Raw genomic sequence first — 72,089 nt, 5'->3', positions numbered from 1 at the left:
CTTTAGCCAAGCCGAGGTCAGATCAGGGGGTCAGTAGAGCAGACAAGTACAAGTACAAGCCGAGTCGGAATCAGGAAGTCACAGGAAACAGGAACAAACCACGGGGAACTAGAGATCATCCAGCAACCAGAGGAAGTGATGAGTCTCCTTATAAAGGCAGTCTGGCACCAGACTGAGGCTGATGTGTCCTTCTGTGGCCATGTAGATTATTGGCAGAAACGGCAGAACTCCTGCTGTGGACAGGACCCTGACAGTGCCCACCCTAAAGGGCAGCCTCCGGATGCCCACCTGGGCCATCTTTTCAGGATACTTGGAATTAAACTCCTGGAGAAGCCTGTATGTATGTATATTCCCTTTTGGTTCCCAGGAACTTTCTTCAAGTGGATACCCCTTCCATCTGACCAGGTACTGGATCTGCTCTCCCTGCCTTCTGCAGTCCTGAATTGCTTCAACCTCATATTCCGTCTCCTCCCCATCTGTTATCGGCGGAGGTGGTTCTACTCTCCCTGGAAAAGGATCAGGAACAGCTGGCTTAAGTAGGGAGACGTGGAAAACAGGGTGGATCTTGTATGATTCCGGAAGAGAGGAAGAGACAGCTCAAATGCCACTGGATTTATTTCCCTCTTGATCTGGAAAGGGCCAATGTACCTAGGACCCAACTTACGTGATGGGCACGGGAGTTTTAGATTGGCAGTTGATAGCCAAACCTTGTCTCCAATCTTCAGAGGAGGGTTTCCTCTCCGTTTCCTGTCGTAGTGTTTCTTATAATCAGCCTGGGATTTCAGTATAGATTCTCGGAGGACTTTACAGTTATTCTGTAGCATGGAGAGTCTGTCCTATACTGCAGGTACTGAAGCTTTGGGAATGGTGTCAGGTATGGAGGAAGGGTGGAATCCATAATTAGCCCAAAATGGCGACTGGTTTGTGGCAGAATGGACTGATTGTAGGCAAATTCTGCCAATGGGAGTAGAGATGCCCAATCATCCTGAGAAAAGGCAGAGAAGCACCGTAAATATTGCTACAAAGTCTTGTTTGGTCGCTCCGTTTGCCCGTTACTCTGAACTCTGGAGATGGTAGGCAGATGATTAGCACCTTCAGGGCTTTGCAGAGGGCTCTCCAGAACCTGGACGTAAACTGCACCCCTCGGTCTGAGACGATATTACTGGGCAGACCATGTAACCTGACAATCTCTTTGATGAAGGTTAGTGCAGTCTCTGGTGCTGATGGCGTACCCACCTTTGGTAAAAAGTGGGCCATCTTGGATAGCCGATCCACTACTACCAGAATGGTAGTAAACCCCTCTGAGGGCGGTAAATCCACAATGAAGTCCATTGCGACCATCTCCCAGGGTCAATCAGGAATGGGCAGGGGCCTCAGCAACCCCCCGGCCTTGGCTTTGTCTCCCTTGTTCAGTAGACACACTGTGCACGACTTCACATAAGCTCTACAGTCATGATTCAGGTTAGGCCACCAGAAGGATCGCTGGATTAGTTCCAATGTCTTACGGGCTCCAAAGTGTCCAGCCAGTTGATGGTCATGAAGAGCCCTTAACACTTGAGACCTCACTTCTTGGGGTACAATGATTTTCCCTTCTGCCACAGAAGACCATCCTGCCTTCTAAGCGGATTTTGTTCAGGTTCAGGGCATAGTGCAGAGGCCTGCTTGATCAAAGACTTTAGGCTGGGTTGGATCAGCAAGAAATTTTTGGCCAACAAAATGGTGTTGGGGGGAGAAGGCTCCTCTGGGTCCGGGAACATGCGGGAAAGGGCATCTGCCTTCCCGTTCTTGGATCCTGGGTGGTAGGTTGTGAAAGTTAAACCTGGAGAAGTATAAAGCCCATCTAGCCTGTCGAGGTCTTAGGCGCTTGGCGGACCTTAGATACTCCAGATTTTTGTGATCTGTGAAAATCATAATTGGGTGGCCAGCTCCTTCCAAGAGATACTTCCATTCCTCGAAGGCTATTGGGTGAAGCAGAGCCTTTGGGCCCTGATGCTGGGAGAGCACGGCTCCTGTAGCAACTTCACATGCGTCTACCTCCAGGATGAAGGGGAGTGTTGGATCTGGATGCTGTAACACAGGAGCTGAGGTGAATTGGTCTTTTAATTGCTCGAACGCTCTTTGAGCTTCCTGGCTCCAGCAAAATCGTGTATGCTGGCGGGTGAGTTGAGTGATTGGGGCAATGATGGTGGAAATTTCTGGTAAAAGGTAGCAAAACCCACAAATCTTTGGACCCCTTTCCTGTCTGCAGGTGCAGACCAATCCAGGATAGCAGATACTTTCTGAGGGTCCATGGAGATCCCCCCAGTGGAAATTATGAGCCCTAGGAACTGGATGGACTGCTTCTCAAACTCACACTTCTCCGCCTTGGCATACGAGCCATGCATCCTTAGAGTGTTTAGCACCTTCCTAATGTGATCCCGATGGAGTTACAGTGAAGTAGAGAAGATTAGGATATCGTCCAGGTAGAAGATCACGAAAAGGTCTAAGTATTCTCTAAAGATGTCGTTCACAAAATGTTGGAACGTAGCAGGGGCATTACATAGCCCAAACGGCATCACTAAATATTCAAAATGTCCGAAGCGTGTTCTGAAGGCGGTCTTCCACTCATCGCCCTGTCTTATACGGACTAAATTGTAGGCCCCCGTAAGTCCAATTTAGTGAAGACTCGGGCCGTCCGGATTCTCTGGAATAACTCAGGCACCAGAGGAAGCGGATACTGGTTTTTGATGGGGATTTTATTAAGTTCCCTGTAGTCAATGCATGATCTAAGAGATCGATCTTTTTTTCCCACAAAGAAGATACCAGCCCCGGCAGGAGAGGAAGAGGGGCGGATGAATCCTTTGGTGAGATTCTCGTCTAGATAGTGCCGGAGGGCTTCCAGTTCAAGTTCGGATAAAGGGAAAATTCGCCAAATTCTCCTGGGAGTAACTCAATTGGGCAATCATAAGGCTGATGAGAAGGCAATGCGTCGGCCTTTTTTTTAATCGAACACATCGAGGAAGTCATGGTAGGTAGAGGGAACGAGTTGACTGACCGCTGGGGAAGGTTGGACTGAAAGGCATACGGAAGAATTGGTGGGTGCAGGGGCACCACAGTGTTGTAGACAATATTCCGAACAAAATATGATTTCCTTCTTGGGCCAATCGATCTGTGGATTGTGGGCTTGCAACCAGGGTATTCCTAGGATGACTGGGAACATGGGGGATCTAATCACGTCAAAGCGAATAAACTCCTGATGGCCAGAGTCGGTGGTTGCAAGAATAGGAGTGGTCTCCTGGGTAACAGGTCCAGAACTCGGAGTAGTGCCATCCGCAAGTAAGACGTCAAATCTCTGTTTCTTAGGCAGAAGAGGGATGTGCAAGTCCTTGACCAATTGGATGTCTAAGAAACCGCTACAGGCTCTCGAGTCAACGACTGCCTGCAACTTGACGTCCCTTCCAGCCACCTGCAATGACATGGGGAGAATGACATGGGTGGTTAAAGTCCCGGATAGCTGAAGGTACGAAGGATGCGGCTGGCTAGACTTACTTGGGTGCACTGGGCAGTTATGCAGGAAGTGGCCTGTGGCCCCACAGTAGAGACAGAGGTTGCCTTGCTGCTTGCGTAGCCTTTCTTCCGGAGTTAGAGCAGGTCGGAGAAGGCCGATTTGCATGGGTTCGACCTCTGACTTGTTGATGGGTTGCGGAGCAAGGGCTGGAGCTGTTGGCCCTGGAACTTTTGGCAGAACCCACATGGGCCGAAATGTCTGAGTACGCTCAGCTCATCTCTCCCGTAGACGCCGATCCAACTGGGTAGCGAGCAGGATAAGGTTTTCCAAGGAGGAGGGAGCTTCCACCCTAGCTAATTCATCCTTGAGGGACTCGGACAGGCCTAGGCAGAACTGGTACTTCAATGCTGCATCGTTCCAACCAGTGTCTGCAGACCATTTATGGAACTCCACTATGTAGTCCTCCACAGTCTGCCGACCTTGTAGTAGAGCATGGAGGGCGGACTCAGCAGTGGAGGTTTTCTGGGGATCGTCGTAGAGGGCAGCCATGGCTTCAAAGAATTCACTCACTGATTTGAGTGCTGGGCTTTTTTGTTCCAGAAGACTATGTGCCCAAGGCTGAGATTCTTCAGACAAGAGGGAAATGATGAACCCGACCTTGACCACTTCCAGAGAAAAGGTCCTGGGTTGCTGAGCAAAATATAATTCACAAGCATTCTTGAAAGCTCTGAACTTACGTTGCTCCCCGAGAAAACGTTCCAGAGTAGGAACTCTTGGGTTCCGGAGGTGGTAACACAATAGCAGGAGTGGTGGCAGGAGACTGACTGGCAGGTGCAGCAACTGGGTTGGAGCTGGCGGAGGAAACCTGGTCCGCGGAAGTGAAGAGGGAGTGAAGACGTCCTTCCAGCTGGAAGTATCCCTGCTGTAAATCCTTCACTGCTTGGGTAAGTGCCGTCATCTGTTGGCACAGGGCCTCTAGTGCGAAAGCGCCTCTCTCAGCCTCGGACATACTGGCTGGATGATACTATCACGTACCTGGTGATGGAAGCCAATGGAGAGAGGGCTTCCCTTGTGGCTAAGTTCCGGACTCCCCTGAGAGTGGGACAGCGGGAGTCAGGCCCAAAGTTGCACAGGTCGCCTGTAGGAGTTCTGGTTGGTGGTCCACTCAGAAGCACACCTGGTGTACGGGGATAGGTCTGCAGACTGGAGGCGCCTGTGCATAGTATGCAAGCCTTCCGGGATTTGGATGTTTTACTGGGAGGTCAGTTCGAGCTGAGGTCAGGTACCAGGTGAGAGTCAGAGCAGCCGTGGTCAGGTGGGATAGCCGAGGTCATACACGGAGGAGTGTGAGAGAGAGTATCCTTTAGCCAAGCCAAGGTCAGATCAGGGGGTCAGTAGAGCAGACAAGTCCAAGTACAAGCCGAGTCGAAATCAGGAAGTCGCAGGTCACAGGAAACAGGAACAAACCACGGGGAGCTAGAGATCATCCAGCAACCAGAGGAAGTGATGAATCTCCTTATAAAGGCCGTCTGGCACCAGACTGAGGCTGATGTGTCCTTCTGCGGCCAAGTAGAGTATTGGCAGAAACGCCAGAACTCCTGCTGTGGACAGGACCCTGACAATTAAGAAAAATATAGCAAATTTATGTTGTTCCTCTAAAAAAAATTGAAAAGTGAATATTAGACTGTTCAAAAAAATAGCAGTGTTTGTATTCTTCTTTACAAACTCAAACATTCACTATATAAACTGAAAAATGTTTGAAGATTTTGCTTTCTTTTGAATCACTTAATATTAATATTCAGTTGTATAACCACTGTTTCTGAGAACTGCTGTACATCTGTGTTGCATGGAGTCAACCAACTTCTGGCACCTGTGAACAGGTATTCCAGCCCAGGATGATTGGACTTCATTCCACAGTTCTTCTCTATTTCTTGTTTTTTTCCTCAGAAACTGCATTTTTTATATCACCCCACAAGTTTTCTATTGGATTAAGATCCGGGGATTGGGCTGGCCACTCCATAACGTCAATCTTGTTGGTCTGGAACCAAGATGTTGCACGTTTACTGGTGTGTTTGGGGTCGTTGTCTTGTTGGAACACGCATTTTAAGGGAATTTCCTCTTCAGCATAAGGCAGCATGACCTCTTCAAGTATTCTGATGTATTCAAACTGATCCATGATTCCTGGTATGCGATAAATAGGCCCAACACCGTAGTATGAGAAACATCCCCATATCATGATGCTTGCCCAACCATGCTTCATTGTCTTCACAGTGTACTGTGGCTTGAATTCAGTGTTTGGGGGTCGTCTGACAAACTGTCTCCGGCCACTAGACCCAAAAAGAACAATCTTATTTTCATCAGTCCACAAAATGTTTCTCTTTAAGCCAGTCAGTGTGCTCTTTGGCAAATTGTAACCTCTTCAGCACGTCTTTTTTTCAACAGTGGGACTTTGCGGGGGCTTCTTGCAGATAGCTTGGCTTCACATAGGTGTCTTCTAATTGTAACAGTACTCACAGGTAACTTTAGACCTTCTTTGATCTTCCTGGAGCTGAGTCCTTGCCATTTTGGCTATTCTTCTATCCATTCGAATGGTAGTTTTTTGCTTTCTTCCACGTCTTTCAGGTTTTGGTTGCCATTTTAAAGCATTTGTGATTTTAGCTGAGCAGCCTATCATTTTCTGCACTTCTTTATATGTTTTCCCCTCTCCAATCAACTTTTTAATCAAGGTACGCTGTTCTTCTGAACAATGTCTGGAACGACCAATTTTCCTCAGAATTTCAGAGAGAAATGCACTGTAACCAGCATGTACAACATTTGCTGCCTTCCTTCCTTAAATAAGGGCAATAATTGCCACCCGTTTTTCAAAGAATGAATGACCTCACTAATAGGACTCCACAATTCTATTATTTTGAACATGCCCCTTTCAATTAGTGATTCAATTACACAGAATCAGCAGCATGCATGTCATGACTGTTGGACCTGTTGGATTTCTATTACTCTACTACACCTGCTAGCAAATTATTTGCCATGTAGAAATATCATTTCTACCAAAAAGAGTGATTGATCAGGTTAGTGATGTCTGACTGCTATTATTTTGAACACAACTGTATATGCGGGTGTGCGGGCCGTGTTTTGCACGGGCACGAGGCCCATTCATTTGAATGAACTCCCATGCCCCGTGACACGCAGGGAAGAAGTCCCTGCACTTCTGATGAAAATGCAGCATGCACAGGAACCTCAGTTCCCTCTACGGTTGCATTTTCCAGTGCGGGCGGCGTGCCATTAGAACTAATGGCACCCGCCCGTGGGTCCGCATTCCTCTGTGCGGGTGGTGCGGCTGTATGGATTTTCGTGCAGATCTGCAGCCGCACCACCCGCACATATGTGAACCTAGCCTTAGTCTTTGCAGATGACACCAAGCTGTGCAGTGGCATAACGTCCTTACAGGATGTCTTCAATTTACAAGCTGACCTCAATGCACTGTTTAATTGGGCAACTATGTGGCAAATGAGGTTTAATGTTGATAAATGTAAGGGGGCTAAGAATATGCATGCATCATACATACTAGGGGGAGTACAACTGGGGGAATCAATGGTGGAGAAGAATCTGGGAGTTCTGGTAGATCATAAGCTTAACCAGTTGCTGCCTGGCCTATGGCCAGATGGCCGCCGGGCGAACACTCTCTCCCTCCGGGAGAAAACCTGACATTTTTAACAGGGGTGCGTAGACTTTTTATATCCAGTGTATATGCTCAGTGGGTGTGTGATTCGGGCAGAGACTGAGGGGGTGAGGTGGGGGGTTGAGATGGGTTGGGCTCCGTTTCCGCCACCCCCCTCTGCCAATCCCTCCACTGGCTTCCGATTGCGCAACGGATCAAATTCAAAATCCTAACACTGACGTACAAAGCTGTCCACCATACTGCCCCGAACTACATCACGGACCTAATATCCAAGTACCGCCCAGCACGCACACTCCGCTCATCACAAGACCTCCTTCTCTCTAGTTCCCTGGTCTCCTCCTTCCATGCCTGCCTCCAGGACTTCTCCAGGGTGTCACCCATCCTCTGGAACTCCCTGCCCCAACCCATCAGATTATCACCTACTCTCCTCTCCTTTAGGCGCACCCTGAAAACCCATCTCTTCAGGGAAGCCTACCCCACCCCCTGCTAACTTGCCGACCTCCTCCACTCTTCCTACCACTCCATCCCCCACAGCTATCTCCTCCTGTACCACTATCCCCTCCCTCCTAGATTGTAAGCTCGAAAGAGCAGGGCCCTCAATCCCCTCATGTTTTGCATTGTATTGGTATTGTTCTGTCCCCCTTTGTAATGTACAGCGCTGAGTGAACTATTGGCGCTTTATAAATACTGTATAATAATAATAATGTGCAAAGGTCGTAGCAAATAAGTTGAAAAAACGAATGTCAGGTTGGATACATCTAGACCAGGTGGGTTTATCAAAGGGAAGGAGGGAAGGGATAATGGACCAAGATCGCTGCTTTTGTTGCAAAAGAGCAAGAAAGAAAATCGGAGTTACTTCTTTCGATCGACACTGAATAAGCCTTTGATAGGGTAGATTGGAGATTCATGTTTGACACATTGGAAACATTAGGAATTGGACCCAAAATGTTGTCCAAAATGGATAAAAGTTATATAATTCTCCATCGGCAGCGGTGAAGGTTAATGGCTCAATGTCTCAGGTCTTTAAAATGTATAATGGAACGAGACAGGGATGCCCACTCTCCCCCCTACATTTTCCCTATCCCTCGAGCCACTATTATCGACTGTGCAGAGCAATATAGATGTAAAGGGAATTATAGTAGAAGAGGTGGAACATAAGGTCACGGCTTATGCTGATGACATGTTGTTTTATATTGTAAATCCTAGAGTAACTTTACCCAACCTAATGAAGATCTTAAAATATTATGGGGAGCTAACAAATCTGAAAATTAGCCCTTTAAAAACTGAGGTATTGAATATTAACATTCCGAAGATAGATAAACAGATCCTGCAGAAAACCTTTCCCTTCGTATGGAGAGAAAAGGAGCAGAACTACTTAGGCATAAAGTTAACTACTTCTTTAAAAGAACTTATACCAGGCAAATTATATCCCATTGATAAATGACCTCAAGGATGAATTGAGGAGATTGTCAATGGGACTACTCTCGTGGACAGGTCGTATAAATATGATAAAGATGGTGATTGCCCAAAAGATTCTGTATAAACTCCATATGCTCCCAATATATTTATCGGGGTAATTTTTTGAGACTATAAAAAGGATGATTCTTAAATATATTTGGGCAACTAAGAAACCAAAAGTTAGCCGGGAGACACTGTGTAAAGACATAAGTAACAGGGGTTTAAATGTGCCGGACTTTAGGAGAAATTACTGCTCTGTGTTGATTTCCCGTATAGTGGACTGGATATATAATAATTTAGCGAGGAAAAGTTGGGTAAAGATAGCAAGTTCACTGAGTGAGACACAATTAGATAAGATAATTTGGCTTCCACAACAGTATTGAAAGCTCTCTGAAAACACAATTAATTTAACATGGAATGTTCTTAAGACATGGGACAGAATTCATAAGCAATGGGGGCGGGAGTACAATTCATTGTTATTACCATTGAAGGGAACAGATTTTTTTTCCCCCCAGGGAAGGAAGGTAGAATAGGCAAATGATTAAAAGATAAAAATGCACGTTTGAAAGATATCACGGATAAAGGGGAATTATGTTCATTTGTAGATTTAAAAGATAAGACAGAAGTATTTTTTAGGTTAGATGAGTGGCATTACTACCAACTAAGACATTTTTAACAGCGCTTCTGAGACCACTGAGGACGGGGGAGGATATGTATCCATTTGAAAAACTATTCAGTAATGATACAATACGAAAACATGTTACTTCTCAGATATATAAGATTCTTACCGATTTATCTGGATCAACTCCCCCACCGTTCATTGAAAAGTGGGAAAAGGAGCTTGGAACAAAATGAAATGAACAAGATAAAAAGAAAATATTCACATTTGTACACGGTGCGGTAGATATGAAAACAGTAGAAATGACCTACAAATGTTTAGCACGGTGGTACATCACTCCTAATGTGGCACATAATGTACGAGCAGAGAGTTCACTTTTATGTTGGAGGGGATGTGGGATGACGGGGACAATGGCACATATTTGGTAGGAATGTCCTAAAATACAGGAATTTTGTTGAGGAGTAATACAAATACAGGCGATAACGGGTATTGGTTTATTGAAGGACCCTTGGGTATGTTTATTTTTCACAATTCAGAGTATATAGTGAAATAATAAAGGAGCATGATGATATTTCACTTATTAAATGCAGCTAAAGGACTAATCCCTAGATTCTGGCAAACACAGGAAATCCCAAAATTAAAAGACTGGATAATTAGAGTGGAGTATACAGTATACATAGAATTGAGGAATTAAATCATACTGGAGAATATAAAATTGAAAAATTTAAGAAAACCTGGGGCAGATGGGAGGACTTTAAAACTTCTAAGAGATATTGGGAATTAATTAGTGAGCAAAAAAGGGACTGATAGGGAAATAAATAAGCTCCCCAATTGTAGCCGGCAAGTAGAGAAGGAGAAAGGAGTGAAGAAGTATATCAGTAGGAGTAAATAATGGAACAGATATGAAAGATATAGCAAAAGAAATGTGAGGAGGTGATGGGTGAGGTAGGCGGGGGGTAGGAGAGAGAAGGTAAAATGTAAAATATGTTTGGAATGTTTTGAAAATATGTTGTATTTATAATGGAAAGGTAAAAAAAAAAAAAAAAGAAGATGGCAGGCCTGCCAAGTCACGGCCTAAATTTTTGGCCAGGCCAACCACGTGAAGCGCCACCCCCGGGGGGCTCAGAAAAGCCAGTTCAGCAACCCCAGTCTGCATCAGAGAATCAGGGAGAGATGACCACACACCAGGGGAACTGGATCAAGCCCCACACCTCACACTGCTGCTGAGCATCTACCTATCTACCTACCAGGGACAAATTTAGGGAAAGAACATGCAGTAAGTAGCATCACTCCAGCACCAGCTGACCTCCACAAGAAAGCTAGTGGTGTGCATAAACAGCAAGGGACCCAAGAAGGATAGGTGAATCCCCAGCGCAGTCAGCGAGCCATTCTGGGGCAAAGGAAGTTGGGACAGCAATCAGACCACCACTATGGTCTGGAAGGAAGGAGGGAACCCTGCAGGGCCAACCATCCCATGGAGTACCTTCTCCCCACGCGGCATCTGTGGATGGAAGGAGAGTATGTGTACTTACTGATCCAGCAGACCATGTGGGTAAGGCTCTCATGACAGATCCTCTTCTCCAGGGAAGTGGGGGGCTTTCAGCCAGGTAACACTATGACACAGATTTTTAGTGCCCGGTCATACATGTGCCCAAGAGCTGTTCAACTTGCCAGCCAGGATGGGAATTTGTCGCGGTCACCCAGCGCGGAGCTAAACGTCTGGATGCTCATTGGCCAGACTGGGGTGAACAGTGGATTTAGATTATTCAGCCAGTCGCCCAGCTGTTGATCAAAGATCTCCAGAAAAAAGGCTATGAAACCAGGTTCTTATTCCTGAAACACTAGGCAGAAATAACTAATTTGCCTATAGCAAAGAAGGGGTTTATACCAGCTAAGACTGCCCATAGGCGGTACCGTGTTCCTTTGCCTAATGTCCTACTCCTGTAGGTGGCGCTATAACCCTATGGTCAATAAATGTAAGAGGTGAATAGTTTAGCAAAGAACATTCCACATTAGTAAATATGCTACCAACATTAGTATGTGCTGTAAATTGGCTCCAGCATTGTTCCTGTTTCTTGTCAGAGGCTGCTATTTTGCTGAAACCCAGAGTTCCTGAGCAGCAGTAAATCATTAGGTTGTCAGCAGATTGGCCTCTAGTGGCTGATTTTCAGCACAGTGCTTAATAATAGGTAGCAACTGTGCATGTGCAAAATTGGGTGAGACAGTATATTTTATATTTTCCATACAGTATACTTGCAAAAGGAGCCAGCCTGAAGTGATATAGCAGGACTTTTCTGACTAAAGTTCCACTTTACCAAGGAGAGTCCAATGGTCGCTGAAATAAAAATGGCCAAGGCTTGAATTTGTCCAGCAATTTGACAGAATGCATCTCACAGACTACTTTTTAGGATACAATCTCATTGATTAGCACAAAGCAAGCCCTCCTGGGCAAATTTGCACTCACCAGAATGTCTCTATCTTACTTTGAAGAGAAACTCTGGATGAGCAGGAAGGCATAGATCAGGCTGAACCAATCCCACAGCATCACCAGAGCATCCACTATAAAGGCCTGATGGGCTCTGAACTTGGTGACAAATTTGTACAGTGTGTTGTTGAATTTGGATGCCAGTGGATCCACATCCAGCATACCCCACCTTTGGCAAAGGACTTGAAACACCTCTAGATGGAGAGCTCATCCCCCGAATTCAGATAAAAGTTAGAAAGCTCACCAGCATGTCCACGGACATGTATTTGATAATGTACAGTTTACTAAAATATATACAAGCCCTAATGCTAGCTGTATACTGCTTGAATTGCATCCAATTATTGCCAAGTAGGAAAAAAAAGAAAAAAGCTCAACAGGCAGGATTTTTATCAAGAGTCTTTATTGGTCTCTTCCTTCATAAACACTTCTCCCTGCTTGTCAGCCTTTGAGTGCAGTGAGCCAGGCATGCAGAGCGTACATTTATGCATTGTGCTGTAACAATGTGACATAATCGCAGCCCAACCAAGACAAGGTGCCAAACAGTCGAAACCCCAATACGTAGACTGTGGACATTACAGTGCTGGAGAACACTTGCAAGGCAAGTCTGACATTCCATAATATGTTGGTGCACACTGCAGATAAGCACACTAATGCCCCTGGGGCCCTTTTTTTTTTTTTTTTTGCAGTTTTAAAGCCAAAACTCTAAGCCATGGGTGGCCCAACACCTGTCTCAACAAAGTCAGTTTAAAAATGGAGCCATAAGAACACACTGGACTGTGCCTGGTGTGAACTAGCTCATAGGGCTGGTTCACACCAGATGCAGTACAGTGTGTTTTTTTCTGCATCAAAAATGCATGCACAGTGTTTTCCATGTATTCCAATTGCCCTAGTTCACACCACTGCAGTGAGTTTAGTCAGTTTCTGGTGCAGAAAAAAAAAGTATGCTGCATTTTTTCTGCAGAGAACCATACTGGAACACAGAAAAAAGCATAAAAGAATGCACCTGAACAGAACGTGGTGTGAACTGGAAGGAAAAACATCTGGAACGCATCCAGATAACATTTTTTGTGGTATGAACTGGCCCTTAAAGGATAAGTTGCCCTTTTAGGGCAGAATTTTCATAATAAATAGAAGCGGGATTTTTTATCAGAAAATAGGGTTAGGAACTCAACCACAACCCCCGCCATTTACTGTGCGTCCTACTTTTGTTGTATTAAGCTAAAGCAGCCGGTCAACTCTTGTAACTCTCCGCACACTGTAGGTGGCTCTGACTCTCTCACTTGCAGGGAGATAATCCAGTGGGGGTGTCATCATTCACTGCACCCTGGGTACCTGCATCTCCCTTGTCCTCATCCTGTACTCAATGGGAGTCACTCAGTAGATCAGATCTGTGTGAGTCGTTGGGAGACAAGCTGTCACTTGTAAACACAGAAGCCGGATTTCTGTGATTACAAGTGGTAGTGGTGAGCAAGGAGCAGGGGTGGTGGAACTGAGTTCCAGCAAGTTCATGCTGAAGAGTCCTGAATACTTACCATATTTTTCCTTTACTGATGGACTCCATGGCAGCATACGTATGGGTTAGTCCCGCCCTCTCCTATAGGACCCCACTCCCTCACCAGAGGCCGTGTTCCATAACAAGCCTACTCATTGCATTGGGAGGGTACTCCTGCTGCCATGGAGTCCATCAGGAAAGGAAAATTATGGCAAGCATTTGATAGGAAATGTTCCTGACAGACTCTATGGCAGCATATGTATGGTAAATCAGGAAATGTAGGTTAGTGAGCGCAATCCGAAAAGCGACCAATGCACTAAAAGGAACTACAAGACCCTTTCAAATAAATTCATAAAAACAAGTAGTGCAGCGCTATATGAAATTAAACCTTAATAACAGAAAAATGGAAATAAGTCCACTGTGATATCAGTATACGGATTCCTCAGTCCACAATGAAAACTTCTAACGTTGTAGATGCAATCCGGTCTTCCGTTGTGGTAATATGAATAGATTGCCTACTCACCAGAAACCCAGTACAAAAACGTATATCTGGATCACATGCATCCTCGGATCTCGGATAAAGACAGCCCGGAGATGGAATCCTTTGGTGGTCCCTCAACGGTATAAGAGAAGGATACCGATCTGGTCTCAAAGTGCCTACTTCTCCAAATCTGCAATAGTGCCTAAAACACTGGGGCTGAGGTGTGAAGGCTCAGTGCCAGATACGGAGAACAAAGGTGCTCATAGTGTAGTATTTAAAACTGTAAATTTATTGCATTTAAAATCTGAGCAAAATTACACATACATAAATGACTGTATACAGTATGAGACTGCTGCAGGTAGTAGTAAAAGCACTGACCAGTGTACATCTAATGTGGGCCGCCGGACCTCCTGATCCGGCGGCGTAGCGTCAAAGAGTGCAGGGGCTCCTATTAGACGCGTTTCGTGTAAATACACATCAGCAGTAGGGGTGATGCCATGCACGCCGGACTCCATAATAGCCCTATATATAGGGTAATAGTGTGTGTATTCCCGCCGGGACTCCCGGCCGCCATTTTTTCGGTTAGAAACTCCCGCACCTCCGCACTGGAATGCGCATGCGCGGCCACACGACCGCCATTTTACTGGAGGCAACACCTGAAAGTAAGGACACAACTATGTGTCCTAACAGGAAATGGCCAGGGGAATCAAAATACTGCAACACGGCCGTACGATCACCAATTACTCCAGGGACACCAAAGATTATCAAGATAATATGGTATTCAATTGGCAGGTTCCCAAATTAGATATTGTAGAGGAGACACATCCTATTAATATTAACTTAAAACATAAGACCCCTAGAAAAGGGAAAACTAGCCATCATGAGTCAAGACCATCTGTTAAACAATACAGTAAGCAACCTTCTTCCATACCGATCCAGAATAGATTTGAACCTCTTTATGGTATGGAGGATAATAACATTGGATCCAGAGATATGAGATGGCACCCAGCCCGTCCCCAAGGGAGCCATCCCTCTAATGGAGGCTATTATCCACAATCACCTAATCATAGGGAACATTACTATTCCACTAACGCCCATTACCAGGGTGGACCCAGGAATTTACAGGGGGCCCCCAGATATTCCAACACATATTATAAGGGGCAGTCACGTTATCCGCCACAAAAGAGGCTGTCTAACCCTAATCCTAACAATCAGAATTATGGATATGATCACCGGTGGAACAACGCTAATAATCAGAACCAATATGTACACAATCAGCAAGATTTACAGCCACGCCTCCATTTTTTAGGAGGGGGACAAACGCGAAAGAGAAGCGTAAGAGCAGAGGACGGAGGGGAGGGAAAAGGGTCAACAGACCCAAAGAAAAGGAGAACATAATAGGGCAAGGTATATATAATCTAAGTGGGACTTCATTGTCAGGAGAGGAACTTGTTGTCTTGGATAAGGGTCTGAAATTCGTACCTAAAACCAAACTCAACAAATTTCAGACTTATGCATTAAACATCCTGGGAGACAGAGATACCTATACCTTACTCCCCAGGGATCCTCTCAATACATATAAACGCACTTTAAAGGACCTCATTAAAAACGCATATGAACAACATGTAATAAACACTAGGGAGAAGGACTACTTATGCCCTAAGGCGCCCAGGTTACCGGTATTCTATTATCTCCCCAATATTCACAAGGATCCTGTACATCCCCCCAGTAGACCTATAATAAGTGGAATTGGGTCCCTGTGTTCTAGAGCTGGGGAATACATAGATCATTTTCTGCAGCCGCTAGTTCAGGACACTCCGTCTTATATTAGAGACACTAAGCAGGTATTGAATGATATCAGTACACTTAGTTGGGATCCTACACTCACTACATTTTTGGTAACAGCGGATGTGGCATCACTGTATAGCAACATCAATCACAGTGATGGTATGTCAGCAGCTGAGTATTACCTTAATCTTACCAATGCGATTTCCAATACGCATAAAACATTTATTCTGAACCTTCTGAATTTTACCATGAGTAACAACTACTTCTGGTTTGTAGATAGAACTTGTTATCAAACCAGAGGTGTTGCAATGGGAGCGAAATTCGCTCCCAGCCTGGCCAATTTGTTTATGGCCAGGTGGGAGGAGGATATCGTCTATTCTAGGGAGTGGCCAGAATTGGTATTCTACAAAAGGTACATAGACGATGTCCTCCTAGTATGGCAGGGGGAAGAAACAGCTTTAATTAACTTTTTTGGCACACTTAATAATAACAGTCTGAATATCAAACTCACATAGGAATATAGTACCGAATATGTGAATTTTTTGGATATTACCATCATTAACGTAGGGGGTAAATGTATCACTGAAGCATTTTTCAAACCATCAGATAGGAACGGATACATCCCTATGGACAGCTGTCATCATCCACAATGGCTAGCTGGTATTCCCAAAAGCCAATTTATGAGGCTAAGACGTAACTGTACTGAAAATGGGACCTACCATGAGAAGGCACAAATTCTCAAACAGAGATTCTTAGATAAAGGTTATATGGCTGACTCCTTAGACCGAGACATTAGTTTAGTAGCTAATTTGGATAGACAGGATATGCTCTCTGGACCACCTAAACGGAAAAAAGAAATGTTTTGTCCGTTCATTACCCCCTATTCAATACAGCATAAAACCATACGTCATATTGTGAAAAAGCATTGGGAAATACTTAGGGCGGATCCGAACCTCTCAAAAGTTCTACCCCAAAAACCAGAAGTTGTTTTCAAGAAAGCTTTAACATTACATAACACCATTGCCCCAAATATCATGGATCCCCCCGCACGCCCAGTCTTTTTTAGGAATCTTAAAGGTTTTTTCCCCTGCAAGAAATGCCAATTATGCAAGCATAGCAAAATGTCGAAAAATAAAATTGAATCCTTCTTCTCTACTATAACTGGTAAAGATTATGAAATAACTTCATTTATTTCCTGTAATACACGACACGTGGTGTATCTTCTAGAATGCCTGTGCCAAAAACAGTATATAGGACGAACAACGAGGAGACTCCGTGACAGGCTTAGAGATCATGTTTATAATATTAAAAGGGGTTTCCGGGAACATTCCCTATCAAAACATTATAGGGATTTTCACCATAGGGACCCATCTTCCCTGAAGTTCACAGGAATTGACGTGGCACAACGGCACTGGCGGGGTTCTAACAGTACCAGACAAGTTTCGCGTCTGGAAACAAAATGGATTTTTGAAATGAAGTCCCTGACCCCGCTAGGTTTGTATGTAGAAGTGGACCTTAATTGCTTCATTGACAATAGCTGACCACATACATTTTGAAATCCCCTGACTATCCATTTGATGTGTACACTATTTTATTTTATCTTATTTTGTGTTAATTCCTAATATTGGTTGAGATAGGATGTATAGTATATTTTTTAATAATTATGTTATCTTCATGACCGCTATTTATAACATGGCATTTGGGATATGTATTATATCTTAAAGATGCTAGGTTTTTGGAACAGTAAGTGGTGAACGCATCTTATATCTACGGTGCTAAATCCATAATGGATATTATTGGTATATTCGTATGATGGACCATTTTAAATTTTTATTTAGTTTAGTTCTGATTTTAATTTAATGTTTGAGCTATGGTTATTCCCAGATAGGACACCAGGTGGTGCCCCCACACTATATCTGTTGTACAAGAGATATACAGGGCACAAGAGTTTCTGTTATATTGGTCATTTGTCATTTAATACATTATTAATATATTGGACAATTCTTGTCAGGACACCGTAATAAGTCCTTATATTTTGGCTGTTTCCCCCAGTTTAATTGGTGATCGTACGGCCGTGTTGCAGTATTTTGATTCCCCTGGCCATTTCCTGTTAGGACACATAGTTGTGTCCTTACTTTCAAGTGTTGCCTCCAGTAAAATGGCGGTCGTGTGGCCGCGCATGCGCATTCCAGTGCGGAGGTGCAGGATTTTCTAACCAAAAAAATGGCGGCCGGGAGTCCCGCGCATGCGCAGTGGGACGTGAGGTGGCCATTTTTTGCTATTCTGAAATCGCCGGCAAAATGGCGCCCGCGCATGCGCAGTATGCCGGCCCACGGCAAAATGGCGCCGGCGGGAATACACACACTATTACCCTATATATAGGGCTATTATGGCGTCCGGCGTGCATGGCATCACCCCTACTGCTGATGTGTGTTTACACGAAACGAGTCTAGGAGGAGCCCCTGCACGCTTTGACGCTACGCCGCCGGATCAGGAGGTCCGGCGGCACACATTAGATTTACGCTGGTCAGTGCTTTTACTACTACCTGCAGCAGTCTCATACTGTATACAGTCATTTATGTATGTATAATTTTGCTCAGATTTTAAATGCAATAAATTTACAGTTTTAAATACTACACTATGAGCACCTTTGTTCTCCGTATCTGGCACTGAGCCTTCACACCTCAGCCCCAGTGTTTTAGGCACTTTTGCGGATTTGGAGAAGTAGGCACTTTGAGACCAGATCGGTATCCTTATACCGTTGAGGGACCACCAGAGGATTCCATCTCCGGGCTGCCTTTATCCGAGATCCGAGGATGCATGTGATACAGATATGCGTTTCTGTACTGGGTTTCTGGTGAGTAGGCAATCTATTCATATTACCACAACGGGAGACCGGATTGCATCTACAACGTTAGAAGTTTTCATTGTGGACTGAGGAATCCGTATACTGATATCACAGTGGACTTATTTCCATTTTTCTGTTATTAAGGTTTAATTTCATATAGCGCTGCACTACTTGTTTTTATGTATATATGTATGGTAAATAACTAGCCATATACACACACGGGTGGGCTGTTACTCAAAGACTTTAATTTGCCATATCAACCGACAGGACTTTCAAACCAAAATTAACAGAGGATAAGGAAGCAGGCTCTACACAGTAATGAGCCATAGAATTGTTGATTGAGGACCAAGAGTCCGCTCTGCAGATCATCTCAGGGGTGACATGCTGCAAAGCATACGGAGCACGAAGCCTTGTAGACCATTTGGATGACCTGGACGATCCAGGCAATTGACATGGGAGACGCCCAGTCTCCTGTGCTCTTCCCATGGAAAAGGATAAATAGACGGTCCGACCTACAGAAGGATGCTGTGATCTGCAAGTATAGCTTTAAGGTCTCACCTACGTCCAGGGGTTGAACGTCGTCTGCTACTGAGGCTCTAAATGTTGGTAGGACAATCTCTTGGTTCTCGTGGAAGACCGAGGTCACTTTAGGATTAGCACCCAGCATAGGGATGAGGACCACTCAATCCGGGAAAAATGTCAAAAGCAGTTCTTTACAGCCAAGTTTCCTGATTTTGGAGACCCTTTTTGCCAATGTAACCGCGACCAGAAAGGCCGCCTTGATGGAGAGCTCTCCCACTATGAGTGGACCAGCTGATTCTGGAACACCTCCAGAGAAGAAGTCGAGGACATGCGGAAGGTCCCATTTTGGGAACCTTGGTTTCCTCTGGGGCCTCAACCTTACTGCCCCTTTGAAGAACTGCCAAACCAGAGAGTGGTTGGCCCATGATACTCCAGTGAAGGCGACACAGTGGCTAAATGGTTAGCACTTCTGCCTGGCAGTACTAGGGTCACTGGTTTGAATCCCAGCCACGGCTCCACCTACCTAGAGTTTGCATGTTCTCCATGTGCCTGCGTGGGTTTCCTCCCGGTACTCCGGTTTCCTCCCACACTCCAAAGACATGCTATGCTGGTAGGTTCATTGGATCCTGTCTAACTTGTCCCTAGTATGTGTATGTATGTATGAATGTAAGTTAGGGACCTTAGATTGTACACCCTTTGAGGGTTAGGGACTGATGTGAATATACAATATATATATGTAAAGCGCTGCGTAAATTGACGGCGCTATATAAGTACCTGAAATAAATAAATAAGGCCGAAATGGCTGACACTTGAACCCTGCAGGTGCTGTCCGACAGGGGCAGGTCCAGGCCTGACTGTAGGAAACCCAGGACATCCTGAACCCTTGGTTTACTAAAGGATCCACCCACAGTTGAGATATAGTTCATGGACTCATCCATAGACCCTATGGGTACTTGGTCATCTGGCATTCATCAGGGTAGGGATGACTTCAGCAGGACAGCCTTAGGCCTCCTACCTCCCGCTTTCAAGAACCAGACTATTAGATGAAGCCAAGCTGGGCAAGGGTGAAGAATGGCCCCCTGCGACAGCAGGTCTGACTTGAGAGGAAGAGGAACTGGATCCCAAAAGCTGAGCCATTAAGGAAAACCATGGTCTGTTTGGCCAGTATTGAATTACAGCCACTGCCTCCACCACTTCTGCTCTGAGCCTCCGAAGAAACCTGCAGATGATAGGCACCAGGAGAATTGCTTAAGCTGTGTGAAACCTCCACTGATCCATCAGAGCATCCACCCCGAAGGCCTAGGGACAGCAATTTCCTCTCCAGTTTGTTGTTGCACAGGGAGGCAAACAGGTCTACTTCTGGACTGATCCTGAAGGTCAGTATTCACTTGAAAACCTCTGTGTGGAAGAGACCACTTGTTGTTGTCCAATTGAACCCTGGATAGGAAGTCTGCTTGCGAGTTCTGGACTCCGGGGACGTATACTGCAGATATGTTGGACAGGTTTCTCTGAGCCCAAGCCATGATTGGCTCTACCTCTCACAAGAGAGATAATCTTTGGGTCCTGCCTTGTCTCCTTATGTAGGACACTGCCGTCATATTGTTGGATCTCAGGAGGACTAATTTCCCGTGTTAGGTGCTAGAAGGCTTGTAGGGCACAGAGCGCCGCTCATAATTCCAGAACGTTGGACCCCATCCTATGGAAGGGAAAGCTCCATCTGCCCAGAGCTATCTCTGACTGGAAGAGAGCATCCCATCCAGAGTTGCTGCCATCCGTAGTGATTGTGACCCAGGAGATGGGGGAAATCGAGTGGCAGTTGAGCAGATTGTTCCACTGCAGCCACTAAGGAAGGCTCTCCTTCATGGACAGAAATATGTAAATGACCAGGCTCATGCTATCTAGATTTCACTGTTGAAGAAAGTCCTTCTAGAAGGGTCGTATTCTCCACTGTGCCCACTTCACCATTGCCACTGTGGACACCATGATGTCAATGATTTTCAGGTATTGGAGGGCCCGAAGTGTGAGGAAGACAGGGCAGGTAGTATTTGGCTCCAGATCACCGGAATCTTCTCCACAGGCAGGGAGATGGTGGCGCCAATCGTGTCAAAATGAGCCCCACGGGCTCCAACTGGCTCTTCTCCATATTCAACCACCCAAACTCAATAAGGGTCGAGATGACATGGGCCCTGTGCTGTAGTAGCTGTTCTCTGTCCTGGGATAGTAGAAGCAGGTCATCTAGGTAAAGGTAGTGATGCAGGCAAATGCCTCTGGTTCTGATCAGGGCCACGACCAACAAGGCTTTTGAAAACACACAAGATGACGCTAACAGCCCAAAGGGGAGCCACATTAACAAGAGCAACAGCAAACTGGAGGAGTCCCTGAAAATCTCTTGCAATGGACACTGTCACGATCGCCGCCACCAACATGCGACAATCTCACGACCGCGACCACCAATACGTCATGATCGCGGCGTCAGACCCCAGACCTTCTCACCAAACTCGTGACCGAAGGACTGGCCGATCCAGACCGAGATGTGACGTGCGTAACAATGCCACACTCAGCTGCGCCCTGCACAACGATTGTCCAGCTAATGGAACGCAATCGACGCACCGGCAGCCTGAATGCGCTTGTTACTGGGTCGGGTTAATTACGCAACTAACCCTTCACTGCCACCACCCCTTTTTGTACAGAGAAAGGGGAAACTCTCTTTATCCAATATACACTGTAGTGGTTGAAAAGTCGCCTGTCCAATACGGTCACCGCAGGCCGATTGGGCAGAGGATTAAACAAACACAGTAGCGTCTCTTCAAAAGGCAGGAATTCGTAAATTGCAATTAAGCGCTTTAGAAACAGTTTAACACTTTCAAAAAGAAAGATTTATTACTAAAAGAGTCAAACAGGTGCAATAAAATATTTACAGAAAAAGATGTAACTAAGATAAATATATATATATATATGCATAGAAAACAGCACAGCAAAGAAATAACAGGCAGAAGTTAAAGGGTTAAGTTACTTGCCATTTAAGCCTTTGATGTAAGCAGATCCAAGTTGCAGAGCGAAAGGGTCTTGGATCTCCCTATGTTAAGATGGAAAGATAGGAGATGTCTTCAACTTACCCTTCTAGGCCTGCTAGCCTGTGTTTTAAAGTCCCCCAGCAGGGGGGTGGCTCTGAGTAACTGGCCAATCTCTGTTTAGGGAGGAATTGGCAGGCAGAACCCAAAATCAGAACCAGCATCTTTCATAATTCATATTCTGCCCTATAACTTTCCTGCTGCAAAAGCGACAAACTTTCCGCGGGTATTTTATTCGGCACATAAGTCTAAGGATCATTTAGAGATCAATTATGAAATTTTACGTTACACGGTATACGAGTTCTAAGTTTTGGCTTCCCTGAGCGTGCAAAACTAGTGAAGTGACCTACTAAACGATTCGCCAGCTCACCGCCCATCTGATGATAAGTCTGGTTTTTATGCATGTCTCTCATATTCCAAGATATGAAACATAGGGGAAAACTGGATCTTTTAAAAATGTTATCTGGTTTGTGCTTCTGGGGAATGCCTTGAACTCTTGAGAAGGCTCTGTTATCTTTCCCCGAGGTGTGAAGTTACACAGGTTCTTTGGACAGAGAGTCTCTGAGAGGCTCTGTCTCTGTGGGGGGGCTTTGTAGCTCTGGGCCCCCTGCTGCTCTACCTGCCAGTGACTTTTAACACATACACATCTGTCACTGTGCCTCTCACCAAGGGAGGGGGAAGGAGGATAAAGGATTACTTTTAATAAAAAGGGGGACTCTGCGACCATCTCTGATGAGCAAGTTTGCTACAGGCACATGTAGGCGTCCTTCAGATCTATAGACAGGAGCCAGTCGTCTGGTTGAATTGCTTGTTAAATTGTGAACCGCATCTTCATCTTGAATTTTGACTTCCTGATAAAGGAGTTTAGATGGGTGAAACTATGACCGCCTCCAGGCCACGTTTCTTTTCTGGACCAAAAAGAGGGGCAAGTACATGCCTTGAAATTCTTCGCCCTCCAGAACTGGCACAACAGCACCCTGCGCCAACAGAGCATCCACGTAGGACAGCATGATTGCTTTCCTTTCTCCTGAATGTGTAAGGGCCGTAGGGGTGAACTTGAGATGAGGGGGGCTCTCAAACGCCAAGCATGCCCTAAAGATACCGTGCGGATAGCCCAGGCGTCCCGAAATGAAACTGTCCTGACATGCCAAAAATGGCGAAGGCGTGCCCCTACCTGGCCTGCCTGAGTGGGCCCAATCTCAAAAGGACTTTGTGGCCTCACAACTTCCAGAGGTCAAGCCCTTGGAGGTCTTTTGAAAAGATGACCGGCTTCTCCAGCATTCGCGGCCTGGCTTGTAAAGGCACGCATCCCTAGCTCGTTCCGAGCCTTGACTTCTGGGCCAAGCCCTCTTCTGGCCTAGCAGACACCGATCTTGGGGCAGGTAACCAGACCTCCTGTGCTACAGTACTGTCCAGTTTGTTCCCAAACAGGAAGGAATCCTCAAAAGGGATATTGCATCATGCCTGCTTAGAGGCTGGATCGGCAAACCAGGGCCGAAGCCACAATGCACGCTTGGCTGTCACCGACAGCATAACCTGAGCAAGCAGATGGGTAAGGTCGATCAAGGCCTGCCCCAGAAAGGCAGATGCCAACCTCAGCTCCCGGATAACTGAATTCCTGGCCACCTCTTCCGGAACTCCTCTGAGGGCTGCATCCACATTATCTGACCACACTGCCGTAACTTTAGATAAGGCTGCTAAGGCAAGCGCCGGCTTGCAAGCTTGAGATCGGAATCGATTCTCCTCTCCAGGTTGTCCTTGAAGGACACCAAATCCTTGAGAGGGAGGGTAACATGCTTGGCTAGCCTCATCAAGGCCGCATCCACCGAAATGGCCGATTCTAAATGTTTAACGTCCTCTGATTTGAACGGATACAGCTTGGTTACTTTCTTCAGCAAGGAGGCCCTCTTATCGACATTGCTCCACTCCTCGGTGAAAATTTCCCTCAGCTCCTCCAGGAATGGAAAGTTTGGATGATCCTTCATTAAATGTTTGAAGAATTTCCTGTGTTTAGGGGGAGACTCCATGGCCTCTTCCCACTTCAGTGCCTCTTTGACTGCTTTGACTAAGGCCGAGACCAAAGTCAAAGCCCACACACAGATCCTCACTCTCCGCCTCACTGTCTGAGGCTCCAGCTAACAGGTGGCTAGGTTGTGAACGCTCCAATCCCTCTTAGGGATCTCTTGGAGGGGAGCACACCCCAACCAATGACTATTATTATTATTATTATACAGTATTTATATAGCGCCAACGGTTTGCTCAGCGCTGTACATTACAATGGGAGACAGTACACGAGACAGTACAGTAACAGTACAATTCGATACACGAGGGGTTCGAGGGCCCTGCTCCTTGAAGCTTCCAATCTAGGAGGGAGGGGATAGTGGTACAGGAGGAAATAGCTGTGGGGGATGGAGTGGTAGGAAGAGTGGAGGCGATCGGCAATTAGCTAAGGGCGGGGTAGGCTTCCCTGAAGAGATGGGTCTTCAGGGTGCGTCTAAAGGAGAGGAGGGCAGGTGATAGTCTGATGGATTGGGGTAGGGAGTTCCAGAAGATGGGGAAGCCCTGGAGAAGTCCTGGAGACAGGCATGGGAGGAGGAGACCAGGGAACTAGAGAGTAGGAGGTCTTGTGAGGAGCGGAGAGTACGTTTAGGGTGGTATTTGGATATCAGGTCGGTGATGTAGTTTGGGGCAGTGTTATGAACAGCTTTGTATGTCAGTGTTAGCATTTTGAATTTTATCCATTGGGCAATCGGAAGCCAGTGGAGGGATTGGCAGGGGGGGGGGGGCGGATACGGATCGGTTAGTAAGGTGGATGAGTCTGACTGCAGTATTCAGGATAGACTGAAGCGGGGATAGCCTGTGGTGAGGTAAGTCGGTGAGGAGGGAGTTACAGTAGTCGAGTCGTGATATGATAAGGGAGTGAATGAGTTGCTTAGTAGTTTCCGGGGCTAGGAAAGGACGTATTTTGGAGATGTTGCGGAGGTGGAGTCTACATGAGTTTGTTAGTGATTGGACCTGGGGTTGGAAAGACAGGTCGGAGTCTAGGATGACACCTAGTACTCTGGCTTGCGGGGTGGGACTGATGGTGGCATTGTTGGACGTGATGGAGAAGTCGGGGGGGGGGCACGGGCTGGGGGGAAAACTAGGAGCTTGGTTTTGGAAAGGTTTAATTTGAGGAAGTGGAGTGACATCCAATCCGATATGTCGTTCAGTAGGCTAGTGATTTGGGCAGAGGGGGTGAGGCGAGGGGTAGAGAGATAGATTTGTGTGTCATCAGCAAAGCGCCTCCGTCATCGTGTGCTGTATAGTGGCGATCAGACCTAGAAGGGTTGAGGAGACAAAAAAGACACAGGACAGAGGATAGTTAAAAGCCACGGAAAAGCGCCAGTGGGGGATCAAGGAGATAAAGCTGATCGTCTGTACCTACTGTGCAGGGGCTGGCCACAAGGAGGCAGTGACACATCCATGTCAGGTCAACTGCGAAGGCACCCGAGCTGTAAAAAAAAAAAAAACGACATGCAGAGGGGGCAGATACTGACCTTCACAGTGGACCACAGCGCTTGGGGAAGCTGCCGCATTCAGCCCGCAGGATTTCCCAAACAAAACAGCTCTGACACCTGTTTAAATTTGCCACCAAAGCTAGGACATCACCACCACCGTACTGTGCATGCACCTGTCACAATCATGCCCACAGTTCTCCATTTTTCTCCAAATTTCTACATTGTGGTATTTCTCTTAAACTAATATGCAGTCACCTGAGAGTGGGAGGTGTAGTATCGTGCATATAAGAGCCAGGCACAGGCTCTCCCTGTAGTTAGAAGGCTTCAGGTATCTCCTCATTCCCCCTCCCTCAGGAATGCAACCAGCGTATGATGCGGAGTCCCGGCCTAACAATTCTTTGCCAAATAAGGCTTGGCTTGTCCATTGTGGGAAGAGATTTTGAGTAGAAAAAAGAAGTGTTATGTTTTGTGTTCAGTCAGAAAAGTGAGGACCGTCTTCGATATAACATCTATCAGACAGAAAGCAAAGGAGAATCTCGCAACAATGAAACCCAGTGCGAGACCAGAAATTCCTTTTTTAGCTCATCAGACTTGAAACTGCTTAACTCCAGGCATTTATTTGGCAAGTACTTATTTACCTAAACTTCTTTCTGTTATCTGTTTGCTGTGCTGTTGTGCTCTGTATATTTATATATATATACAGTCATGGCCGAAATTGTTGGCACCCTTGATATTTTTCCTGAAAATCAAGTATTTCACACAAAAAAGGTATTGCATTAACACATGTTTTGCTATACACATGTTTATTCCCTTTGTATGTATTGGAACAAATATAAAACAGAGGCAGAAAAGCAAATATGACATAATGTCACACAAAACCCCAAAAATGGGCTGGACAAAAGTATTGGCACCCTTAACTTAATATTTGGTTGCACACCCTTTGGAAAACATAACTGAAATCAGTCGCTTCCTATAACCATCAATAAGCTTCTGACACCTCTCACCCGGAATTTTGGACCACTCTTCCTTTGCAAACAGCTCCAGGTCTCTCTTATTGGAAGGACACCTTTTCCCAACAGCAATTTTAAGATCTCTCCACAGGTGTTCAATGGGATTTAGATCTGGGCTCATTGCTGGCCACTTCAGAACTCTCCAGCGCTTCTTTGCCATCCATTTCTGAGTGCTTTTTGACGTATGTTTGGGGTCATTGTCCTGCTGGAAGACCCAGGATCTTGGACGCAAACCCAGCTTTCTGACACTGGGCCCTACAGTGCGACCCAAAATCCTTTGGTAATCCTCAGATTTCATGATGCCTTGCACACAGTCAAGGCACCCAGTGCCAGAGGCAGCAAAACAACCCCAAAACATCATTGAACCTCCACCATATTTTACCGTAGGTACTGTGTTTTGTTCTTTGTAGGCCTCATTCCGTTTTCGGTAAACAGTAGAATGATGTGCTTTACCGAAAAGCTCTATCTTGGTCTCATCTGTCCACAAGACGTTTTCCCAGAAGGCTTTTGGCTTACTCAAGTACATTTTGGCAAACTGTAGTCTTGCTTTTTTATGTCTCTGTGTCAGCAGTGGGGTCCTCCTGGGTCTCCTGCCATAGCGTTTCATTTCATTTAAATGTCGACGGATAGTTCGCGCTGACACTGATGCTCCCTGAGCCTGCAGGACAGCTTGAATGTCTTTGGAACATGTTTGGGGCTGCTTATCCACCATCCGGACTATTCTGCGTTGCAATCTTTCATCAATTTTCCTCATCCGTCCACGACCAGGGAGATTAGCTACAGTGCCATGGGTTGCAAACTTCTTGATAATGTTGCGCACTGTGGACAAAGGCAAATCTAGTTCTCTGGAGATGGACTTGTAACCTTGAGATTGTTGATATTTTGCCACAATTTTGGTTCTCAGGTCCTCAGACAGTTCTCGTCTCCTCTTTCTGTTGTCCATGCTTAGTGTGGCACAGACAGACACACAATGCAAAGGTTAAGTGAACGTCTCTCCTTTTTATCTGCTTTCAGGTGTGATTTCTATATTGCCCACACCTGTTACTTGCCCCAGGTGAGTTTACAGGAGCATCACATGCTTGTAACATTCTTATTTATCCGCAGTTGTGAAAGGGTGCCAATACTTTTGTCCAGCCCATTTTTGGAGGTTTGTGTGACATTATGTCGAATTTGCTTTCTTTCCTCCCTTTTTTTGTTTTGTCCCAATACACACAAAGGGAATAAACATGTGTATAGCAAAACATGTGTTAATGCAATACGTTTCGTGAGAAATACATGATTTCCTGGAGAAATATCAAGGGTGCCAACAATTTCGGCCATGACTGTATATATTGGTTACATCTTCTTTCTGAAAATATTTTTACTGCACCCTTTCGACCTTTTGGTAATAAATCTTACTTTCTAAAAGTGTTGAACTGTTTCTATAGCTCCTGAATGTACCTTACGAGTCCCTGCCGCTGAAAAACGCTACTATAAGTATTTAACCCTCTGTATAACCAGTCTGTAGAGATAGTGGGATACTGATGGTTAACCAATCATCCTAGTGCAGGGGTAGGCAACCTGCGGCTCTCTAGCTGTTGTGGAACTACATTTCCCATGAGACATTGCAAAATTGACAGTTACAGCTATGACTTGCAGAGGCATGATGGAACTTGTAGTCCTGCAACAGCTGGAGAGCCGCAGGTTGCCTACCTCTGTCCTAGTGTATTGCTGAGTTTCCTCTTTCTCTGTATAAAAAGGAGGTGGTGGCAGTGTGAAGGGTTAATTGTGTAATTAACCTGAACCAGTAACAATCGCATTCAGGCTGCCGGTACATCGATCGTTGCCCAATTAACTGGAACATCGGTGTGCAGCTGGGTGTGGCATTGTTACGCACGTGACAGCGTGGTTTTAGATTGGCTAGTCCTTCGGTCATGAGCTTGGTGAGAAGGGCTGGGGTCTGACGCCGCGTCCGTCACAGCGCCGAACCCCGCAACGCCCACCCTCCGCCATCTTGTCACACTGTGCAAAGCCATGCCTTGTTCTGAGGCCGGCTCGCGCATGCATGGTGCGCAGGAGGCCACTCAGACCAGGAAGCGGCAGCCTGGAGCACAGCATTGCGCTCCAGACACCCACTAGCACCAGAGAAAGACAAAGGAAGAAATAAAGAGACCTGAACAGAGGGCACTGCTTAAAAACCCCGCACAGCCACGACCGCCTCGTCCATTGGGAGGGCTACATGGCCTCCCGCTGTTAGCAGGCTATCCGGTCCAAGTTACTGCTTGCCCGCCCTTGGCAGATCCGAGCTCTTCCAGGCACCGACTCCTGCTCACCCATTTCCACTGCGTTATTAGATGGGAAACGCTGGAATTGATGACGGGACGCCTGCTCCACCACCGCATCCATCCACCACACCCAAACACCCTGCCTTTAGCTGGGGACCTGTGGAACTGACAAGTGGTACGTCACCTTGCATCTCCCGGAGATCGGATGCAGACCATCCTGTATGTGTGAACAAGGTAAGACTTGCACTAGGTCCATAGGAGGACAAAAGAGGAACACGGCCTCTGGCAAGAGCAAAGATTTATGGGAGTGGAGTCCTAAAGGAGAGGGCGGGACTAGCCCATACGTATGCTGCCATGGAGTCTGTCAGGAAAGATGTGTTTTTCAATGCAGTTTCTGGCCCAACCATTCCAATGTGCTTTTCTCTCACCTTATTCACAAGCGGTTTAACATCTTGGTTTGATTTTTTTAAATCATTTTCCGATTCCATTACTTCTAGGCCTTCTCCCAGAACCCTTCACTTTCATGTTGCATCACAGCAGAGGGTGTGTTTACCACACTGGACCACACCTCCATCATTACAATTATTATACAGGATTTAAATATGACCAACAACTTGCGCAGCGCTTTACAATACAATTCAGTACAGAAGGAATAGGAGGGCCCCGCTCATGCAGTTTACAATCTAAAAGATTACAATACTACACTGCCCCTACATTCCCCATTGCATATCCCTGTGCCCTCGCGTAGCCCACATAACTGGTTGCCATCCAGCCATAGTGTTTATACTGCAGCAGGGCAGCACCGCTGCGCAGAATCACGTTTTTAAACGTCATTCTGCAAAATAGGTAGGGGGCGTGCACGAGGCGCGCGACCGCCCTACCCGCGCCGCCAATCGCGGCCGCGGGTGTCAATCGCCGGGTCCCGGCAATCACTGACAGGGAGCATGGCTGCAGTGTTTACACTGCAGCTCTGCTCTGTTGGTTCCGAGCACACTGATCCTGAGAGTTTTTCTCTCTCGGGATCAGTGTGTTCCTATGAAGCACACTCCCCCCACACAGTTAACCCTTTCATTGCCTAAAAAAAGTTAACCCCTTCCTCCCCAGTGCCATTAGTACAGTGTCAGTGTTTTTTTTTTTTGCACTGATCACTGTATTGGTGTCACTGGGGATGTCAGTGACCCCAAGTCAGTTCCCCCCCCCAGTGTCAGAATGTCCGCCAGAGTCCCGCCATAAGTCGCTGATCGCCGCTATTAGTATAAAAAAAAAAATTAAATCCACTATCTATACCGCCATTTGTAAACGCCATAACTTTCACGTAAACCAATTAATTTACACGTATTCGGATTTTTTTAGCAAAGACGTCGCAGAATACATTTTGGACAAAACTTATGACGAAATTTGATTTTTACATTTTTTTACTGGACATGTTTATAGCAAAAAGTCCAAAATATTGTTTTTTTTCTCAAAATTGTCAGCCTTTTTTTTTTATAGCACAAAAAATAAAAAACACACAGGCGATCAAATACCACCAAAAGAGCTCAATTTGTGGGAAAAAAAGGACGTAAATTTAATTTGGGTGCAGTGTTGCATGAGAGCGCAATTGTCAGTTAAAGTAACGCAGTGACCTAACACAAACCGCTTCTGTAACCGCTTCCTGACCACCCTACAGCAGAAATACTGCTACAGGGAGGCATGGGTGCACAAAATCACATATATATATACACGTGATTTGCACTCCCGCGGTGTTCACACCCCTCCCAGATAGCGTCAGATTGTCCGTCAGTACACCAGTCATCACATTTAACCCCTTGATTGCCAGGAACACGCTCCATTGCTAGTATAGTATCTAAACGGATCGTTGATCAGATCAGCACTATACCAGCGTTCACATTAGTATAGTGTCCCCAAAAACACAGCGTTGGCGGGATCAGCCCCGGCACCTGCGTTTAGCCCCTACGCTTACCCCCCCTCTTTCTCCCCCAGCAAATGCAGTGTCAGTAGGTCACTGTTACTTGATACATTACACCGCAGTGTTCGCAGAATCAGGCCTGATCTCTGTTAGCACTTGTCAGTAAATTTTGATGACTCTCATATGCAGCAGAGTGCCGGTACTAGTGCCGCGCTACCTTTTGGTCACCTGGTGAGTAGGAGGGCCTAGTACATCCTGGTCTTTCACATATCTCTTAGATTGTAAGCTCCCAGGATCAGGCCCTCCTAACCCTCTTGTATTGAACTGTATTGTTCTGTATTGTCTCCCGTTATATTGTAGCGCTGAGCAAACTGTTGGCGCCATAAATCCTGTATAATAATAATACCAGCACTCGAGTATGACTTAGCGACGTGGTGAGTCCCATAAGTGCAGTACAAGCAGGTGCGGTGGCGAGCACAAGTATTCTCCCGCAACCACAAAGAATTTGCACACAGGCCCGTAGAGCTCCTAGTATCCTTCCAGATCTGCTTGCAAATCCCGATTGACAGCCCACAAATTCTGCAGCACCCGTACTTCCCCCTTTCACTGCCCAACCCGGAATTCAGGAGGAAACAGCAAATTTAACTACTCCCCTTGATTTTTTGTAGCTGTTTTTCACGGAATATCTGTATGCGTTGATTGTGGATCAAAGCAATTTATATGCACAACAATTTATCGTCGCCAACCCAAATTCAAACCTTGCCAGACCAGTCGCATGGAAACTCATTAAAGTTTTCGAATTTACATTTTTTTGGGGCCTAACCCTCAACATGGGCATTACTGAAAAAAAACTAAATTGCGGTTGTATTGGTCCACAGACCCGATTCATTATATGCCCTGTTCTCTGTTGCCATGGCCAGGCATAGATATGAGAGTATAATGTGTTTTATGCATTTCAATGACAACACACTCTGTCATCCTCTGGGAAACCCTGAATTTGACCGGCTCCACAAAATTCAGCCAATCGCAAATCACCTTAACCAAAAATTTGCAGATGTCTATACTCCCCAGCAAAACATCTGCGTTGATGAGTCCCTCATTCATTTTTCTGGCCGCCTTCCATTCAAACAATTTCTCCCCTACAAGCGTGCCACATATGCAGTCAAGATGTAGAAGACCTGTGAGAGGACAACAGGCTATACTTATAAGTTACGGATTTACGATGGAAAAGATAGTCACATGGAGCCCCCCGGATGCCCAGACTACATGAGTAGTGGCAAGATAGTTCGGGACTTGGTGTCATCCTTTTTCCATATGGGGTACCAATTATACGTGGACAATTTTTATTCAAGCGTGCCACTATTTAAACATTTGTTCAGTCGTGGAACTGGCATTTGTGGCAAAGTGTGACCTAATGTGTGCCCACCATTAGAAGTGGGTGGATGCAGGGCGGTATATTCTAATAGAGAGAAAACAAGTGGCGCACACACCTAGTGCATTATCCAAGGTTTATTGTAGGAATTAAATCATAAAAACATACTCACAGACGAAGCATGTATCTAAAAAGCATAGAAAAATGACAATGGCCACAACGGCGGGCAAGGTGTTCTCACTGTCAGTGCGGTCAAATGGCTGACGCGTTTCGGGGACGAATCCCTTTCCTCAGAGCTGATGACCAACCTGTATGGAGGTCAAGTAGTAAAAAATAACTAGGGCTAGATGCCTTGGGAGCAAAGCTCCACCTCCTCTACTTGTTATAAGATGAGGAGTTGGAGGGGGTTATTTAAAGTGCAATCTTTTGTAGTTTTTATAAACGCATATACATACATATATACACATATACAAAGAGATAAGCATGCACTAAGAAACAAAGCAAATAAAAAATGATTAAAAATACATGAATATAGCACCTGCAAATGTAAATAAATAGAAAACATTTTTTTAAAATAAAATATATAAAAAAAATAATGTATATGAAAATAATCATAGTAGTAACACTAGCAATGATGATAAAAATAATAATATTAGTAAACATCATAAAAATAAAAGTAATAAGACTAGTGGATAATGGATGATTATCAGTTCAAAGTAATGAGTGTGGCTGTAGACCATATATATCTCTTCAAACGTGAAGTGGTGAGCAAAGTGTCAGCACTGTGTGAGTGCTGTGTAGTGATATTGGACTGTTGTTGGGGGGGGGGGGGGGAAATTGGGAACATTAGAAAACATAAAATAAAGAGTGTGTGTGTGTGGGTAAATGAATGACCTTTAGGAGGCAATGGTTAAGTGAATGGATGAGACATATGAATATGGTGTAGATACCTCTGATGCTGATGCACGATGAATGGAAAGTAAAGTAAGAGCCCTGCTGTTGATGCCTGAGTGAGATGGTGTGGGAGTGTGCTTTTATACCTGTGGGGAAATGGCTGCTGGAATGCAAACCACAAGACAGGAAGTAAACTCCGGATATTGAAAATGTAATTCAAATTCATTACAAACATATTTGCCCTCTTGGTTCCCTTCCCCCCCCCCTTTTTTTCCTTGCCCCCGAAGTCTGCCACTTTCATAGGTTAATTTCCATTATAGACCATATCACCACAACACCACATTCACCCCCTCCAGCCATCCTCCACATGGCTATGCTGACTCAGTTCCCTTCTTCCTCCCCCCTGGGAGGAGCCTTGCAATCACTGCACCTGTTCATGTTTTGTTCCAGGGATACCAGGCATGAGTCATCCGGAGTTTACTTCCTGTCTTGTGGTTTGCATTCCAGCAGCCATTTCCCCACAGGTATAAAAGCACACTCCCACACCATCTCACTCAGGCATAAACAGCAGGGCTCTTACTTTACTTTCCATTCATCGTGCATCAGCATCAGAGGTATCTACACCATATTCATATGTCTCATCCATTCACTTAACCATTGCCTCCTAAAGGTCATTCATTTACCCACACACACTCTTTATTTTATGTTTTCTAATGTTCCCAATTTTTTTTTTTTTTTCCCCCCCAACAACAGTCCAATATCACTACACAGCACTCACACAGTGCTGACACTTTGCTCACCACTTCACGTTTGAAGAGATATATATGGTCTACAGCCACACTCATTACTTTGAACTGATAATCATCCATTATCCACTAGTCTTATTACTTTTATTTTTATGATGTTTACTAATATTATTATTTTTATCATCATTGCCAGTGTTACTACTATGATTATTTTCATATACATTATTTTTTTTATATATTTTATTTAAAAAAAATGTTTTCTATTTATTTACATTTGCAGGTGTTATATTCATGTATTTTTAATAATTTTTTATTTGCTTTGTTTCTTAGTGCATGCATATCTCTTTGTATATGTGTATATATGTATGTATATGCGTTTATAAAAACTACAAAAGATTGCACTTTAAATAACCACCTCCAACTCCTCATCTTATAACAAGTAGAGGAGGTGGAGCTTTGCTCCCAAGGCATCTAGCCCTGGTTATTTTTTACTACTTGACCTCCATACAGGTTGGTCATCAGCTCTGAGGAAAGGGATTCGTCCCCGAAACGCGTCTGCCATTTGACCGCACTGACAGTGAGAACACCTTGCCCGCCGTTGTGGCCATTGTCATTTTTCTATGCTTTTTAGATACATGCTTCGTCTGTATGTTTTTATGATTTAATTCCTACAATAAACCTTGGATAATGCACTAGGTGTGTGCGCCACCTGTTTTCTCTCTATCCAGTGGCTGATTTCCCCGTCTGAGGAGGGCTGCACCCCTGGAACATTTCCTTTTGGTTGTCGCTGTCCTGGTACCCTTGGCTTCCCTTTTGGCTGTGCATATCCTGAGGCGCTGGAGAGTACATACGCTATCCGGTATATTCTAATGGTGGACATATCACACACTTTTTTTGGCAGAGATTTCTTCTCTTTTTTTCATTCAGTCCCCAGGCTGCATACAAAGAAAAGAAAAAAAAAAAAAACATAGCATATATAACCAACAAGGATCAGCGATGTACTGGTACATCACTGGACCTTGAATGGTTATACCAGGATGATGCCTACAGCTGCAGGCATCATTCTGGTATCATTTTTTTTCAGCCGGCAATCGGCTTTCAGGTAACAGCACTCTTAGTGGCTAATTGGCTGCAGAATTGCTTTTACAAGCAGCGGGAGATGATGACCCCTTCCCCGCTGCCTTCCACGGCCTTCTCGGGCAGTCCCATGCCATCGGGGGAACCTGAGAATGCAGCCGGTGTTTCTGCCAGCTGACCATAGAGCTAATTGGAGACCAGAGTGGTGCCAATCATCTCTATAGTCTAAGAATTCGCAGGATATAAACAGCGCCATTTGTAAATTAGAAAAGTATCTGATCACACAGATTTTGGTTTGATGAGATAATGTAAGGGCAGAGCAGATATCCAGAGTCTGATAGACCCCAGAATTCTCAAAAAAGAATATATGACAATGCCCATTGAAGTTATAGGGGATATTTGCATTCCCTGTGATAGCATTAAAAGTGATAAAAAAAAAAATGAAAAAAAAAAAAAGGTACAGTGTAAAAATAAAATTAAAAAATCAAAATAACTTTAAAAAAAAAACTTGCCCCTCCCATGCACGCGCACACCTGTGTGCACAAGCCTTGACCCTGTGCCGGTATGTAAACAGCGGTTGCACCATGCATGTGAGTCATCGCCATGAAGGTCAGATCAAGGGCAGCAATTCTAACACTAGACCTCCTCTGTAAATCTGAAATGGTAGCTTTTAAAGCGTTGCCTATAGATATTAAAAATGTATGCAGTTTGTCACCATTGCACGGGGCATGCACAGTTTTAAAGCATGTCATGTTTGGTATCTATTTACTCGGCCTACCATTATCTTTTATATTTTACCAAATAATTGGCCAATATATTGTTTTTGTGCATTAAAAGTAAAAAAAAAGTGTATTGTTTTAAAAAAATTTGCTTTTGAAAAAAAAAAGAAAAAAAAAACCGCTGTGCGAGTACTATGGGTCATAAAAAAAATTGTAGTACCCACCATTTTATTCACTAGGGGGTCTGCTTTAAAAAAATATATATATAATTTTTGGGGGTTTAAATTCATTTCATAGCAAAAAATACTGATTTTTTTCATGTGAACAAAAAAAGTACCAGTGTCAGAAAAGTACCACATGTGACAGACGTTTTGGCAGTCTAGCCCAGTACAGGACCCCAAAATGCAATAAGCACCTTCAGGCTTTTAAAGGGCTTTATTTCCTCATTACACTTCTACACTACCTATCACAGTTTCAGTGGCCCTGAAATGCCAGGATAGCACCTAACCCCCCCCCCCCCCCCCCCCCAAATGACCCCTTTTTGGAAAGTAGACACCCCAAGGAATTTGATAAGAAGCATGGTAAGTATTTTGCAGATCTCATTTGTTGCCACAAGTTTTTGGAAGATATAAAAAAAATAGGAAACTTTTTTTTTTTGTTTTTTTTTTTCTTTATTTCAAAACCTTGTGAGAAAAAAAATGAGATCTGCAAAATACTCACCGTGCCTTTTTAAATTCCTTGGGGTGTCTACTTTCCAGAAAGGGGTAATTGGGGGGGGGGGGGGTTGGTGCTATCCTGGCATGTCAGGGCCTTCAAAACTGTGATAGAAAGTGTAATGAGGAAATTATGCACCTTCAGGCTTTCAAAGTGGTCATTGGTTTTCAGGCTCCTGTATGTGGCTAGGCTCCCAAAAAGTCTCACATGTAGTATCCCCATACTTGGTAGAAGTAGCAATGTGTTTTGGGGTGCAATTCCACATATACCCATGGCTTGTGCGAGAAATAAATCATTTAAATGACAACTTTGTGTAAACAAAATTAAAAATGTTTTTGTCAGTTTCCAGAAACTTGTGGAAAAAAATAAATCTTTCATGGACTCAATATGCTTCAGCAGATAGCTTAGGGTGTCTACTTCCGAAAAGGGGTCATTTGAGGGTGTTTGTACTATCCTTGTATTTTAGCACCTCAAGAAATGTGATGAGCAGTCAGAAAATAAAAGCTGTGTAAATTCCATTATCTATACCATAGTTTGTAGACACTATAACTTTCACACAAAGCAATAAATATACACTTACTGGGATTTTTGTTAACCAAAAACCATGTAGCAGAATACATTTTGGCCTAAATTTGAAAAAATTTAAATTTTTTTGGATATTTTTTATGACCAAAATAAGTTTTTTTTTTTTTTTCAAATTTTTTTTTTTCTTCAAAACTTTGTCTATAGCGCCAAAAATAAAAAGCGCACAGGTGATCAAATACCACCAAAAAAGGCTCTATTTGTGTGAAAAAAAGGACATAAATTTTATTTATGTACCGTATTGCATGACCATGCAATTGTCCGTTAAACTAGAGCAGCGCTGTATAGCAAAAAAAAACCAAAAAAAAAATTATATTTTGGTGTAAATTGCAGTATCTATACCATAGTTTGTAGACTCTATAACTTTCACACAAAGCAATCAATATACGCTTATTGGGATTTTTTTTTTACTAAAAACATGTAGCAGAATACATTTTGGCCTAAATTTTCTAACTTTGAGTTTACTATATATTTTTTTAAAGCTGAAAGCAAAAAACATTTTTCTCTTCAAAATTTTCAATCTTTTTTGTTTATAGTATGAAAAATAAAAAAGCACACAGGTGATCAAATACCACCGAAAGAAAAAACTCGATTTGTGTGAAAAAAAAAAAAAAAAAAAAAATGTACATTTCGTTTGGGTGCAGCATTGCATGACCGCGCAATTATCAGTTGAATTAGTGCAGCGCCGAGTAGCAAAAAGAGGCCTGGACAGGAAGGGGGTTAAATCCTCAGTGGATAAAGTAAGGTGCCAGGGATATGGAGGATCACACCTCTCCTAGGCCAGGTGCCAAGGAGTCTGCGCCTCACTGTGCCTACATGTGGATTCTCCACATGCAGGCCACCTGGGTGTCTACGCGTACCCCCCTCCCCATGTCTCGGCAGACAGCGCGGCCCCGAGGTTCCCACGCTCTGCAACCGCCGGAGACAAAAGGCCGCGCTCCCTGTGCATGGCCGAGTGAGGGGTCGGGGCTTGTTGCCCCGGAAACCCGACGCCTGGCTAGCTGTTGCAACCTGGGAGTGTCCTGCTCAGACAATAAAAGAATGAAGCTGTGGAGAGATCTTTCCTTGCTCGTGATGGAGTGCTACGAGAGGTCTGAGCTGTGGCCAGACCCTACAGCCAAGCGGAGTTAACTCTTGCCTGCCATGTCCCCTCTGCTGAGTGCGTGGAATTCTTGCCTGCCAGAGCTGCCTTCTGCTGTGTGCCCTGATTAACCTGCCTGCCAGAGGTGTCTTCTATGTCCCAATTACCCTGCCTACCCTCTGCTGTGTGCCCAGATTACCCATTGCCTACCCTCTGCTGTGTGCCCAGATTACCCATTGCCTACCCTCTGCTGTGTGACCAAACTTACCCATTGCCCACCAGCCTGCCCCCTGCTGTGTGCCCAGACTTAACCATTGCCTGCCTGAACTGCCACCTGTGTGCCAAAATCCCTAAATAAAAACCTTGTGGGCCCACTGCTCTCCACGTGTGTTCTGTTCCACCTACACTTCCGTCACATACACCATATTGCCAAATGTCTTGGGATGCCTGCATTTACACACATGAACTTTACTGGTATCCCAGTCTTAGCCCATAAGGCTAGATATTGAGTTGGCCAACCCTTGATCCATAAGGATTAGGAATGTGTCTCGGAATATTTGACCATTCTTCCAGAAGTGCATTTGTGAAGTCAGGCACTGATGCCAGACGAGAAGGCCTGGTTTGCAGTCTCTGCTCTAATGAATCCAAAAGGTGTTCCATGGGGTTGAGGTCAGAACTCTGTGCAGGCCAGCCAAGTTCCTCCACCCCAAACTTGCTCATCCATGTCTTTATGGACCTTGCTTTGTGGGAAAACCCCCACACCATAATCCCTCCTCCACCAAACTTTACACAATGCAGTCAGGCAAGTACCATTCTCCTGGCAACCACCAAACCCAGACACGTCCATCGCATTGCCAGACAGAAGAGTGATTTGTCACTGGAGAACACGTCTCCATTGCTCTAGAGCTCAATAGCAGCATGCTGTACATCACTGTAGCCAATACTTTGCATGGCACATGGTGATGTAAGGCTTGGCTGCAGCTGCTCAGGCTATTGCCTGCAGACAGTTGGCAACCTTGGTACTTCAGCATGCGCTGACCCCTCTAATTTTAGATGGCCTAGCACTTCATGGCCCAGTTGCTATTCAGAGTTGCTTCCACTTTGTTATACCACGAACAGCTGACTGTGGAATATTTAGTAGTAAAGAAATTTCATGGATGGACTTGCTGCACAACTGACAACCCATCACAGTACCACACTTGAGTTTACTGAGCTCCCGAGAGCGACCCATTTTACAAATGTTTGTATAAGCAGTCTGCATGCCTAGGTGCTTTATTTTATACATCTGTGGCCATGAAGGCGATTGGTACACCTGAATCCAATGATTTGGAGAGGTGTCCCAATACTTTTGGCAATATAGTGTACCTTCCACCCACTTTCTATACAATATGATTTATCAATCTTCTTTAGATCTCCCATCAGCTATATAGTACAAGGGCCATAGATTGTTCAGGTGTGTTCTATTCCATAGTTCTGGTAAATCTAAATGAAAACTACAATCAGTGCATGGCCATCTTTATACAAGTGCATAGGTGGGAGTGGACAGATACTGTTTGCCATGCCCAATTCACATCTCCACGTAGCAAAAAACTCATTCCTGCATGAGTCTTTCACTCGTCCTGCATAGGGCAGGCCATTCTTTTAAATGGGCTACCCTACATGCAACTATTTCCCCAGAATTATTTTTTTGAGAAGTATGGTGCATTTGCCACACTTGGGGTGCCTTTAACGCGTAATGTCAAACATGGTGCACATTTGCAGCGTTTCTGAAACGCATGGAAAAGAATGTATTTTCTCTGCAGTTTGCCATTGCACCTTCATGCCCCATTCACACCTAGACTAGCAGAACATGCTTTTTAGCTCATTTTTCTAGTGATACATATAGGGCAGCCTATTGCTTTCAATGGGCTGTGCTACATGTGGCAAGATAGCACATGGGACATTGTTGCATGGTGTAAGATGCATGTTTTTACTGTGTTTTGCTGCATTTGTCACTTTTTTTCATGTGGCAAAATTAAACGTTTACTTCTGTTTGAAGTTTCATTAAATGACACAGGGGTGGCCCATGAGCTGCATGCAGCCTGAGCCCATCAGTGCTGGGGAAGCCAAGCAAATGCAGCTGTGGGTAGATGCGGTGAAAAAAGTGGCGTGTGCCAATGAGGGCAGCTGGTTAACTACTGTACTTCACTGGTTTTTCTGTCTTGAATCCACATATCAGAATAAAAACAAACTTGGTTTTCTGCAACCAAGGAAACACACAATTTGGGGTAGGGTGGAAGGACAGGACTTTGCCTTTAAGGTATTCAGGCAACCAGACCGATACTGCAGTTATCTGAATCCAATAGCCTCAACAATTCTATTTGCATGGGGGGGAAACCACAACAAAATCTGCATGTTAGCCCAATACATCTCATCCCATTGTCCTAGCAATGCTGTTTGCATGTGCAGACATTGCATTATTCTCAGAAACTTCTTGCCCATTCATGGTAATACAAAGAAACAGATTTTACTAGGGGTTTATAATCACATTCTGCTCAATTTACATACCTGCTATAAAAAATTTTCACACATACAATTGTCATTTCATTTTGGTGAGCTAGCCCCTTTTATCATGTTTAACCCAAGATCAAGAATTAAATGCATTCATTCCAGGATTCCCTGCACATAATTCAGCTTTAGCCTGGGTTCACACTGACGCAGTCCGGAATTTGCAGCGCTGTGTGCCAATTCCGCACCGCATCAGAATCTCACCCCATTCATACAAACCGCTGCGGGTGTGTTAACACCCTGAAATCAGTCCGCAAAACGCAGCATTGGATTGCGTAGGCATCAATACCCATGTGATCTGATTCTAGTGCGGACCAAAAAAAAAAAAAAAGGGGGTCCTGCACCTTTTTTGGCGTGGGACGATTACAGCCATACAAAATATATGGCTCCAATTGCACCACACAAATCGCATGTGATTTGCACAGGAATGCAGTGCGGTTCCTGTGCAAATCACACGTGATTTACCGCACTGCATATATGCGAACCCTGGCTGAGAGAACAGCAGAAAAACTCCCACTCAAAGCCAGACCAAAGACAATGGGGTCCAAGTGCCCATATTAGGGCTTTCAGGGCTTCTCGTCAAACATCCCAGGCTGTTTAGATATCTGTATTTTGGTACCTGTGCCTAATGCAACACCACAATAAGCACACAAGCGAATTCATAAAAATAGTTTTATTAAAATTTAAAAAAAAAAAAAAATTGGATTCCTTCAGCACCTAAAAATAAACAAAAAAAAAAATTAGGCTTCTGTTTCAGTTAAATATGAAAGTGTTTCAGCAAATTCTAAAACCGCTTTCCTAAAAGCGGCTTTCAGCAGGATTGAAAGAACTTTTAAAAAAGCATATCCTACCAGTCATTTGGCTACATTCACTTTAAATATCCTCTATTTTCACCTTCCAACAACACTAGCATCCAAGAGTGGCTGCACTCCCCAGTACTGTTTTCTAAGACTGTTTCAGGAGAACTGTGTGCTTCAGTCATCTTTTAGCGTTGTACCCATATCACTTTCTGGCTTTAGAACATTGCCACCTACCACCTTTAAGGCATTCAGCCCAAGCAAACTGAGAACAATGCTAACTGAAAGGGGGGTGTTGGACTGTATCAAAAAGGCAGGGATGTCCAGAGGTAGGAGTACAGAAAACTGACCACTGGTTTTAGCCCATAAATGGGCTTTCAGTTTTAGGAGAGCAGTTTCTGTGGAGTATCAAACACTAAATCCATACTGAAGGGGATCAAAAGTTTGGTCTTTGAAGTGGTAGTACAGGCATTCAAGAAGTTGAGCAAAAAGGGGAGCAAGGAGATGGGCCACAGGTTAAGATTGGTGGGATCCAGTTTAAGTATGGGGGTGACTAGTGCACGGTTTGGAAGTTGGGGGAAGATGCCAGAAGTGATTGAAGATGTAAAGTTAAGAGTATAGGAAAGCCAGGAGGGCGACTATAGTATTTGTGAGGGAATAGAGTCCAGGGGTCAAGCAGACATTAGAAAAACATTTAGCAACCTCAGCTATTGTAGGTGTACGGGAGATATCTAAATTTTATCAATCTTATTTTTGAAATGATTGCCAATCTCCTGGGCAGTGAATGAGAAGGCAGTGGAAGACAAATTAGAGTTAGACCCCATCTAACGGATTGGATTCCAGTCAAGTGTAAACAGACCAGCAGCTCATTTACATCCAACCACCAATAGAGAGCAGACCTAGTCTCCGTCCACTCTGCATAAGCAGTGCAGACATGGACCAGCCATCTGGTTGCTCAGCAGACATATCCCTGCTGAGCAAGTGGACAGTAATAGTGCCCACCCTGTGTGTAAGCGGCCTGGATATGTAATGAGTCTGCTTGGCAATATGGAGCCAAGAGTTGGAGGGCAGATTTATATTGGCTGAAGTCTCTGAAGTTCAGTCTTAAGCCACAGACGCTCAAGAGTGCAGCTATGTTTTTTTTTTTTTGCCAAGTTCAGGTACACTTTAGCATTTTATCCCTAAAAAACATTTTTGGTTATACTTCTGTTTTGGACCAACATTTGTTCTCCTGAGATCTGGAGTCAACTCAGATGGTATAGCCAAGCCACATTTAGGAATAGGACAACAGTTTTGGGATTCACATGACTGCCTGATAAATTACATGGCCCCACCTTTTAAAGGCCTTCCCTCCCCAACATGGTGCTATAGTGAGCAGATTAAGAGCTGAATGATCAGTCAGGTGACCACTCGGCTGTCTTAAAGTTGGTGTGGGGGACAACTCTAGTAGCATTGGGAAGGTTTTTTTTTTTTTTTTTTAAAACAAAAAACACACCACAACCCCCCTCTAAAACTATATAGTATTATGAAGACCCCAAACTAGGCCCACTTACCATCAATTCTATTTATAGATGTCACAAATACTGTACAAAACAGCAATCCACCAGCATCAAAAGTGTAGCTGTCATGGTCATCCTGAAACAAGGAAAACACAGGTTTAAAATTGATGCCACTTTTTCAAAAATTAAATAAGATATCTAAGGGAGGGGCTTTTTAAGTCTGGTTCGTGGCTCTTAAGTACTTTATATTTATTTTCTTTGAATTAGAACCTCAGGTAAACAACTGAACATTGGCAAAATACATATATGAACTCTCTCACCCGCCAAAAGTACTCATACAAGCGAACGTTATGGATTTTACACACCTTTGACACTCCACAGCCAGGAAGATCACCGCCCTATTGAAATGCGAGGATACACATGCCCTGTTAAGGCCAGTGGCAGAGGAGACATAGGAAGCTGCATTGCTGGACCAGATGTCACCTACCTGGCTTTGCAGTGTGGCATACTGTGCAAGTCATTATAGTCTAGAATAAATTCCATATTACAAATCCTTTGGCAGGTAGAGCATTCAACACATGTAGCTTGCCTGGACAAATGTTAAGAAGAGCAACTACATGGAGTACTGGTAGCACCTGAAAATAACCAGCAGGTTGTGGACAGATTCTGGGGATATGCTAGATAGAACCAGACTGCTGAATAGCCAAAGAATGCTTGCCAATTATATTGTACGAGCACACCAGTACCAAGTTCAGTGAGCAATCTAACTTTATATGTATCACAGGCACAACATGAGCTTGAGGAAGAGGGATGTGGACATGAGCAAAAGAGTTACCTCAAACTACCGGACTAATTCCGAAAATGAACTAGCCATGAGCAGCTTTCGTCAGGCTCCACAGGATGCACAACACTTGACTTCTCCAAGGAAAATGCAGCTTCTGTACTTAGCAGAGGATTCTCAGAAGGCAACAGTATTGTACTAACATTGCTTTCACTAGCTACAGAATTATAATCTATGCTGTTTTATATATGGCACAACTATACTATAATGCAAACGGTTATAACAGAAGCTACATATTTAATGCAGGATAGCAGGTTGGACATGACAAGTGTAGACAAGAGGAACAACTTGTCAAACCCAAATCTCATTTCAGCTGTAATTCGATTCATCATTAAGAATAGGGGCTGCCATTTATTATTTACTTCTAAAACTGCTACCTGCCTATCCATCAAGCTCAGTTTCAGCATGTGGAAGTCAGAAAATTTAACGAGTATGCTGATCAAGGATGATCTACACTGGCCAAAATGTTTGTTCTAAATAGGAGACTCCCAAGTATTGAAGACAGAAGACCAGCAACTAGCATTTTCAGAAGTCAGCAATGGCAGCCCACAGATCCCTTTCAGGACAGGATTTTAAATGCCATAAGTAACCCTACGGCAAAAAAACATGCACAAAAAGTGTTTATGGTAGGCATGTTAAATGTCTAACTTATTCCACATTTCTATTATGGGCAGAGTGGGAAAGGATTAGACCTGTCTAGTTCTTGCGGTCAAGATGGATTTGCCCTCACATCTGGGAGGTTGTGACAGGAGTAAGTATTGAGGGGAGATGCCAAAAACTGGGGAAGTAAAACCTTCCCCACTCTACCAAACAAAAAAAAAAAAAAAAAAAAAAAAAAAAAAAAAACTTTCCAAAGCGTGTTCAGCTTCACAAAATCTGCAGGTAAACACATAATTGTGATAATTTTCAGTACTAGCTCACAAGCTATCAAAAAGGAGGAAAAAAACCCCGTAACAAAAATGCTTTAATTTCAGTTGTCACAAAGAAACACCTGTTTGAGACTGCGTTAAAACCGCAAATTCCAGCGTGTGTCTTGCATCAAACCCTTGGCAGAGTAACTAGGATTACTGCTCTTACAAGTACCCATTTTTCCCCATTAATAGATTTTCTTTAGATTCAGAATCAAAAACCTTTTTTTCATCTTCAGCAGTAAAAAACCCCAGCAAATTACATATAAAGCCATTTTCACTTGGCAACCAGCAAGTGATTGTCTGTTCAAGGGTTTGCAATACCTTGTTTTCTGCTGTGCATACAGACTGAATATCATGACCTTTATTAACACAACATACAGATAAAATTACTCAAAGGAGGTGACACTTACTCCTAGACCCAATTGCTTCAAAAAGGTCTTCAGCCTGCAGAAGCAGTCAACAAGGGCAGGACTAATAACCCTGCAGACACCACACACACACTGAAGCACCAATATTACATTTTAAAAATCTTTAATACAAGCAATATCAGTTTGACAAAACACTATATAGGTTTGACATACTACTTGCTTTGTGACAAGATTCTCTAAGAAAAAAGGGGGGGGGGGGGGGGGGAAACCCCAAAAAAAGCTTCAATGCATAAAATATACAAAAGCTTGCACATGGCAACCTTGTGTACTACCCATTAAACCCAGGTCTAGAAGAGGGGTGATTGTGAACCCCCAAAAAACAAAAGTTTCCCCTAGAATATTTTGAAAGCCTGAAGAAAAAAAAAAAAAAACTAAAAAAAAAAAAAGTTTGCAAAATCTTTTTTACCCTCCCCACTCAGCCAATATGTGCACAAGGAACTATTCATTTTTTGTGCAATACTTCTAGTTTTAGAGCAAAATCTGGGTTCTATTACACACTTCCTTTTTAAACCAGACTATATTGGCATATAAACATAAAAACCCAAACACTGCAAATGACTCAGTAAAATTGATGGTTTTGATCATTGTTTCTTTTGTGTTTTCAGTTTGCCATGCAGTCCCTCTACAAGCACTTCTGGCAAGTTTACTAAAGCTTTTCCCCCACCTATGTGAAGTCCCACTTCAGTGTTGTGCAGAAGGTAATTTCAGGAGCACGTTTCTTTCAGACTGTCTTTTAATAGGCTTCGTGAAGCCAAAAAGAAAGTAAATACAATTCTGTAACCACTTCAGTACAGTATTCAAATGAAATATTTGTATAAAAAAAGGACAATACAAACAAACAGTTTAAGAACGTCTTGTGACAGATCCATTTGTTCACTTTAGTTATATTAAGGTGGTACAGCTGTCTATTTCAGCGCGCCCAGGCTCTGCACTACCTCGTCACACAAAGAAAAAAAAAAAGAAAAAAAAAAAAGTATTTTCAAAACAAGAAGAGCTCAAAATAAGCTCATGGTTTCAATCCCATGACTATTTACACAACAGCAAGAGATCTAGTAAGACCACGCTGTAGTAGGAGACATACCCATTTACAGGGATGTGAATGCAGAAGCACCACTCCATTTGCTGAGCAAAACCATTTACTGCAGCATGAATCTGCTCATTAACAAACAAGAGCTTCACGTATCTGCAGCCTCAACAGAACAGCAGTATGAAACAAAACAAAAAGTAAACACAAGTGTGCCCCAAGGATAACACCCTTTGAACAGCTGTTCACATTCTACCACAGTGAGGCTGTCGAGATTAACCAAATTTATATAAAAAAAGTGAACACAAGTTGACATACTACACATTATTGATTCAGCGAAGCTCCAAAAATCTTTATAAATACAGCCATTGGAAGGACGATCTTGAGTCAGGAAGGTATTTTACTCGTGTGAGGCTGAGGACAAGAAGCAGGCACAGTTGTAAAGACACTTGAAGCAGTTGTCAGATCCCAGCATTTTACCCCTACGCTAAGCCCAACCCACATAGCCCCAGTGCTAATAGTGTTTGTAGAACTTTTTAAGCCTTGACAAAACATACATAGACATGCATTTGCTGAGCTGCTGAAACTTATTAGCAAGCCCATCCAGATACCACTAGAGTAGAATTAATCCCCCCATAAAATCCTCACATCACACCCCTCTGCCTTGACTTACCATAGCTGTCATAGCTGTCTCTGTAAGAGCTTCCTGAGCGATCACCATAACCTCCTTGACTCCTGCCACTAATAGAAAAATAAATTTAAAAAAAAACCCCCCCAAAACTATAGCAAATACAAGGCACTTTGCTTACTAGAAATAAAAAACAAAAACAAAAAAAAAAAAAAACACAATCTTCACTCAAACATACCTGCCATAATAATCCCGGGATCCGCCACCATAGCCACCACTCCTGTTGTCAAACCGGCTGCTTCCATAACCACGGTCACCACCACCACCTTAAAGCCACAAAAATACGTTAGCCTTTATGTAGCTGCAGAAAGTAAATAAAAGTAATGTGCCATTTTCATATACTCTCCCCTTCCCAAGAGCAGGTACCAACAACTGTCTTACTACCTTTATTAGACAAAAGACTGTCACTTTAGTTTGCTACTTTACCAGGGGCTTTAAAACCCACCCAACTACCATACCCTGACCACTGAGACACTTGATAGGGGCCAAGCCTTCAAGCCAGGCTACTTATAATAAAGTACCCGAGAACACCTGGCTCATTGTAAGATTCTGTACATGATGTGCTTTAAGGTAAACTTAAGCAGCTATACAGCCACCTGATTCACACTTCATATAGTGGGAATGCGCACTTTTTTTTTTAGGGAGATTTACATGCTGCACATATGGCAGCCTATTTGACCAAAAAATTGGTTATAGACAATGCATTACATAACATACAATATAGATATGTACTCTGAAATACTAACAAAATCGTAACACCATCTTAAGGCCAAAGAACTACTGTAGAACATACCACGGCCTCGGCCTCCACGGAAGAACCCTCTTCCTCCAGATGAGCCACCTCTGTAGCCTCCTCTCCTGTCGCTGGGGGACTTTCCAGCCTGATCAACTCGAATCTGACGTCCATCCACGGACTAAAACCAAAATTGAAGAGTTGAAATAAAGTAAAAAGCACACATTTTTTCCTCATTGTAAACTACAAGTGCAATTTGGGGGGGGGGGGGGGGGGCGCTCATACACTGCACTAAAGTACAACTATAAGCTTATAACAGTGGAGAGGGGCTATAACCCATCAGATTTTTTTCCCATCTGCACCCAATTAGGGAGATTTACTCCTGTCCCCTAACCAAAACAAGGAAATCCCTGCAAATTTGGGGAATCCCTTGGAACCCCCCAGAACTAGCATCCTTTGACAATTTTACCCTCTTATGTTTCTGAGGACAAACCACAATGTGGTATTTCCCATCACTTTCAACAATAATGGTAAACAGTACAAAGGCGAATTAGGGCACCAGTGGCAAGAAAAATGTAAAAAAAAAAAAAAAAAGTCTTGCATTTAAAAGGAAACGAGTAAAAAACCCCACAATCTCTCTCAAAAAAAAAAAAAAAAAAAAACTTGCTGAGAAAACTTGAGCAACCGAGAAAATGGTTACACAAGGTGTGCAGATCTGCATTTGATACTATATATAAAATGGTGTAAATTAAATATAAAGATCATGTAGCTCAAAACAAGCCATGTAAAACAATTTTATATTTAAAGAAACAAAAAAATGTCTGCATCACACCATCTTTAAATACAAGGAAAAACCCACACATAGTATATATACTTTTGATTCTAAAAGCCTAAAAACCTCTTGCAAAACATTTTATCTTTGTTTAGATTTCTGTTACTACAAAAGCCCAGACATTCTATTATAATTTCATCCTTTAGTTTAAAAATCTGCAGAAGGCAATCTAACGGTTAAAAACCCTCACCATTCCATTCATCGCCTGCATAGCATCTTTCGCATCTTCTGGATTCTCAAATGTGACAAATCCAAAGCCACGTGATCGCTTGGTCTCCCGATCTTTCACCACAACCACTGGAGAGAATGGAAAACACATTAGTCATTAAAGCTTGGCCACTATATATGGAAAATGTATCAATCATATCTTCATAGAAACTCACCCTCAGAAACTTGTCCATATTTGCAGAACACTTGTTCCAGACTCTGCTCGTTGGTATCAAAGCTGAGCCCTCCAATGAATAGCTTTCCTTCGTCAGATGACATGATGAGATCTGCGGAAAAACAAAATGGCGCCAGCCACTCAGTATAACGTGTTCACAAAATGGCCGCTGAGCAGAGTACGTCATTGTTCTCCACAACCCCTCCCGCTTGTAGTCACCACCCAGTAACAACTGCCGCAGGAAAGATGAAAAGGGAGGAGTAGCTGGGATAACGGGACTATGGAATTAGCCCAGTCGGTTTCCTCAGTGCACCCCATTCCGTCTACAGAAATAGGCGACACCCCATACCACCGCTCTACAGCACAAGGTACAACAGAAAGTGAGAGGACGCTACAAGTCTAAAACCTATATAAATCACAAAACATCAAACACTACACAGCCTTCTCCAGTCCCACCTACCCAAAGCCACCCACCAGCACACACATTACCTTAGCTATTTACAGCGTGCAGATCACTCAAAAAAACAGCAATGCGGAGTGCGCAATGAATGCTGGACGCCCCCTTATATAGACCAGTGTGGCCTCGCCCACCACATGAATAATTCATCACCACGGCGGACTGTACCATATACGTCCGTCTACACATTCTCCTCAAGGTGATCAATGTATTGTTAAGTCAGATATATGGGTAGCGAAATAAATTATCTTTTCATGACTTTTTATTTAAGATAACTCAATAAATACCGTTATTAGCTATATTTTAACCGGTAAATCCCCCCTCCGACTAGCTGACCATTGGTGGTCTCTGCCTATATGGAGCCCCACTATAACGGGGCGAAGGTGTCCTATCATTGGCTGTACAGGACCGGTGAGGGCGGGAAACCGTGCTGTACTGCCATTGGCTGCATGAGTGGTAAGGGCGGGAAACTGTACTGTAGTGCAATTGGCTGTACACAAGTGGCGATATAACGGGACAGATATAACGGGAGTAGAAGGAATGCGAGGAGGAGGCGTGCGGGCGCCATTTTGTGCCTCGAGGAAAGCTTTGTTTCTGGTGGTGTCTACTGTTATTCGTTTTATAGTCGACGTTCGTCATTCAGTCATAAATTAAGCCCAGTCTTTTCACTTATGCGAGACGTTGGTTTATTTAAGGCAAAACTGCCGCTTATAATGCTCACCCTTTGGTACAATATAGCCGCTCGTTAGAAGCATCACTCCTGACTCGTTTATTTACCCTCGTATAGCATCTGCACAGAAAGCTGTGCTGCCTCAGATCGACCACGCTTGTTTTTCTGTATATTACAGCACAGTTGGGCTATCCATGACAGCTGAGTTGCCGAGTGATTTAAAAGGTATTGCCTACACGTGCTTCTCAGCACCAGCTGCCGCCATTCAAACAAAGAATTGCACAATAGCTTTGTCCAGAAACGCTCAGGGCTACAGCTAAAACGAACCCCTACAGAATGGATGGTGAACTATAAACTAGTAAGTCAAAGCTATATTAGCTATAAAGTCCCCTTGATTTGAGAAAGCTAAATACCACAGCATGACAGAAAATATCCCCAGACATTACTGGAACCTTTGTTCCAGCCACCACTGCCAAGTTACTTCACTACAGCTAAATAATGCAGCCAGGATTCCGTGTTATGCTGGCAATACTCTTAGCAAGTAATTTGAAATGAACAGTTGAATGAATTAAGATCTAACGAATGTGCAAGCAATAACACCATCATATTAATGTCGCCCACTTATCGACAGATAACATGGTACATTTATTGATTAAGCGATCAGTGGAAATGTAAAGACCTCTGGGGTTACATTTTAACATGCGCATTTTCTGTTTGCAATCGATTGGACATGATTATTTTTTTTGCCATAAACGTTTGCATTTTGATAAAATGAGCACATTAATGCATTGAATGCTTTTCTCAAATGATTTTCTAATCGTGTATGCCAGCATAACCCTGGTTGGCTGGGTGCGCAATTGCAGTCTTTAGTTTAACCACTTCGGCACTAGAGCAAGTTTGCATTTTTGGTCACAAAGGGTCTTCAAACCTCCAGAACTGTTTCTGAAAGCAGAGGCCTTGTAGAATAGATACTTGTTGAGCAAATATAGTGCAACATAAAATAGCAACTGCTTATCAAATGAATTTTAAGGATAAAATAAGTATTTGTGCATACAAACAATATACTAATTTTTAGTCAAATATAAAAGATGGGGTTGAGTAAATGGATACCAAACATGCCACGTCTTAAAGTTGTGTGTGCTCATGATATCACAAAAAATAGTATTCAGAGATCTCCATGGCCAATTACTTAAGTCTTTACAGATCATCAGTTTAGAGTTGACTTTGAGCTTTGGTGCTAAAACTATTGCTCTCACTTCCACCATGTATGGTGAGTGCAATCGTGGTTTACATACCTGGGCAAGTTTGCAATTTGTGTGTGGGGCAGAAGGTGTTACAATTTTTTTATTTTAAGTTTTTTTACTTAAAGAGTAACTCCACTTTTTTGTTGGAAACAAAACAGTCCTCTCTGGGTGATCAATGTACATTGCAAAGATTTTAACAAACTTTGTTCCAGAGTCCTACCTGTTTCACCTTAGAAGGAATAGCTCTTTGTTTGTTCATGTCTTGTGCAGGACTGATTCAGAATGGGAGTGACTTTTTTTTTATTATTAATCAGCTGAGGCATTTGCAGGGCTCTAATGAGGAAAGCTGCAAGGTCTTCATTTCTTTAGTGATGATTAACCCTTTGGGAGTATCTTACCAAAACTGATTTTTTTTTTTTTGCTGAGGATGCCCAAAAGTTGTCTTGTACCTTAGTGCAGCACATAGAAGGTTTTTTTTACCTACATGTATAGAATGCATAAAGGTAAAAAAAATCAAAAAACCTTGAGCCTTTAGAAACACTTTAACCACTTTCCTACTGGGCACTTATACCCCCTTCCTTACCTGGCCAATTTTCATCTTTCAGTGCTGTCGCACTTTGAATAACAATTGAACTACATTCAGAAGAGGTGCCTGATGAGGAAATATCTAAATTGGAAAACCGGTTGGAGACAGGCACTGGAGCTTCCCGTCCCTGTTCCATTGCCTGCCTCTTCTGCCTCACAACCTTCCTTCTCCCCTCTAGGTACTGCCAGTCAGACTCAGAGATACTCTCATCGCTTACTTTTTTTTTTTTTTTTTTTAGATTTCTTCACAGAAGGCTTCTTTTCAGAAGAGATGGCAGCACAAATTTTGCCACCCTCCACCACTCCTGGTGGGGGGGGGGACCTTCCTTCAAGTCAGACTTGAGAGGAGAAGACTCACAGGGATAACTGACTCATGGGGCACAGATTTAGAAGGTTCTGACACAAGGGGAGCAGGTACAGTAGGTTGGGGGGACAGGAACTCCCGGCTCCCAGCCATATGCATGAGGGCATAGAGGTCATTTGCCCTGAAACCCATCTCCAAGATCAAATCAACCATCACTTGCCTTGCTGGAGGGACTGCACCACCTTCCCATTTAAGCATGACATTTCGCCTTGGACCCCTGGCAGAGGCCAGAGACCCAGTTCCGCTTGAACAGCAGCCCTGGCTTGATGGTATTACCAGGAGCAGAGCCTAGCACCTGAGCAAAGGTAGGCTTATCAGGGCCAAGGCCCCACGCTGATAGAGCACTAGTCTGCACATTACTATTTACAGATCAATCTGAGCTCCTAGGATTGTCCTTCCCACCTGCACTGGCAGGACTGTCAGTCACACAGACATGAACCCTTTCATCAGGTGCAGTCACAGTCTCCACCGCAATACCATTGGTCACCTGATGCTGCACTATAGAGCCTTGTTCAGATGTGACTGGGCAAGAAGCTTTATATTTGGCCAAAGAAGGGTTAATGGGTTCTCCTGGCACTTGTTAGTCCAGGGGTCCTCAAACTTTTTAAACGGGGCCAACTCACTGTCCTTCAGACCGTTGGAGGGCCAGACTATAGTTTAAAAAAAAAAAAAAAAACTATGGTCATCTCCTGTACTGTGTCCACATTTGTTCAGAGACTGCGGACATACAACGGCGGTGAGAATACTGGGCTGGCCGCTCTATAAGACGCACAGACATTTCCCCCAAGTGTGTCTTATGGAGCGAAATAGTGCCCCATCATTGGTGTCAGTGGGAGGAATAGTGTCCCATCATTGGTGTCAGTGGGGGGAATAGTTCCCCACCATTGGTGTCAGTGGGAAGAATAGTGCCCCATCGTTGGTGTCAGTGGGGGGAATAGTGCCCCATCATTGGTGTCAGTGGGAGGAATAATGCCCCATCATTGGTGTCAGTGACACCAATGATGGGGCACTATTCCTCCCACTGACAGCAATGACACTTAACTAGCCGACTCCTGTTCCAGCATGGTGCTGCTGCAGCCAGCATACCTGGTTGCAGCAGTACCATCTGCACGGCACACTTACCGGGCGGTCAGCTGTCCTCCTTCCTTCACTTCGGCCTCTCCCTCCCTTGATTTTCATGGGGCCGCTTGGCTCCGCTTCCTCGCCGGTGATTGGCCGCCTGTGTGCCTTTCCTGAGCTACAGTACTGGCACCCAATCACCGGTGAGGAGGCGGAGCCGAGCGGCAGCATGGACATCGAGTGAGGGAGCGGCCGGAGTGAAGGAGCTGCGCATCCTGGACTGGATTATCGTGGGACTGGAGCCAGGTAAGAGTCAGCAGCCCCCTGCCCACCCCTGTACTTAGTGTCTCCTGCCGGCGGGCCGGATGAATGTGGTCGGGCAGCAGTTTGAGGACCCCTGTGTTAGTCCCTCTGCAGAAATGTCATTTTTTAAATGCACATTTTGCTGACTTCTAACACCATCCATCAAAGCCTTGCTGGATATGGGGTCACCAGGCTGGGTGTCACTAGGCAAATGGTCCGCATTAGTTGCGTTAAACGGCACAAAGACAGTCTTATCCACAGTTTGGGGCTTGATGGGCTTTACCTTATCAGGCCCGTTATCAGGGATGTCCTCACCATCAAACACCAGCTGATTCCCTCGCATTGGAGACTCCATTGACTGGATCACCCTCAGCATGCCTCCTGAGTCCTGAGAAGGCATAGGGCTGTTTACCTCACCCTGAGGGGGCAGGGGGTCAGAACTGGGGGTCTTCTCCATCTTTGCCATCCTTGCAAACTTTCTCTCATTAGAAAACTTCTCCTTGAAAGGCCTATCCCTTCCATCATGGCCACAATGGTTTCCTGGTGTTCCACCTGGACTTTAGCCAGCTCGACTTCAGTATCCATGGTTGCGGCTATACATGCTCTCATGCTGCTTTCTCAGTCGCTTCAACTCTGCTCTGAGTTTGTAGAGCTTGTCTCTCTACTTATTGAGGACCTTAATCCTGGCCACTACTCTCTCCCGAATGGAATCTGCACCTTCATCTTCACCTGGGGCAGATAGATCAGCAGCCCCGGCTCGCACTGAGGCAGGCATGTCACCCATCAGCCCAGGGAATGGCTGCGAACTCCCAGCAGCAGAAGCCCCACTGGCCTCCATGGCTTCCCCAGGAAGGGGCCATAAGGCCTGGGAAAGATTTTACCACACTCCCCTCTCACACACAGGAGCTAGAGCACCTGACAGCAGTAGATACTTCTCCCTCCTGACACACCTGTGCTCAATGATGGGACACTATTCCTCCCACTGACACCAATGATGGGGCACTATTCCTCCCACTGACACCAATGATGGGTTACTATTCCTCCCACTGACACCAATGATGGGTTACTATTCCTCCCACTGACACCAATGATGGGGCACTTTTCCTCCCACTAACACCAATGATGGGGCACTATTCCTCCCACCGACACCAATAATGGGGGAACTATTCCTCCAACTGATACCAATGATGAGGCACTATTCCTCCCGCTGACACCAATGAGGGGGCACTATTGCTCCCGCTGACACCAATGAGGGGGCACTATTCCTCCCACTGACACCAATAACGGGAACTATTCCTCCCACCGTCACCAATAATGGGGGAACTATTCCTCCAACTGATACCAATGATGAGGCACTATTCCTCCCACTGACAATGATGAGGCACTTTTCCTCCTAGTGACACCAATGAGGGGGCACTATTCCTCCCAGTGACACCAATGAGGAGGCACTATTCCTCCCACTGACAACAACGGTGGGGCACTATTCCTCCCACACTGACACTAATGATGGGGCACCATCACTGGTGTCAGTGGAAGGAATAGTGTCCCATCATTGGTGTCAGTGTGGGAGGAATAGTGCCACACCGTTGTTGTCAGTGGGAGGAATAGTGCCCCATCATTGTCAGTGTGGGAGAAATAGTGCCCCATCATTGGTGTCAGTGTGGGAGGAATAGTGCCCCACCGTTGTTGTCAGTGGGAGGAATAGCGCCCCACCGTTGTCAGTAGGAGGAATAGCACCCTATTCTTGTCAGTGGGTGGGGCTCTAATAGGCAGAGGTGGAGTTTACAGATGAAGGGGTGTATCTTAAACAGGAAGGGGTGGGACAAAGTTAGATGCGGGGGGGTGCCCATTTTTACTCTTGCCTAGGGCAGCACAAAACCAAAATACACCACTGCTCATACTATAATGTGTTTCCCATATCAATAAGAACTAAAACAAAAAATAAAAAGTGCTGCGCAACACCTCTGTGTCTCAACGTTATTACTCCACTTTAGCTATTCTGAGTGCTCCAATAGTAAATTAAATAGGTAAAATAACACTGCTATAAATCAACAGACATACTCAGTCTCACTGTTTCATTCATCAAATAATGATATGTGTGTAGAGATGTGCTGGTTGCTTTAAATCTTAAACAGCAGTTGCAAAGCTTTTTTTTTTTTTCCTCTCTTTGTGACAGACAGGAAAAGCAGGACTGTGCTCTAATTGGTTGTTGCTACAGCCGAGAAGGATCCACACATAGCAGCACTGTTGTAGCTGAACTTATGATTGGCTGTGGGGGAAAGGAGAGAGGAAAAAAAGGAAGAAGCACATGTGGTGAGGCAGACATTTTCAGGGGACCGCATGGAGCAAGGGCTCACTCTCTGTGCTGCTAGAGCCCATGGGCTGGGAGTGAGTTGCTGAGGAATTGTTGCAGGAGGACAGTGTGCAAATCAAGGATTGTCCTACCTGACGCTCAGGATTACAGCCACTCAAGTGCATGTGTCTCTCAAAGTCTGGAGCTGCTGAAAGAGAGAGGATTTCTACTGCTGTCTAATGCTATCTAGAGGACAATCCAGAAACAGTGAGTACTCTGTGATGAAAGGGGATTTTGATATTGCTGCATTTGCTGTTCATCTCTGGAGAATGGTCATGAGAAAGCCTGCTCTCTAATTCTCAGAGTGACACAGATTTTGGAAAGCCCAAGCTGCTCAGAATTAGCTATTCCTGCTGCTGATTGATGAAAGAACTGTGTCTCTGTATATTACTGGTTTGTCTCCTCAAGACTTGTGCTGTGGTTGAAGAGTGTGTCTAGTTCCAAGTCCTCACAGAAGCTTGCTGCTCTGAATATACTGAGCAAGTGTCAGTATATCAGGATTTCACCTGTATGGTGAAGACTTTGTTGAAGTGTTATTCTTTTCTATTGCAATGTTCACTGGAAGATTCTGTTTAATGGAGACTGTGCTATCCTGCTACTCCTGGATTACAAATACTCTCCCATGCAGAGAGTGAGCGCTGTTCCATTGATTAAAGGGCCCCAACATTGAGAGACTTTAAGTTTCATCCCATTGGCCAGTGGTTAGGTAGGATATTTCTGCTCTAGATAGTACTGCTATAGCAAATGTCAATAAGCTGCTAAATCTCATTAACAGTTATTGTTTCATGTGTCACTGTCAACCTAGTCAGTGTGATAATAGTCAATTTTGGAGTCTTTGGCGAGTGAATTGTGACTTCTTGCTAACTGTGTTATGCAAAGTAGTATCTGCGTTTTTATGTACATTACCTGTGTTAAATCAGCTAGTTCTTTTTCAGGGTTTGTTTTCTTCAGTAAAACCCATATAAAATATTTTCAGAGTGTCGAAGTTTTCTGGGTATAATCGGAGGTGTCGCCAGATTCAGGTGAGAGCTAAACCTATATATCTAGCCAAGTTCCACCCAAGGGTGTGCTACACGTGCACCCATTTACATTGATGAGTTACAATAACACTTATTATCCTTAATGAAATAAAGTACTGTTGTCTCTGTGCTATCCAGTGATAGTGCAAATGTTTAACACAAGAAACTGATTGCAGTCAGCACTTGTGCAATCACAGTATAATCAAAAAAAGAGCACTACTGACTTGCATTAATGTTCAAATCCAACTTCAATGCAATATGACATAACAGTTTAGAGTGAAATTATGTGCAAACAAATCACATGCGTTAACCGCTTACCTGCCGTCAAATAGCAGATATACTGCTACACGGTGGCATAGGTGCGCAAAATCATGTGTATATATACACGTGCTCTTGCATTTCCGGGTAGGGGGCGCGCGAGCCTTACCCATGCCACCAATTGCGGCTGCGGATGTCAATCACCGGGGCCCGGCCAGTGATTACCGACAATCATCGGCAGGAAGACTGTTTTGTTTGCAAACAGTCTTCCTCCCTGTCAGCTTGGACACACTGCTCTGGATGGCTGTGCATAGCACAGCCATCCCAAACAGTGTGCTTACAATGAAGCACACACCCTCGCCCCCTAGTAAAACACTCCCTGCATACAGTTAACCCTTTGTTCGCCCCTCAAATTAACACCTTCCTTCCCAGTGTCATTAGTACAGTGTCGCTGTTTTTTTGACACTGATCACTGTATTGGTGTCACTGGGGATGTCAGTGACACCAAGTTAGTTCCCCCCGTGTCAGAATGCTTGCCGCAGTTCCGCTAAAAGTCACTGAACGCTGCCATTACTAGTAGGGAAAAAAAATCCCAGTATCTATACCGCCATTTTTAAGTGCTATAATTTTCACGTAAACCAATTAATTTACATGTATTGGGATTTTTTTTTAAGCAAAGACACGTAGCAGAATACATTTTGGCTTAAATTTGTGATGAAATTAGATTTTTAAATTTTTTTTACTGGACATATTCGGAAATGACGGGAGCGCGATGGTTCTCTCATTCTGGGAGGACGTCATATGACGTCTTCTCACGCTAACCGCTTTTGTGCGCCCCCGGGGATCGGTGGTGCACTGTGTCCCTGGGACACAGCGGATCACCGAACAGCGGAAAGAGCCGATGGCTCTGTCGTGATCAGCTGTATCCAATCACAGCTGATTGCATGTAAATAAGGAAATGCCGGTTATCGGCATTTCTCTCCTCACGAGCTGTCACACTGACAGCTCGTGAGGAGAGGAGAGCCAGTAATCGGCATTCCTCAGAGGGGACATCTACGCTAAGCATCAGTGCCCTGATGATCAGTGTAGCCCCATCAGTGCCATCTGTCTGTGTACATCAGTACCTACCAGTGCACATCAATGTCACATATCAGTGCCCATCTGAGCTGCCTTTCAGTGCCACCTGTCAGTGCCACCTATGAGTGCTGCCAATCAGTTCCAGTCAGTGCTGCCTATCAGTGCCATATATGAGTACTGCCTTTCAGTGCCCATCAGTGATGTCTCTGAATGCCCACCAGTGCCTCCTCATCAGTGCCCATCACTGCAGCCTCAGCACACATCAGTGAAGGAGAAGAATTACTAATTTACAAAATTTTATAACAGAAACTAAGAAAAAAACGTTTTTCTTTCAAAATTTTCAGTTGTTTTTGGTTTGTTTATCAAAAAATAGAACAAAATAGTGGTGATTGAATACCACCAAAGGAAAGCTCTATCTGTCCCAAAACAATTATAAAAATTTCATATGGGTAGTGTTGCTCGACCGTGCAATTGTGCGACAGCGCTGAAAGCTGAAAATTGGCCTGTACAGGAAGGGGGTGAAAGTGTCCAGTAATAATACCAAAAAGTCCAATATATTGTTTTCTCAAAATTGTCGGTCTTTTTTTTTGTTGATAGCGCAAAAAATAAAAACTGCACAGGCGATCAAATACCACCGAAAGAAAGCTCAATTTGTGGGTGTGGCGTTGTAAGGGACCACCCGGCGGTACCACTAGCACTCCACTAAATAGGTGTTTCCAGAGCACGGAGTCTAAGTCCCAGGGTGCTTGTTCACCAGGGCCCCTGATGGTGGGGATGGACTTGGAGCCCCCCGAGACCAGGTCGTGACTACTGGGCAAACCCGTTAGTGGTAGTGGTATTCGCCGAGGGCTCCTGCGGGGAAGAGCCTGATATGAGGCGGTCAGGAGACCCCACTGGGAGGGATGGACGGATGGATGGATGGCTGAGCAGGTGCGGGGTCAGACAAGCCGGGTCGGTAACAGGGAGGACGGTACGGTACAAGGCAGCGGGCAGAGAATAGTCGGGTCACACGCCAGGTCAGCAACAGCAGGTCAGATCCAATAGGGGGCATTCAAGAGAGAGGTCAGGCAAAGCAAGGGTCAGGGCAGGAGAAATACAGCAAGGTCAAGCACAATCCGGGTCAGCAACTTACAATTCACAGGTTCGCAGATACAGGATACAGGTAAGACCAGAAGGCACTGAATGACAGCTCAGGGCCATTTAAATATCCCGCCCTGCGCTGCCATTGGTGCCCAGCGGGCGGCCGCGGCTTCTACTGCGCATGCGCGAACTCGAACGCCGCGGCCGGCCCGGACCTAATGCTCGAGTCCCAGCACAGGGCAGCATACTGCGCCTGCGCCGGGACCATCGCGGCGGGGACCGAGGGGATCCCTGACATTGCCCCCCCCCTACGGGCAACCTCCGGATGCCCACCCGATCTCTCCACCACGGGTGATCGCGAAAGAACCTCCGGACAAGTCTAGGTGCATGGACATTATGGGCTGGTTCCCAAGAATTGTCCTCAGGGCCATAGCCCTTCCATTTGATTAGGAATTGGGTCTGGCCCCCCCTCCTTCGGCACTTCAAGATTGATTCCACCTCAAATTCTTCTTCCCCTTCTACCGATATAGCCTGCGGAGGCCTAGATTCTCGTTCAGGGAAGGTATCCGGGACTACTGGCTTCAGCAGGGACACATGGAAGACTGGGTGGATCTTGAGTGTGTCAGGGAGGACAAGTTCGTAGGCCACCTCGTTGACCATCCGCCTAACGCAAAAGGGTCCTATAAATTTAGGGCCTAATTTCTTTGAGGGGCAAAGCATCTTTAAGTTGGAAGTAGACAACCAAACCTTCTCACCGGGTCGCAACACCAGATCTCCCCTTCGTCTCTTGTTGAATGCCCTCTTGTAGTCATCCTGGGCCCGAATTAGGGCTTCCTGCAGCTTCTTGTTGTTCGAGGAGAAGAACGTCAATGTATCCTGTGTTGCCGGAATTGGGCATTCAGGGACCAAGTCCGGGAGGAAGGTAGGGTGAAACCCACAATTGGAAAAGAACGGGGACTGCCCCGTTGCCGAATGGCACGCGTTGTTGTACGCGAATTCCGCCAAGGGTAGAAGTGGTATCCAGTCATCCTGGGCAAAAGATGTATAGCAGCGCAGGTACTGCTCCAGAGTCTGGTTGGTTCTCTCGGTCTGTCCGTTGGACTGAGGGTGAAATGCAGAAGAGAGGGACAGTTGGATGTTCAGAGCTTTACACAGAGCCCTCCAAAATCTTGAGGTAAACTGAACCCCTCGGTCAGAGACGATGTCTTCAGGGACCCCGTGCAGTCTTACGATCTCTCGAATGAATACTCGCGCAGTTTCGGCTGCCGACGGAGTCTTCCTTAATGGTATAAAGTGGGCCATCTTAGATAAACGGTCCACGGCCACAAGAATTGCTGTGTGGTCCCGTGAAGGTGGGAGCTCGACTATGAAATCCATTGAAATTTTCTGCCAAGGCCGTTCGGGAATCGGTAAAGGCCGCAGAAGACCCCAAGCCTTGCACCTTGATGGTTTGTTCCTCTGGCAGGTGATGCAGGAGTTAACGTAGTGTTTGCAGTCTTTTGCCATGTCAGGCCACCAGAAGGAGCGTCGGAGGAGCTCTAAGGTCTTGGCCGACCCAAAGTGCCCTGCCATCGGGTGGTCATGGCAATGGCCCAAGACCAGAGTTCGGATTCCCTCTGGCACTACAATCCGATCTTCCTTCCACAGGAGTCCCCCCTTGTTCTGGAGGGGCACCCCGGCTGGGATGGATATGGCCGTGGACGCCTCCATTATCTTGGAACGAAGGTCCGTCTGGAGCGCCAAGAAGTTTCCCGAAGACAGGATAGTGTCGGGCGCTGGGACCTCCTTGGCGTCCTCGTACATGCGTGACAACGCATCTGGCTTCGTATTCTTTGATCCCGGCCTGTATGTAATGTGGAAATTGAATCTTGAGAAGAACAGTGCCCATCTTGCCTGTCGTGGGCGTAAGCGTTTGGCGGTCCTCAGGTACTCCAGATTCTTATGATCCGTAAATATTAAGATGGGGTGTGAGGCACCTTCCAGCAGGTACCTCCATTCCTCTAACGCTGTCTTAATCGCCAGAAGTTCACGATCGCCGATATCGTAGTTCCTTTCCGCCGGGGTGAGTTTCCGTGAGAAGAATGCCACAGGGTGGAGCAATTCCCTGGTGCCCTTTCGCTGGGATAGGATGGAACCTACCGCATTCTCTGACGCATCTACCTCCAAGATGTAGGGTAAGGCGGCATCGGGGTGACCCAGGATGGGTGCCGAAGTGAATAGTTTCTTCAAAGCTTCAAAAGCTTCCTGCGCCTCTGGCGTCCACCTGAATCGAGTTCCAAGCTTGGTTAGCTGAGTAATGGGGGAGACCAGACCCGAGAAGTTCTTGATGAACTTGCGGTAAAAGTTTGCGAACCCGACAAACCGTTGGACACCCTTCCTGTCTGTGGGTTCAGGCCAATCCAGTATTGCAGAGACTTTCTGAGGGTCCATCGCGACCCCCGCGGTGGAGATAATCAGACCCAGAAAAGTAATACTAGACTGTTCAAAGCAACATTTGTCAGCTTTGGCGTATAAGCCGTGCTGCCGCAACCGCCCTAATACCTTTGCTACGTGAACCCTGTGCTCCCCCAGAGAAGGTGAAAAAATCAAAATATCGTCTAAGTAGACTATAACAAAGACATCCAGGAAATCCCTAAAAATGTCGTTCACAAAGTGTTGGAAGGTGGCCGGTGCATTGCACAGACCGAACGGCATGACCAGATATTCGAAGTGGCCGAAGCGGGTGCGGAATGCCGTTTTCCACTCGTCCCCCTCCCTTATGCGAACCAGGTTGTATGCTCCCCTTAAGTCCAGTTTTGTGAACACCACTGCCGCCTTTAAACTCTGGAATAACTCTGGTACCAACGGCACGGGGTAACGGTTTTTGATTGTAACTCTATTCAATTCCCGGTAATCAATACATGGTCTCAAGGTCTTGTCCTTTTTTTCTACAAAGAAAATCCCTGCCCCTGCCGGAGAGGTAGAGGGGCGGATGAATCCCTTCTGCAGGCTGTCCTCAATGTATTCCCTCAGGGCCCCCAATTCGAGCTCCGAAAGGGGGAAGATCCGCCCGAAAGGGATCTCTGAGCCAGGTAACAGGTCGATAGGACAGTCATACGGGCGGTGGGGGGGTAGAGTATCTGCTCCCCGTTTACTGAATACATCAAGGAATTCATGGTAGGCTGCAGGAATGACCTGCCTTAAGTCGGCATCCCCCTCTGAGCACACAAGGACCTGGGGAACCCCCGGGCCCGAAGTGCGGCAGTGTTCCCGACAGTATGAGGAAGGGAACGAGACTACCCTGGTTTCCCAGTCAATCTGGGGGTTATGAGCCCGTAACCACGGAAGCCCCAGAATGACTGGAAAAAGGGGTGATGCGATGGCATCCAAGCGGAGGAGTTCCTGGTGTTGGCTGGCAATGGTGGTAGAAATGGAAGGGGTCTCCTGGTTAACCACCCCTGATCTTATCCGGGACCCATCGGCCAGAAATATGTTGAACCCCTTTTCTTTTGGTTGGAGGGGAATACCCTGCTGGTGAGCAAAATTAATATCTACAAAACAGCTGCATGCCCCCGAGTCAATAATGGCTGTCACTTCCACGGTCCTTTCTGGCAGCTGAAAGGAGAGGGGTACAACTAAGTATTGGGAAGAATGAACATCGCCAACAGATAAGGAAGAAGAGGTGCACTTACTCAGTTTCTGCGGGCAGGATCGTACCATGTGACCAGCTTCACCACAGTAGAGGCATAGGTTCTGGGAGCGTCTGCGCTGGCGTTCCTCTGGAGATAGCTTAGGTCGCGCCAGGCCTAGCTGCATGGGTTCAGGAGTATCCTCCGGTGGTGGGTTCAGGAACTGTGGCCTAGTGGATTGGCTGTGACCCTGGAAAGACCCCCAAGTACCTCCTCGACCCTGACCGGACCTCTCAAACCTGCGTTCCCGCAGTCTTCGGTCAATCTTGATGGTTAGTGCAATTAAGTCTTCAAGCGCCTCAGGCATTTCTACCCGGGCGAGCTCGTCTTTCAGGGCCTCTGACAGGCCCATGCGGAACTGGTGCACAAGGGCAAACTCGTTCCAGCGTGTGTCCCCCATCCAACGCCTAAAGTCAGAGGCGTACTCCTCCGCCGCCCGTCGGCCCTGCCGGAGTGTGTAAATGGTAGCTTCAGCCGAAGCTGCCCGCTGTGGGTCATCATATAAGATGGCCATTGCGTCAAAAAAAACGTTAACTGAGCCTAGGTGGGGGTCATTGTTCCCTCTCAGTCGGTGGGCCCAGTCTTGGGGTTCACCCTGCAGGAGGGAGATGACAAACCCCACCTTTACTGATTCCGTCAAAAAGGTACGAGGTTGCAACTCAAAATAGAGAAGGCAGGATTCACGGAACGACTTGAAGCGTGTGCGGTCCCCGTGAAAACGCTCCGGTAGGGGTACCCGGGGTTCGGCCATAGGAAGTGATGCGGAAGCCCCTGAAGCAGGCCCAGGGGCCGCTACGGGCGGAGGTGCAGGGGTCGGGGCCTGTGGTGCAGGGGAAGATATCGTGCAGGCCTGGAACCGATTTTCAATCTGTAAACACCTGTCCTGTAATACGTTTACAGCTTGCGTCAAGGAAGCCAGGTGCCTACAAACTTCCTCCAGCGGGGAGGGTCCTCCTCGAGGCTCCGTCATGGCCTTCTGGTACTGTAAGGGACCACCCGGCGGTACCACTAGCACTCCACTAAATAGGTGTTTCCAGAGCACGGAGTCTAAGTCCCAGGGTGCTTGTTCACCAGGGCCCCTGATGGTGGGGATGGACTTGGAGCCCCCCGAGACCAGGTCGTGACTACTGGGCAAACCCGTTAGTGGTAGTGGTATTCGCCGAGGGCTCCTGCGGGGAAGAGCCTGATATGAGGAGGTCAGGAGACCCCACTGGGAGGGATGGACGGATGGATGGATGGATGGCTGAGCAGGTGCGGGGTCAGACAAGCCGGGTCGGTAACAGGGAGGACGGTACGGTACAAGGCAGCGGGCAGAGAATAGTCGGGTCACACGCCAGGTCAGCAACAGCAGGTCAGATCCAATAGGGGGCATTCAAGAGAGAGGTCAGGCAAAGCAAGGGTCAGGGCAGGAGAAATACAGCAAGGTCAAGCACAATCCGGGTCACCAACTTACAATTCACAGGTTCGCAGATACAGGATACAGGTAAGACCAGAAGGCACTGAATGACAGCTCAGAGCCATTTAAATATCCCGCCCTGCGCTGCCATTGGTGCCCAGCGGGCGGCCGCGGCTTCTACTGCGCATGTGCGAACTCGAACGCCGCGGCCGGCCCGGACCTAATGCTCGAGTCCCAGCACAGGGCGGCATACTGCGCCTGCGCCGGGACCATCGCGGCGGGGACCAAGGGGATCCCCGACAGGCGTTGTATGACCGTGCAATTGTCAGTTAAATAATGCGGCGCCGTAACGCAAAAAATGGCCTGGTCAGAAAGGGGGGTAAATCCTCTGGAGGGCAAGTGGTTAAAATGTATAAAAAAACAAACAAACATACTAACTAAAAAGACTTCAATTCAAAGTGCATATATAAACATGAATAAAATATAATGCATGCAAAAGTCCAAACCACAGTTTAGTTGATATACTCCAAAGATGTTGAGTGTCCAAAAACCATCTTCAGGGATAATGGTTCAAGATAAATTATCATGTATAGCAAGTGTAATCCACCACCAAGTATAGCAGCTGCTCACCTCAGTCGTGTGTGTATATAAAATAAATAAAAGCGACTTGCTCTTTAACCAGGGTGCAATAGTAGCAGCAGATCTTAAAAAATCTTGAATGGAAAATGCCACTAAGTGATAATCTTACCAAAAAAGAAAGAAGAGCACTTACAGAATTAAAAGAAGCCAACAATATTATTATTAAAAGAAGTGATAAGGGTGGTAATGTAGTAATTCTAAATGAACAGAATTATGTGAAAGAAGTAAAACTCCAATTAGGTGACACTACCACTTATCGTAAATTAAGTGTTAATCCCTTTCCCATTTTGGTTAAGAAACTAAATTCTACTTTAGTATTGGGCAAAGAAGCTGGCCTTCTTACTAAAAAGGAATATGATTATCTTAAGATTGAGGAATTCAACTATCCTACCTTTTACATTATTCCGAAAATCCATAAGGATCTGATAAATCCTCCAGGAAGACCTATAGTCTCCGCAATACAGGGTCCCCTTGAGAAGACAGGAAAATATATTGACCTGTTTCTCAAGGATATGGTCCCGAATTTATCTTCCTATGTGAAAGATACCAAAGATGTACTAGCAAAGATTGAAAATTTTAAAATTGATGGAAACTCTATTTTAGTTGGAGTAGATGTTGAATCACTATATACGTCTATTCCACATGATTGTGGGTTAAGATCAGCTCTTCACTTTCTCAATAAGTCATATCCTGAAATGGGAAGGCAAAACGAATTTATAAGTGAGCTATTAGATTTTGCTCTGCATCATAACTTCTTTCAATTTAATAATATCTTTTACCGGCAGATTAGAGGCACCAGTATGGGAGCACCGTGGGCCCCAGCCTATGCATGTCTACACCTGGGTTTTTGGGAGGAACAGTTTGTCTATACGTCATCAATGTTTCTCACACATGTCCAAATTTGGTTGAGATACATTGATGACGTGTTCCTCATCTGGAGAGGGTCACTGGAGGAATTAAAACTCTTCCTGGAGGAATTGAATCATAACCCCTTGAATATTAGACTTGCATACAACTTTGATAAATGGTGCATGTCCTTCCTTGACCTTAAACTTGAGGGAGACAGGCTGGTCACCAAAATGTTTAGAAAACCAACAGCAGCCAATACTTTAATTGCAGCTAAAAGCTATCACCCACGTTCACTGATCACTGGGATTCCAGTTGGACAGTTTCTAAGGTGTCGAAGAAACTGTTCCAATATTGATGATTTTAGACTAGAGGCTCAAGACCTTGCTAAAAGATTTAGGGAACGAGGATACTCCCACTCCCAGATTAGGAGGGCATGAAAACGAGCATACCAAACCGATCGGAAAATATTACTATCTTTAAAAAAGGAAGAAGGCCAAGGGAAACAAACTTTACAACCAGTCAGGATGATAACCCAGTTTGGAGCACAGTGGGGGGAAGTAAAACATGTATTGGAAAAACATTGGAGGAATCTTACACAATGCCCCAACTTAAGTAAAATTGTAGGCTACCGTCCATTAATGGTGGCAAAGAGAGCACCAAATCTTGGTGACCTACTTATTCACTCTGATTATCAGCCATTAACACAATCAACATGGCTTAAGTCATGCACAAAAAGGATGTATAAGTGTGGAAAATGTCAAATTTGCAAGTTTGTAGATCGTACTGACACGTTCTCTGATTCAAATAACAAATTTCACTTTAAAATTCGAAGCCTTATAAACTGCTCTACAGCTAGAGTACTCTATATATTGATTTGTCCGTGTAAAAAAATGTATGTTGGTAAACCTAAAAGGCAGCTCAAAGTGCGATAAGGTGAACACTTTAGAGATATTAAATCAAATGACCCTGAAAGTAATTTAGCTCAACACTATGCCAAGTACTATGGGGGAAAACTAGAGGGCACTAAAGTCAAAGGAATATATGCACTGAACTTCCCACAGAGGAGAGGTGATTTTGATAGAGAACTCTTGAAACGTGAAAAACAGTTATATAAACTTGATACTTTATCCCCCAAAGGGTTAAATATTGAATGTGACCTCCAAGTGTTTTTGCAAAAATAGAAAGCTTCATAGTGTAAAATTCCTATGCGGCACCTGGTGGTGAATAGGAAGGCTATTGAACAGTTCCTCTAATAAGCAGCTATGTTAATGAAAGAGTAATTTTCTCTCCACTGTGTACCCAGGTATCTGCTTTTTTATTTGCATTATATGACCAGTTGTTTGCTAATTATTTAGCTTTTCTTCCACTGAGTATAATTGCCACCAATTGATTTACATTTAAGGGCGGTGACAAGCCCATTATAAATAGTGTATGGCAGGTAGGCATCTCATTGGTCCTGACGAAGCTGAGTGAGATGCGCCCATTGGTGAAATACGTTGACGTCATACGTCAGATACGTCACTTATGGCCGGACGCATTGGCGCCATACACGCTGACCATCAGGGGAGGCAGCCATATACGCTGGCCAAGAGCGGTGCAAGGCTGCACAAGTACCGGGGCGGGAGCGGAGTCCGTTGGACAAAAGTCCCGATGGTGGCAGCCACCTTCGGGACTGCGGCTGGATATCCAGACCAAGGAAACTCAGAGTATCACCTCTGGCCTGGGTGGTGAATAAACAGCAGCATAACTAAAAGGGAACAAGGCGCTTGTGCGCCATTGCATATTTACTACCAAGAACTCATATATTGACTCTACATATGTCACGTATCTGTTTCAGGATGGGGATATCATGCTTCTTCATATAGGTGCATGGCACCCTACACTTATTACAAGGCACAGAAGGTCCAGCACTTTATATTAAAACATCAATATTAAGGTGGTCCACAGTCCGCATGTCGCGGTGAAGAAACCCCTTAAGGCAGGGCCCTGCCAGACCTACTACATTGAGGAAGCCAAATGGTGACCTGTATAATGTCTACTCAGCTCATTCTGTACATGATTATGGACATTTTATATTGCTGCTTGATACTTCACCACCTACATTTGCCATCCATTGCCATTACTGTTCTATCTGGCCACCATAGAGGTTACCGCATCCCTTTCCATATATCTCTATGTATTTTAGCCCACATTACCTTTCTAGGTCCATGGGCAATCATATCCATTACTTGGTACTTATTAGCCATTACTGCACTGCATGCTATACCTATATTGGTACAATTTTTTGATATACCTCCTGCTTGGCAGTGTAACCTTTGTGTCGGTGCTGCAAATGTATTAGACAATTGTCACTATGTCTGCAGCACTTTACTACTTAGACCGGTCTTGATGTACAATTTGATATGTTTTTAAGGTCTGTCTCTGTATTATCTCATACTGAGGTGATGGTGAACTGAGGTATTTACCTCATTTGTCCACATTTGTACTGTGTAATAAAGCATAATTTTTGTGTTTCAATAGTTTTTATTAGTTTTAAGCAGTATAAAACAGAGACGACAAAACATGCCCCCACAGGGGCTATCAATTGCACCGATAAGATAAAAAACATAATAAAAGAAAAACAGTGCTCTAACTTCAACAAGGCAGAAGGTACGCCCACGCAGGGGCTATCAATGGCATATAGGTTACAATGACGGTAATGAAATTCTAACTGCAATTAAAGGCAACTGTCAACTATCACCCAAAAAAACTAACAGAAATGGAGAGAAAGAAAGAGAAGAGAAATAAGAGGAGAGAAAAAGAAAAAAAAAGAGAAGAGGGGGCAGAGATCCAAGAGCGCCACCATCAAACGCCAGTGCCTAACGCCAGTACATCCCATACTAGCCAAAGGAAGCGTGGGAAAGGCATATTGCAACCATGGTTCCCATATTTTCGAGAATTTACATTGGGAGTCGTTGCATATGCTCATTAAGCATCATATTGGTCATACGATCCCGCACCCCCTGAAAAGGGACAAACGGACTCTTCCAGGCCTGAGCAATTGTTCTGGTGGCCGACAGAAACAAATAGGACGCCAGCTTCTGCTGATGAGCAAAGAGACCCGGTATGGGGCAATGAAGCAAGGCATACCGAGCATCCCGGCGTATGGATAGATGAAACAACGTGAAAAGGAGGCCAAATACACGAGACCAAAAACGGACCAGTCTCGGGCATGACCACCAGATATGCAAGACATCGCCACGATGGCCACAACCCCGGAAACATCGATCACTACAAGCGGGATTAGCCTGGGCCAAACGAGCCGGAACCCAATACCAACTAAACAATACCTTATAGGCTGCCTCCAGCGTGGTGGTATTGAATGAGCATTTAGCTATGAGTGACCAGGCCCTATTCCAGTCCTCCGGATCCACATCCACCCCCAGGTCACGCTCCCACTGAACAACATATGAAAGAGAAGTATGCGACGGGCGTCTGTTCAAGGCTGCATAAAGAAGGGAGATAAGGCCCGGGGCGCCCGGGCGCTGCTGACAAAGCTGTTCAAAGGCCGATTTCTGGTATGGAAAAGAAGAAGTGCCCCGCAGCGAGAGTAGCCAGTGCCGCAATTGAAGGTATTGAAAAAATTCCGCCGGGGATAATTTTTGGAATTACTTTGAGTATCGCATTCTGTCCATAATGTAACCACTTTCTGTGAATCTCTTTTCACGTCCCCCCTTTTTTTGCTGCAATAGCTAGACAGACCTCTCCAAATGTGCGCAGGACCCTAATCACCACCAGCCCTGCCGCCCTATAGCAGAAATACTTCTACAGGGCGGCAGGGCTGCGCAACATCACATATACAGTTGCAAGAAAAAGTATGTGAACCCCTTGGGATTACGTGGAGTTTTGCATGAACTGGGCATAAAATGTGCTCTGAACATCATCTAAGTCACAACAATACAAGAACACAGTCTGCTGAACATAATACTACACAAACATTAGATGTTGCCATGGTTTAATTGCACATAACATGTAAACATTCACAGTGCAGGGAGGAAAAAGTATGTGAACCTTTGGACTTAATAACTGGTTGACCCTCCTTTGGCAGCAATAACCTCAACCAAACGTTTCCTGTAGTTGCAGATCAGACCTGCACAACGATCTGGAGTAGTTTTGGACCACTCCTCTTCACAAAACTGTTTCAGTGTAGCAATATTCTTGGGATTTCTGGTGTGAATCGCTCTCTTAAGGTCATGCCACAGCATTTCAATCGGGTTAAGGTCAGGACTCTGACTGGGCCACTCCAGAAGGCGTATTCTGTGCTGTTGCAGCCATTGTTTTGTTGAATTACTTGTATGCTTTGGGTCATTGTCCTGTTGCATCACCCATCCTCTGCGGAGCTTCAGTTGGCGGACAGATGGTCGTACGTTTTCCTGCAAAATGTTTTGATAAACTCTGGAATTAATTTTCTCATCAATGACAACAATCCGTCCAGGCCCTGAGGCAGCAAAGCAGCCCCAAACCATGATGCTTCCTCCGCCATGTTTTACAGTGGGGATGAGGTTTTGATGTTGGTGTGCTGTGCCTTTTTTTTCTCCACACATAGTGTTGTGTCTTCTTCCCGAACAACTCAATCTTGGTTTCATCTGTCCACAGTATATTTTGCCAGTAGTGCTGTGGAACATCCAGGTGCTCTTTTACAAACTTCAAACGTGCTGCAATATTCTTTTGGGACAGCAATGGCTTCCTCCGTGGTGTCCTCCCATGTACTCCATTCTTGTTTCATGTTTTCCTTATTGTAGATGTGTCAACAAAAATGTTAGCATGTGCCAGAGATTTCTGTAGGTCTTTAGCTGACACTCTGGGATTATTCTTTACCTCATGCAGCATTCTGCGCTGTTCTCTTGCAGTCATTTTTACAGGACGACCACGCCTAGGGAGAGTAGCAACAGTGCTAAACTTTCTCCATTTGTAGACAGTCTGTCTTACCGTTCCCATCATAATTATATATATACATATTAACCTATGTCCCTATATAGTCCCTTTGTGAGCCATGTCCGCAGAGGCTGTTTATATGGCTGTTTTCCCCATGTTTGATAACAATATACACTCTGCACATTAGGTTAGCATTCCTCGTTTGCACCATTGAATAGTAATGGCTCCACAGATCAGACTGTCTCCATCTGCATTCTTCAGTATGGGTTTCACCTTCTGCTGTCCATCTGCACTGTTCTCCGAGAAAATGGCCGCCATATGTGCTTACTGCGCATGCGCGGCTTTACCGCAATGACGTCACCGGTGCGTACTGCGCATGCGCACCGCGGAATATAAAAACGATCAATTTCCCTGCAATGCACCCCCTTTGAAAACGTGTGTTGACACGAAACGCGTCAGGGAGGTGCCCCCCCACTGTCTGGACATATCCTTTAGCTGCCCCTTGTTCCTGTGACCAATTTTGTAAGTGTTGTTTCTCTTGTTATTTGAATTACTACCTATTAAATGCAATACTACACTATCAGAGCTTCTGGCCTGTGGCTCTCTTTATTGGAGGGAGCCTGGGCTTTTTGAAGGTGCCTGGTTTCTCTTGGTCTCCTGTGTGATGCTGGCTGGCTTGTTGGATTCATCTCCTTACTGGCTGATGTGCATTTTTGGAATCATCGTCCTGCTGTTCTGGGAACATGACATCTAGTGGCGAGTGATCAGATGACATCATCCTCTCCAGTGGCTTTCTTTCAGAGTACCAGGAGTAGGTCTTAATTACTCCATGCTCCATTTGCTGAGATATCTGGTTAGTGCAAACTTCTTTCAGCTTGTTCAACACAAGAGTCACGAACTTTGTTCCGGTTCCCTAACCAGGGATGCACCACAGAAGTCACCAGTTTTATATACTTCATATTTAATGGTATATTTAGAACATTATATGTCAATAGGTTTCTGTGGATCATGAGACCTTATCTATGAGCGCTGCATATTTTATGACTTATTATTCGAAGTTTCTTGAGGTTTACTTTCTATGCTAGCAGCTTAACTAATCATCTTTATAATCCATATACCCATTCATCTGTACTATTATTAGACACCTAGCGCTGTTTCTTTCCCATTTTTTAATGACAACAATCCGTCCAGGCCCTGAGGCAGCAAAGCAGCCCCAAACCATGATGCTTCCTCCGCCATGTTTTACAGTGGGGATGAGGTTTTGATGTTGGTGTGCTGTGCCTTTTTTTTCTCCACACATAGTGTTGTGTCTTCTTCCCGAACAACTCAATCTTGGTTTCATCTGTCCACAGTATATTTTGCCAGTAGTGCTGTGGAACATCCAGGTGCTCTTTTACAAACTTCAAACGTGCTGCAATATTCTTTTGGGACAGCAATGGCTTCCTCCGTGGTGTCCTCCCATGTACTCCATTCTTGTTTCATGTTTTCCTTATTGTAGATGTGTCAACAAAAATGTTAGCATGTGCCAGAGATTTCTGTAGGTCTTTAGCTGACACTCTGGGATTATTCTTTACCTCATGCAGCATTCTGCGCTGTTCTCTTGCAGTCATTTTTACAGGACGACCACGCCTAGGGAGAGTAGCAACAGTGCTAAACTTTCTCCAATTGTAGACA

The 72,089-nt window shown here is 45.0% G+C and overlaps 1 protein-coding gene and 1 long non-coding RNA gene across 4 annotated transcripts; one reads left to right on the top strand and one right to left on the bottom strand.

Moving 5' to 3' along the window:
* Positions 1-41,003: 41,003 nt before the first annotated feature.
* Positions 41,004-49,083, bottom strand: LOC149468545 (cold-inducible RNA-binding protein B-like). 2 transcript variants are annotated; one of them, XM_089670086.1, is made up of 8 exons: positions 48,970-49,083; positions 48,482-48,592; positions 48,289-48,395; positions 47,327-47,447; positions 46,712-46,799; positions 46,519-46,586; positions 42,696-42,777; positions 41,004-41,062 (listed from the first exon to the last, which is right to left on the bottom strand). In XM_089670086.1, the coding sequence occupies exons 2-7, from the start codon at positions 48,582-48,584 to the stop codon at positions 42,773-42,775; spliced, it is 492 nt and encodes a 163-aa protein (XP_089526212.1). In that variant the 5' UTR covers positions 48,585-48,592; positions 48,970-49,083; the 3' UTR covers positions 41,004-41,062; positions 42,696-42,772. The 2 variants fall into 2 exon arrangements, with proteins under 2 accessions (XP_089526212.1, XP_089526211.1); XM_089670085.1 differs by lacking the exons at positions 41,004-41,062; positions 42,696-42,777 and adding an exon at positions 45,537-46,259.
* A 232-nt stretch (positions 49,084-49,315) lies between these two features.
* LOC149468544 (uncharacterized) lies at positions 49,316-56,484 on the top strand. Of its 2 annotated transcripts, XR_016311713.1 has the most exons (3): positions 49,316-49,965; positions 51,676-52,105; positions 55,339-56,484. It is a non-coding gene; the product is annotated as an uncharacterized LOC149468544 (long non-coding RNA). The 2 variants fall into 2 exon arrangements; XR_016311714.1 differs by lacking the exon at positions 51,676-52,105.
* Positions 56,485-72,089: the final 15,605 nt, after the last annotated feature.

Source organism: Staurois parvus, unplaced genomic scaffold (genome assembly GCF_062004578.1).
Source record: "Staurois parvus isolate SC_StPar_1 unplaced genomic scaffold, SC_StPar_1.0 ptg000086l, whole genome shotgun sequence".
Taxonomy (NCBI): Eukaryota; Metazoa; Chordata; class Amphibia; order Anura; family Ranidae; genus Staurois; species Staurois parvus.
This window is presented reverse-complemented; position numbering and strand designations above follow the sequence as displayed.

What these genes read in the sequence shown, in the direction of transcription:
- LOC149468545 (XM_089670085.1), bottom strand. Translation starts at nt 48,584, where the DNA reads ATGTCATCTGACGAAGGAAAGCTATTCATTGGAGGGCTCAGCTTTGAT. An exon ending in ATATGGACAAGTTTCTGAGG is followed by an intron (nt 48,396 to 48,481) that starts GTGAGTTTCTAT and finishes CATTCTCTCCAG; the next exon opens with TGGTTGTGGTGAAAGATCGG. An exon ending in CCGTGGAGGCCGAGGCCGTG is followed by an intron (nt 46,800 to 47,326) that starts GTATGTTCTACA and finishes TGTGGCTTTAAG; the next exon opens with GTGGTGGTGGTGACCGTGGT.